The 72,089-nt window shown below is 38.7% G+C and overlaps 3 long non-coding RNA genes across 3 annotated transcripts; 1 reads left to right on the top strand and 2 right to left on the bottom strand.

The window, feature by feature from the left end:
* Positions 1 to 11,901: 11,901 nt before the first annotated feature.
* Positions 11,902 to 24,979, bottom strand: LOC122136681. The gene is made up of 3 exons (XR_006154313.1): positions 24,905 to 24,979; positions 12,501 to 12,584; positions 11,902 to 12,378 (listed from the first exon to the last, which is right to left on the bottom strand). It is a non-coding gene; the product is annotated as an uncharacterized LOC122136681 (long non-coding RNA).
* Positions 24,980 to 26,414: 1,435 nt separating this feature from the next.
* LOC122136678 lies at positions 26,415 to 31,457 on the bottom strand. The gene is made up of 4 exons (XR_006154308.1): positions 31,355 to 31,457; positions 31,149 to 31,246; positions 26,625 to 26,699; positions 26,415 to 26,545 (listed from the first exon to the last, which is right to left on the bottom strand). It is a non-coding gene; the product is annotated as an uncharacterized LOC122136678 (long non-coding RNA).
* Positions 31,458 to 52,656: 21,199 nt separating this feature from the next.
* On the top strand, positions 52,657 to 63,813 carry LOC122136682. Its single transcript, XR_006154314.1, has 3 exons — positions 52,657 to 52,714; positions 63,070 to 63,282; positions 63,403 to 63,813. It is a non-coding gene; the product is annotated as an uncharacterized LOC122136682 (long non-coding RNA).
* The last annotated feature ends 8,276 nt before the right edge of the window (positions 63,814 to 72,089 follow it).

Raw genomic sequence — 72,089 nt, 5'->3', positions numbered from 1 at the left:
GGACATGGCTACAAAAATACTGAAGCACTAAAGTTTGGTTAAAACATTTGTAGACATTTCCTGCATGACTGCACTACAGAAACACAACAAAGGGAAAGACCATTGCCTTATATGGTGGCTGTCTTACTGTTTGTGGGCTTTATGTAAAAAAAAAAAAAAACCTGGCTTTAAACACTTTCGCTAGGTATTTGAGTAAATGAAAACACAATACTTGCATTTCAATGTGAAGTCCTCCACAGAACTCTCTACCTGCTCCTTCTGAATATAAACAAACACTTTCACATATGCACACAAGTGATTCTGGATATGGTAGGGTGCGGCAGTGTCATAAGATGTACACTCATTCTCTTTCCTGGAGGAAATGAAGGGCGATTTGAAGTCAGCCAACTCCTCGGCTAGCCTTCGCCAGCAATACAAGGTGACGCATTCAAGACTTCAAATGCGGCCTCTGGCGCGTGATTCTGACTTTGGACAGCTTACGCCGCGGACGCCAGTACGAAACGCGACTTCATCACATCCGCGATCTCTGGAGTCCACACACTTCAGTTTGGGACACCTTTCGTCACATTAACACTGTGACGTGATTCAAGACTTCAAATGCGCACTGAGTCCATGCACTGTTTGGGACACAGCTTTCGTGGTTCTATTTAGTGAGCACACAATGTGTTTAACCTTTTTAAACGCTTAAAATTTGTGTATGTAATTATTCCACTGGAGAAGCTTTATGCGAAAATGTATATTTGTTCTTTGGCATTTCACATACCATCTGTGGGCTGGATTAAAAATTAATAAATTTCATAAATAACAACAAAAATTAAACAACAATGTGCACCGCATTTGGCCTGTACTAAGTTGTTTAAATGAATTCCCCAGAAATTGCCAATATTTTCCCATGAGGTAGGTTTAGACCTTAGATTTTAGACTAGTTAGGAGATTCATGTGAAAAGTTACATCCTGACTAACTTTTTTTCAATACATGTTTGATGCTACCAGTCAGGGTAAATACACTTCAAAACCAAATACATACAACAACATTGCGGCAGCAGACAGTGGGCTCTGCATGCAGGAATGGGAACAATGTCCTTCATCGATGGGCAACTGTACTGCGTTTTGATATCACTTTAACTCCGTGTAAGTTCTCTTAGAACTTTCTTGTTTTATTTCTTAAACTTCTTCTTCTAAACAGCTTTTTCACTTGCATTCATGAGTGGAAAAATGTGCTGCAACTCTCTGGTATTCAAAAGAACATGTACAGACATAACACTTTTTTTCAGAAGCATGTATGGATTAGATAGTTGCTGCCTTGGATAATTGTTTGCCATTTTGATCTGTTGAGCAACCATTGATGACAATAGGGATTAATGTTTGGAAGAGTCTTTCATCACAAAACAAAAGAGTGTGATGCCTCTCATTCATTCTTGTTCTTACAGTCTTAGAAAAAATGTGTAGAAAAATACACAAATTATGTGTAGCACTCTAGTTTATACATTTTGAGTAAATATTAAATGAAAAATGTGTTGAAGAGTTAGCTGTTTTACACATAATAATGTGTAGTTTTTGGACACAACATCCAACACAATATGTGTAGAATGATTCGGTTTACACACTCTGTGTCAGGGTTTGTTTTTTGTTTTTTATGGGTCAGGCTATTAGTAGCCAGCCCAAAGTCTGAAGGACTGGTCCTTTCATTATCACACTTTTATACTGTGCTACATAAATTGTCTATTTAATTTTGGGCGTTTATTCACATGCTAAAACCGTATAATGCTTGTCATTGCACAAGAACCAACGATGTTCATTAAATCGCGTGTCTGGATTGAAGTTTATGTTCCGTGATTTTTAACGAAGATAGAAGCCTAAATTACTCTCTGAAGTATTCATATAAAGCAGTTCTCTCAGAAGACATATAGAGTTCATATGGATTTATTTTATAATATATTTAAGGGGGCTTTTGAAGTGGGGCGAAGTAGACTTTAAAGATGGACTGGAATTCAATCAAGTTTCGAGAAAAATATTTTAATTTGTGTCAAAAATGAACACAAACCTTGTGGGTTACAGAACAACACGATGGGTGAGTAACCTGATGACATAAACTTTTATTAAAACAAAAGCGCAGTGATTTGCTACTCTTGACTCCTGTATACTTTAATTGCCATGTTTTATTTGATTGACTGTGCCGTTTTGACATTGGACGAGTGAATTCCCTCAGTTTCAAACCCATCTTTTTGCAACAGTGGGATGGAGAAGAGAATTCCCTACGGTGAATTCCTAAGAAGGATTTTTGAGGAAACCGTACTAAAATTTTTAGTTTGGTTTTGATTTTTTAGTTGTGGTTTCTAACAACTATTAAGAAACTTCCACGGGCAAAAACAGTTTGGAATAATTTGAGCCCATTAGAGCGGGGTGTAACGTTAATTGATGCATGAAACAGACAGTTAACATATCATTTTACAAAATAATTTTTATTAAAACCACTGAATAAATTACGGTCCTTCTTGATCTAGTGAATAAATTACGGTCCTTCCTGACCAGGAAGGCGTCAGATATTATGTCTTGAATATCAGTGTTGGTGATTTTTTTGTAAAGAAAGAGGTTGTAAGTTTGTCTTTTTAAGTACGCAGAATCCATTCATTACACTGTATCTGTCTTATGATGTAAAGTTGAAATACCATAAACTAGTTGGGGTTAGGGGAGGGGATTTTACAATATTTTGCGTGGGGATATTGTATTGATTCATAGACGCCAAGTATTCATATTTTTCGGGGAGTGAATTTTCAGCTCATGATCACGAGTATTGTGCATAATTTTGTCCTAAGATCTGTTGCATGCACATCGCAGAAACATAAGAATTATGTTAAATATCTTTCAGACTGTACCTTACTGTAACTCAGTTCAGCACGGTGCTGTGTATACAGTAAGCACGTTCTCACATATTTCTGAACATTGACTGCTCTGCCCACGTTAATTTGATACGTAAATGCAATCTAGCTGTAATGCTAAACGTTCACCTCGCGAGCAGTCCACCCACTCGCGAAAAATTCCCAGTTGACACACAATATATTTTGTAAGCAACACATAGCATATTCACCTTTGTAAAGGGAGTGCACGCCACATTTATTAGGGAATCTGCACCTTCTATCTTTTATGAGGACATTAAAAACAGGGACTGGTTACAATAGACAAGATTTAGTGGTTTTGAAAACCATGATTTTGTTGTCAAAACCGTGGTATGCCTTGAAACCTTTAAAAAGATAAAATATATCATAAATCTTTGTATTACTTTTATTGCAATAATATGTCATTCGTATGCGGGTATTCAGCTCTATAATGATACAAAATAGTATTGATTATCTCAATTGTAAATTTTATTCTTGTATTACATTATTCTTTTGTTGTTGAGAGATGAGATTTTTAATTGTCATTTCGGTAACACTTTTCTTATGAAGCCCGTATATATAATAGATTATAAGGGTATTCTTTAATACATTTAGTACTGAATGCATAATGCATTATAAAAAACATTATATAATGTTAAGTCAACTCATAAAAGATCATAAACAACAATTATAATATTACGTATATGTGGTTATAAGTTTTAAGAGTATTTATTATACTCTTACCACTAGTGATTATGTAGCATGGAGTTCAGAGACGTTCGGATCCATACTGCAGTAGTTTATTGTTAAGAGATGGTACAAACAGGCAGAGATCAGAAAACAGCGTCAGGTATGTCATGGGATATCCAAAATCAAAAACAGAAAACAAGCAGAGGTCGGGGACAGGCAGCAGAGAATCACAGTCGGTATACACATCCAAGATCAAACACAGAAGGAACAAACACAGGGAAACCGCTCGGAAATGCCAAACAGAACTAAACAAGACTTTCGCAATGTGATTTGTTTTTTGTGGATGAGTGTGGGGGAGTCAACCTTTATAGTGTCACTGATAGGAAACAGGTGTGGTTCAATAATGATTTCCTAGGCAGGGGTTTATGGGAAATGTAGTCCAGGGGTGTACTGTGCGTGTGAAAGTCTGTGTGGTGAATAAACGGATGTGCAGTGACTGGATCATGACAGATTATATATAACACACAATGAACACCATATTAAATCTACTTCATTTACAGTATAATGGACTGTATCATATCTTGACATTGTTTAAGATCTGCACAGGATCTTACTACATCTTGTGAGAGGTTAGATGTTGTGTTTTTGAGTGTTTCCTGTGGGGGCTTATGGTTAGATTTATTGATGTGAGCTTAATACTCCAACTGAATAAAAATGCAATGTTTTATATGGTTACATTTTATTTTGATGATGTGCCCCTCTTAATCAGTCAGAAGCTCAACCTGTAAGCAAACTTGACAACTACATGCCGAGTAAATCTCAGAGTATTATCGTATGCCAAGAATGGCAGAATCTCGTATGATATAGATAAGTTGACTAATATAGTATATATATATATATAGCATACGCTATATATATATATATATACAATATATATATATATAAAACGAGATATTGTACAGAGTAACAGCACATAGCTAATACTGTAATACCGCTAGTTAATATGTAGTTGCAGAGTTAATTAACAGCTGTCTAAAGGGTACCATCAACAATAATCAAACTGATATTACACTAAAAATAGTTTAAAGCAAATGTGTCATATTACACATTCATCTGATCTGATATCTGATCTTATGGCTGTAAAATAGTAAAATGTTACTTATTTATTGTTATTATTATTATTATTACTACTTATAAGTGATCGTTGACCTCTTTAAGAAAAGTATCATCAGAAAAATGGGCAAGAGATGAGACTTATAATACATTATAAACTATGAGAAGTATAATCCGTGTATTGTAAAGTTGATGCAACGTGTTCATTGTTGTCACGATCATCCCCGTCTAGCATTTCCAGCTTTTTCCCAGTGTTTGTTTCTTTCCGTGTCGGATTTTGGATTGTGTATACCGCCTTTGATTCTCTGCCACCTGCCCCGACCCTCTGCCTGGGTACTGTTACTGCTTCTGGAAAATCCCTTTACATTACTCAACGCTGTTATTGGATTACTGTCTGTTTGACACATTCTGTTATTAAACTACTGCAATTGGATTCCTGAACGTTCTCCAGTGACCCTAGTGTAGTACAAATTGTGTCTTATAAATGATCTCCCCATACCTGCTTAAAACGCTAATAACCACAAATAAGTAGAAGTATTTATATTAAAACTGTTCTATGAATAGTTCATGGATGATACAAACATATTATAAGGTAATTTTCTTGCATTTGTATCATGTTTTTAGTTTGCTAAACAGTTACCCCTCTACAGCAGACAAAGTTGAATTCTAAATTGAACTGCAATGCTCTTTCCGCCTCTCTAAATCTTCCCTGTTACCACCAATTGCTGGAAGAGAAAATGAAGGAACTTCGTATTTAATTGTATTTGAGCACTTATCTATGCATGAATTTAGACTCACAAAGAGTTCTGCTGAAAAATGTGATATTTTTATTGGCAATTATGTCTATTATTTTATGCGTGTTTGGAGGAGCATCATGCTATGGACCCTGTGTTCCCATAAGGATTCATTGAAATGAAGCTTCGAAACATGAGGCGGCATCTGCGAGTAGAGGGACAGCACATGGTGACGACGCTAGTTTTCTTCATAGTAAAAAGTGAAAGCTCCCTGCAGTGTGATATCAGCAGGAGCCAGTAAGAAAACATCATCTAATGTATGAGACCAAATGGAATGCTTCTGACTGTCATCTGTCAAGTAGAATGAAGCCATCATCTGAGACATCGCCATGGTATGGGGTATGGAAAAGACATTCATGCGTTTTCAAAATGGGAAAAGGACTTCGCATCGCGGAACTGGATCAGCATGGAGTCACCCAAACATTGGTGACATTTGCCAACAGTCAGCTCCCCGCTTTATTGACATGCCATCCTTGGTAAGACTTTTATTTGAATTTGATAAACTCTTAGCTTTGTTTATTAGGTTGAATTTATTAGGTAGAATCTAAGGCTGGGTACTGACTGTGAGAAGCACCTAAATTCAGCGAAGAACACAAATGTTTCGTGTTTTAACTAGTTTAAACCAGATCAAACAGCGCTGATAGATTCTGAGCAAAAACATGAGACAAAAACATAGAGAAAAAACATTTGTGCATAGTGATCCAGAAGCCTTTGCAATTTACAAATCACCGACAGTTACCATGGATTTAGCTGTAGTAAAACTAACCTGACAATGGTATTGTGGGCAGAAAGTATCTTTTGTTATGAAGCAATATAATTATTGCATTTATATTCATACTAAATGTATTTAGTGAAGTTTTGTTCACATATCAGTTGAAAACAGCACAGACTAAAAGATTCTGGGTATATATTAATAAATATCAGTTAATCAAAAGAGTAAAATTGTAAAAAAGACGAAAAAGCAAGTAAAATTGAGAAGACACTTTTTTTTTAACCCAGGCCTAATAGATTCAAAATTATACTATGGTATAGAAACAAAAGACACAATTTCATTCCCTTCTCGGCATTTAGTTAACCTAGAAAGTATTTTAAATCAACTTGAATTGTTATAAGGTTTTTTGCTAAACCGCTGAATCTGGCCTATTCTGTACAACACTACTTTATCTAGATGCAGGGTTTGGAAAGATGTTTGACCTAGAAAGGGGTGAGACTGTTAATCCGACAAACATGGGAGTCAATCAGTCTATTCCTTCAAAACTGAAAACGCGCATCCAACAATCATTTGACCAAAGGAAGTTGCCGTATCACCTTCCTCTGTTTGGACCAATTTATAAATTGTAATTGATGGTACAATAATAATTAACTGATTTTAGTATCTTATTGACATCTTTACCTTAATCTTTGTGACAGCAGCCATTTCAATATGAGCTGAGAGTGTGAGTAATTTTTCAGTTCTTTTCTTTGTCATTTTCAAGATTTTAAATTATAAAATTTGTAATTCTGCTCTCTTGTGCTGTTGTTTCGACCCACCCCACCCTCCTTTCACAAAATATCTATTTTCATCTTAAGCCAAGGATTAATCACTATTTCAGCATTATAATGCATTAATTTGTTAGTTGTGGACATAAATGTAACTAACCATCTTGTGCTCTTTTTTTTCATCTACCTACTCACTTCATCTTCATCTACATTTCTAATACAGTTTGGGACGTAGGAGTCTCCTGTATATGTGACAGTGATGACATTGCCACAAGGAGCCAGCAAACCACAACTAGTCTGTTGCATCTGGGAAACCTGACAAAGAGAGGCCCACCAGTTTTGCTCATTTTTTGGTCAAAAACGTCAAAGTTTGTAATTCCACTGGAAAGATGAGAGCCTAACCTGTGCCTTGGTATAAGCTGCTTTAAGTTCTTCTGGGTCCTACAACCTTTCATATCCTCCCCAACTAACCTCAGTCTTCCACCTTTTTTTGAGTATGTATAATGAACCTTGCCAATGTCTAAGACTGTAAGGAAGATCTACAAGCTTTGGAGCTTATTAGTAAGCCTTCAGGCTTTAGACTCAAATCAGCCGTTGACATGTACAGTTGTCCAATATGTAAAAAGCCAGTTAGCCTCTGAGATCAAGAGACCCACGCTGGGATCTTCCGCACTATACATTCCACTTATCTGATGGACAAGACTACACTGATAATTTGGGCACGCCAAAATGGACTGTCAATTGTTCATGGGGGGGGGGGGCATGAACCAAACATGGAACTCCTATTCTATGCACCTTCACACGACAGCATTCATCAGGGGATAAGCTTAATGTGCTGTGGCTGCGCCAGCTTTCAGAAAGACAGGAGTCATACAACATTTAAGTATAACAACAAAGCATATATCATTCAGCAACACTCATTTGACAACTAATCTAAGCCAACATCAGAAGGTGAGGAAAATGCCATTTTGTGTTCTAAGATCTGATTGATGCAGTGTCAGTTACCAAGTCCATCTGCAGCAACACTTTGCTGCAAAGAGGTACTCTTGCATGCGTCTCGTAATATAACAGTTGAGTGATGTACAAAGAAGAGAACTTGCACTAAGACCTTTTGGACAGGACAATTGACAACAGCCTTCAAGCATCTTACACAGTGCATTTTTGTAAAAGTTTGCGCTGTTCCAGAATGACAATGAGTGGGTTTTGTTTCATTAATGAAAGAGTTTGAAGGCTGGCTAGGCAGTGTCTTGACAAGTAAAAGAAACCCTATCAAATGGGCTAAATTCTTTGAACACTGGAGTATTCTCGTTGTTAAGCCAAAAAGAAGATCTTCCTTGGGTCATATACATTTCAGTATATTTCCCATCATTGAACCCTTAGATTTCTTTCTGGTAATGAGAAATTTCAGACCCTCTATTTGCAGTCGTCACAGAAGTACAGATGGTAAGATGTAGTGACTATGTGCTGATGGTGATCATTTTGTCAAAGCATGAAACTGTATAAAACACCTCACATCCCAATGGTCTACAGATTCAACTATACTTTGATGATCTGGAGCACTGTTAAATCCTCTTGGATCAAAAACAAAAATCCATAAATGGTAGCAGTGTATTTTTCATTGAGAAAACCATAACCCCCTGAATATAATTTCAAGCTTGGCTAACATTCACTTTTCCTTTGGCCTTCTTTTCAATTCTATTGACAGATAATAAATCTTTGATTTTGAATTTCTTAGAGACACAATCCATTGACATAATGATAAGAGGTGAAACACACAGGTGGCATGGAACAGGTCCTGCCTTTTTAAAACTGACAATCTGGCTTGTCATGCACTCGTGTGTATATGAAGAGAGTTATTTTTTGTCTGCAATATAAGTTATTGCCATATTTGTCTCATTGATAAACAACTTCACAAAACTGTATTTAATGAAGACGATCTTTGAAAGAGAGAGACGCACCCACAATTACCACAGCAGATGTTCTGTGTACATTATGTTACTATTGACAGGAAATCAAAAGAGAACATGTTTTTGAATACCTTGGAACTTCTTTCATGTAACTGAAAATTAGTGTTGTTGACGTAATGCATGAGTGTGCTCGAGGGGTGTTTGCACCCTTTAGAAGTCAAAATAACTTTTTACTTCAGACGCTTCATTTACTGAAGAAAAACTGTTGTGGCCTTGGAAACAGTTGAATGAATCTCCAGCTATGATTATGGTATTCAAACACGAAAAACCAAACCAAGTGTCCATCCTTAACCTCAATCTCTGGAGACTGCAAATCAAACAAGACAGCATCCACAAATGCTTGGTGTCTCATACAAAATTTGCCTTTTTCCCTTTTGTGGACATTGTACGATCCTGAAAGTGGCACACTGGCAGTTGTTCATACCTTTGTTATGAGAGATATTCACCATTATATTTGCTCCGTGCTGTACCAGAGGTTCTTGCTTGTATTCCCTGAAACAGCTTATTAATAGATCATCCAACTTTTGTTCAAATAGAACTTTTATCCTGCTCGAAATCCCTTAGACCAAAACACCACTTTTATGACACACTATCCTAGTATGATAATTTAAGTCTTGGACCCTTTGTCAAAACTGTGTGTGTATGGAGATTAGAATCTAAACACAATCCCCTCAAATATGGCAGGCACAAGTTGTTTTGCAATTTTCAGGAATAGATCAAAACTTTAGCTTTCATTCACATATTAGAACGGAGTAATTTTGATGTTACCCACTTATGAAGCAGGAACTAGTGTCTTGTGGGAAGTTGTACCTTTTGTTCCCAATGGTAGACAAAACATTTTTTTGTTGGCTTTTTAGGATTTGTTTAATGTTAAATATTTTGATGACCGGTTTTACTTCCTAATGTTTGTCCAAAAGACGGATGAGTATAAACTAGCTGCAAGATGGTCATTGACATTCAGACAATTTTTTTGGAATAATCAAATCTATATTAATCCCAAATACATATACTGAAATTTGAATATGAAATGTTTTATCTGCCCCCAGTGAAATGGAGGCATAAAACTTCCCATCTGCCTTGCAACAGGGTGTCCCAGAACTCACCCATTGAATGTGTAAGATTTTTAAACCACAGTTTTGAGTCCAGTTTTAACACATCTTTTTAAGGAGTGTATTCAAAGGTGTGGAACAACCAGAAAGCTTGAAGGACCACCCAAGATTGCTCTAACGATTCATAACACATGGTAAATCACGATGGCTGAATTCTATCCTGATCGCAAAATGGCCACTGCCATAAAACATCAAGGAACAAGAGTTCAGAGGTTTTCAATTTGACACCTGGGGGTCTTAAACATCAGAAACAGGACGTCAGACATGTCAATTTGAAACTTGGGGTCTAATTTCATAGGGTGGACGGGGGTCATATCATCAAATCACTTTTAGTTGAACAGTGATAGTCCCCCATAATTTTCTGTCTCACGTCTTTTTAATATAAGCTTTGCAAATTGATCCTATCCTCTTGTCTTGTCGGGTTACACGAAAACCTAACGTATCAATTTATGGAACATACATATAATAGGCCTAATAAATGGTTAAATATTAAAATAATATAATATTAGCCATATTTGAATGGTATCAACATTTTACATCATGAAGTAGGGTTGAACGTTAATCACAATCGTTTTTCTTTTTTGCAATTTTTAATTAAATGCTATACAATCAACAATCTCCTGCAAGCACTCTGAGTCTAGTCACTTATAATGTGCATTTGAAAAAAAAAAAAATGCATCAAAACAAATTAACAGAAGGCGTCCCAACAAAAAGAGAAGATTAAAATGATTTTAAACTTCACAACATCAAGCTGTTTTAAAATCACTTTTGTTATCTTATGTTGCTTTTCATTACAGAATGAGCAGAAAGACATTCTATACTGTAAACAAATACTATGCAATTATCACTTGATTATATCAAAATATACTTTATCATTATGAAAATACCAGAGATGGCTTGAAAACACAGAAAACCATATATTGTCACAGTCGTGTTTACTGTCATCATGTTTGATCAGTTTCTGTTCTTTCTTCAGTCACAGTGATATCGGGATGTCTTCGCCCATGTTTTTCGTCCTATTATGGATTTCCTGGAGCATCATCAGCTCTGTTACTGTGACGGGGCCGTAGGCGATGACATGAAGACAGCGTGAGATCCAAGTGGAAGAAGTTTAATAGCATTCAGCAAACAAATCCAAATCACTAGACTGTATCCAACCAGGCAAACAAGGCAGAAATGGTAATCCAAAAGGCAGTAATCAAACAAAGCAGCCACAGTGGTCATAACAGAAGGGCAACACAATAAAAAGATAAATGCTCAGTAAGGCAGTGAGAACCGCAATATTTTGGATGGTTCAAATAGGGTACAAAGCAGGAAGTAACCAACGAAGAAACAGACAGTATTATTCGGGAGAAGGCTACCAGCCCCATCCGTTACAGTTACCATAGATATGTATATTATATCTATGTCTATATGTGTTTACTGCTCAGTAATACACACAGTCATATTTTGGGCATAGATAGTCTACAAATTTATTTAGAAGTACTATTTTTCCTATGTTTGCTCAATAAAATTCTGAGTTTTGATTATGAATGCTTTTTTTTTTTTTGCATTAATATAGCAAAAGGAACAGTTTTTATTTATTTTTTACTTTTTTCATGTTTAGTATTGTTTTAAATATAACAATGACAAGCAGGACTTAGATAAGTAATAAACTTTTTTTTTTCTTTTTTTTGACCACAGTATCAAATTAAACTGCATTTCTAAATCCGTAAAACTGCAAATATTGGCTTAAAGTCTTATTATGCAAATTGTAATTTGTGGCCTTTTGCATTTTAAGTGGTTTAAATGGGGCCCCCTTGGGCTATGTACTTGAGTATAATGGTACCTGGTATAATTCATAATAAATTTGTTTTTTTTAAGCACTTGTGCTTCTTTGTTTACAGCGGTGCCAAAGGAAATACTGTACTGCTTCTGCTCCATAAGTGCCACCGGTTGTCAGAGAGTGAATTTGCTTTTCATTCAGGCTTTCTGCTGTTTTTGTTTCATGCAGATATTTTATGTAGCATAATTTCACAAAGCTAAAGCCAGACTATGCTGTTTTTGTTTTAAATTGCAAAATTACAATTCACATCATTAATATCTTATTCACATCATAAACAGCTCATGCTTCATGCAGCATCTTTGTTTGGATAGTGATAGTTTGGAAAAACTATGATAAACCATGAAACTACCAGTTCTTATCCACGGTAACAATGCATTACACACCTAATTATCAATTAAGGAATGACACAAACTCTCAATACATTCCATATGCATACATTTCCAACTGGGAGTTAGTTCCAGAAGAAGATGCAGGATTCTTTGAGATGTATCTGCTGAGGATGACACTGCACACCAGGGCCAACATCTGAGGATGCAGACAAACGCGACACGCACCAGCAGATCAGTATGTGTGCAGCACTGGACACACTTCCAGTGTTTGTGGATGTGAACTGATATAAACTCTAGTGTTTGTTCAGATGGACTTACCATGAGTCCAGCAATCCCTAGAAACCCAACCAACACCAGAGGCGCGTTGGAGTTGAACACATCCTGGATCACACTGGGACAGCTCTAACACACACACACACACACACACACAAACATGAGCATCTGCTTTGCTCCTAAAACATCACACATTCAGAAATAAAAGTAAAGACCCCTTCACACCATGGATGCTAACTATGATGATAAAGATATACTTTTAAAAATGTCTTTCCAAATGTAAAAAAGAATCCACAGCACAGCACTATAATGATAACGAGGAATGATATAATTGGAATCATTTTCAGAATTGTTTTCTTTCCAGCTGATGAATGATAAAAAACGCTGACATCAAATCAGAATCCATCCTGCTTTAAAGAGCTGAAGTACTCAAAGTGTTATAAAACTACAGCTCACTTAGAATAAACAGAATTTTCACTGATTTGGCTGCTAATATAATTATTGTTATTGTCAGCTGGTGAACAATAATGTAGTTTGTGTTACAGTTATTGTCTACTGGTGTGAACACTAATATAATTATCGTTACAGTTATGGATACACCTCTGATTGGCCATTGTGTTCACATGCTCAACACTTATGTCCGTGATTGGCTACAATGATCTTTAAATATACTGTATTGAACATACACATCTTTCATGCTCTTCACTGAGCGCTTACACACATACACACAGGAGCATTTGAGAGCAGGCATCTATCAGCGGATCCCTAATATATCCACTGATAGATGGATCTCACGATATAGCTACTGTTATATTAATGGTCCACTGGGGTAAAAAACTGATATAGTTATTGTTATGGTTATTATCCGGCTGGTGTGAGAAGACTAATATTGTTATCATTATAGTTTCCTATCAAAAGTTACACTTTGATGCTGCATATCATTACAAATATGAGAATATCTAAAACAGGCCAAGGAATTTGACTTAAACAACCTCAGTCAGTGACGTCACTGGAATGCATGCACCTGCAAGGTTATAAATAGTTGTGAAACAGACACACCTTTAGGTTTCTTTGTCTTCTGAGACTATTTTGTGTGCTGTGTGTGTCTTCAGTGTGTGCTGTTGTTTATAACAAACAAAAAAAGAACGTGGACATGTCTAGCAAGTCTGCTAAGACATGCTTGCCGCAGTGTGTAAGGGTTATTTCTGAGAACGGTCTGCATGATTACTGGTTGGAGTGTCTGGATGAAGAGCACGCTGTTCTTGCCCTCAACCGATGCTGAGTGTGAGAAGCACTGTGAGTTTATTACCCATCGCCTTCTTTCCAGGAGGGGCAAGCCTCTGTGTCTTCATTAACCCGCTTAGGACACATGTGTCAAACCCAAGGCCCACGGGCCTATTCCAGCCAGCCACATCATTTCATGTGTTGCCCAGCGAGGAGCAATCAGTAATAGTCTGTGCTGCTTTATATTGAAAATTGATCATAAATCTGCATCTCCTAATAAATGCATGTTGATATTTGACTGTGAAGTGACACCATTCCGCCACCCTAAAAATACAAGTGTTTCCATATTATCCATTTAACTAAAGTGGTATTGAGAAACATCTACATATATTAACAACAAAATGTCCAAGAAGAGAAAAACTGACGATGGGGAAGGCAATTTAATGAAAGATGGGAAAGTGAATACATGTTCATGCTTCAAAGAGAAAAAATATGTCTTTGTGCTGTGAGGGAGTTTCGGGTGGTGAAGGAGTACAATATATGTCACACTCTGACACCAGACATGGAGCCAAGTATGCCAAATTTAGCCTCCAAGAAAAAATAAATAAAAGAACTAAAAGGCAAATTTCAATCACAGGAGGATGTTCACAAAATTAAAAATTAATTGTCCAGTCATTTTAAATCTGTAGACTCGTTTAAATTAATCCGAACTGAATGAATCTTTTGAACAGAATTACAAAATTTGAGTGAGATTAATAAAATAAAATCCACACTATTCGCGGTAGTGCTGTATCTCGGGGTTTGCTGCAGTTTGGTAATAGAGTTAATGAACAGTAATATATCACGAAGAACATAACATTAAACGTTGTTTGATGTCGTAATATGTTTTTTTTTTTTGTTTTTGTTATATGTTTTTTTTTTTTTTTTGTTTTTTTTTTTTTTTTTGTTTTTTTTGTCTTTTTGCCTCTCTCTTACAGTCACTCTAACAGGACACGTTGCTGATTTGCCTGTCAATCATCTGTGACGAAGTTGATTGGCTGTGCCTGTGAGGGCGTGATCCTCATCATCCCGAGCGCTTGACACCTGGGGAAGCGCTACTTGAGGGGAGATGCTACTGCCAGTGCAGGAGAGAGACTTTTTGTTTTTAATTTCGCCTTGTGATGTGTCCTGTTTTGCTTTATTTGATTTAGTTTTGTTAAGCGAGTTTGTCATGTGAATATTGCCTGTTGTGACTGCCCTAAGAACTCCTTATGTGTGAGCTTTGAAAGTTTTAAACAGCTCTTCAAAGCTGGGTTAAGCTGGAAGGAGGAGAGGGGTTTAGGTAAGCATGTCACGTGACATACATTTACACATTTAGATTGAATTTTGTCTATGCACACTAGTTTAGGGATTTGTGCCACTCTCTGTATTTTTGGTTTGGTTAGTTAGAGCAGTTTAGTTATGACATTGTGGATGTTGAAGACTTTTTCTTTGATCTTTTCTTTTTAGTTCAGGAGTAGATGGAAATGGTTTAGTTGGTTTCCTTTTTGATTGTGGTTTTATTTTGTTTGGCACAATCCAGGTTTCTCCCTGTTCTCCTCCGTTCCTAAAAATTATCTTTGTGTAAATTATTGTTCCCTTTCAAGGGAACTTCGAACTGGAAATGGTTAGGGGGTTGCTATGGGAACACCTCGTTGTGACCCGCGGTCTGAAGCATACATTGAAAAACACCAATGAGTTGGTCGGCGACAGCCTCTGACGCCACTACCGGTGCGACTATAAACAGGCACTGGAGAACACATGCCATTCTCTTTCTTCGTCCTTCAAAACTGACTGTTTTGTTTGAAGCGCATCTGAAAGCAGAACCGGGTAAGAGCGTCTTTCTCTGTCTATCATGGCTGACTACTTCAGCAAGCTGCTATTACCGTGTGTGCATCCGTGGTTGCCGTTATTTGACACCCGGATGACACTACACACGCATCTTTCTGCGCCATTTGTTTGGGTGAAGAGCACACATCGCAATGTCTTTGAGGAGGCAATCTGGCGTGCATTATGAGCATTTTTTCAAGGAAAAAGCGCCACCTCGCTGTTCGCTCTCCTCTTCCGAGAAAAAAAGGCAGCGCATCTGCTTCCCGCGTTCCAGGACTCCGCCGTTGCTGAGGCACGGGAGGAGAATGAGCTCGTGAGAATTTCAGGTGGATCTGTCTGAATGGGTTTAAAGAGGGACTTTCCTTTCACCCCCTCATAATGGCGGCTAGCGGATCTAGAGAGAGCTCCTCGAGGATGATGTTATATCTTTAACACTTTCTGATACTGAGAGGTTAGTGCTGCTGGGTTTTTACCAGCAAAAAGCAGGGAGATATTTGAGGATGGTGAAGAAGCTGAGGCTGAGCCTTCCTCACCTTCCCCTGCTCCTGGGCGATAGTAGAGCTGTTGAGGTTATGGATGGCGCCCACGGCAAGGTTGGACTTGCTGATGAAAGCACGCAGCTAATAAGGTGACGCCGTGAGGCCGCCTTCACTGAGCGCTATCTTCCGGCCCCATAGCCCTCCAGCTCCAGAGAGCTCTTGCCATTTCTGCCTGATCTCCATACAGAGATCGAAAGGAAAATGAAAAGAGGCCATTTTCTTCTCGCGATCCATCGGTTTTCGGCGCATAAGACTTGCCAACATCGAGGCTGGTGGTACGCGGGCCGGAATCTTTATGAGAGGATGCCCCTGTGGTAGAAAGAGCTTTTTCTTTCTGCAGGGGAACATCTCACTTAATCTCCCCTCCTTGCCATCTGGGCCCCTTGAAGAAATACATCACCGGCTTTTAAATGGCAAGGCATCTGCAGCAACAGGTCAGGCTGTGGCTTTATTACATACACCTATGGTGGTGTGCTTCAAAGCATATCAGACTGATCTGCTAAGAGACCTGGATAGAGGCGAAGGCCTTTTCCCTGATCAGGAGTAGCCGAGCTGTGCCGCGACCACAGATCTCTCTCCAGGCTACCTGAAGCAGGCTACCTCTGCCATCACGCCCAGGACTATGGTGGCCCATGGTGGTGGCGGGGAGGGAGCTTCTGTGGATGAACCTGCTCAGACATGGGGAAGAAGAAAAGGCTTTCTTCTCAATGCTCAGGTTTAGCCTTCTGAATTTTAGGTATTTCCGTTGGGAGGCGGTGATCCAAAGTTCGGGGGACGGTACTCCGCTGCTTTCAGATCGCCGTTCCGCGAAGGTCCAGGTCTGAGCCGAACAACATAGGGGTCCTGGCCTGTCTCGATCTGAGGATCAAAGATGGGCTGGAAGGCTGAGTGTGTGACTCGCGGCTCCTCCCCCCCACCTGCATGCAGGGGAGTGCAGAGAGTGTGGGTCACAAGGAGGTAAAGCGGAACCTAAGGGATGTGATCCAGGCGGGGCCGCGTTCTCGTCTGAATCAGAGTGATACCGAGGTATCTACTGCGTTCCCTTTGGGGATTTACAACCCTTTTATTCTCCCTTTCCTAATTCCCCCTGTAACCACCAGCTCTCCACCTGATGGAGGTTAGGTGGAAACCTCTCATATAACAGTCTCCTATGCTGGACCTATAATGTTTTTGGCTGGTTCTATGTTCATAGCAACCACCTTACTGATGGTCGGACTAAAGGAGGCGCGCCTGAGCAGGGCTCAGCGCAGGAGGTGAAATAGCCCTTTCTGTATATACTTATGTGTAGTGCTGGTGGTTATGTGTCTACTAATAAACTCTGTGAGTTTCCTTTACGGAGAGTGCTCAGTTGCAGTGTTTACTAAACACTCGTCAGCACCAACCATCTGGCTTCATGTTCCGGTGTGATAGGCGGCTGACATCACAGGTTTCTGCGGGAGCCTCCTTGGCAATACGTAAGGTTATGTGTCTACTAATAAACTCTGTGAGTTTTGGTAAGTTTGCCAGCAGTACACAAACACTCGCCAGCACCAGCCATCCGCTTCATGTTCTGCATGTATGCTGACATCACAGGTTTTCTGCGAGCCTCATCATCATCAGGTCTGGCACAGCACTGCAGGAATTTCGCGGATATCGTCCAGCCAGACACCCTGAGGGTCTCTCGCATAGCTGTGCTGTCGATCCAGCGGGAAGTGAAGGTGGCAGTTACAGAAGTTCGTATATGCTGCCTGTGGTGATGCTCCCCTCGCCAGAGGTTTGTAAAATTTGAGTTTGCCTTCTCCTGCGGCGGTTCAGCGCCCATATGGAATCTGAAAAGACACGCTAAGCTCTGTGTACTTTCTGAAACCATGGTGGCCAGTGTGCACGTGAACACTGCGCGACTTTCTAAAAACCACGTATTGGTAAGTGTAACGGGCGACTTCGCGACTTTCTGAAATCAAATCCTGTATGGTAAGGTTACGCTGGCTACTGCTCCCTTCTTGAGATGATTAGACCTTGGTTCCTTTGGGTCTGTCTAGCCAGTGTATTTGTTTATATTAATTTGCCATCGCTTCCTCAACATGAGGCTATTCGGCGATTCTCGTAGAAGTTTAGCAGCGCCCCCTTTCCAAGAAGAAATTTATGAGTGCGCTTATACTTGGATTCAGGAGTTCTCCTCTGCAGGACCGAGTTCACTGTTTTTCCTGAGCGCTCCCAGCATTATTTCCACAGATCGAGTTGATGACTCTCAAACATACTCGTTTTGAGATGCACCATTCCATCTTATGAGCCGCTCCTCCCGAGCGCCACCACAAATGAGAGCCCTTCCTTAGAACAGCATTAGAAAATCCATGTTATGGTAAGTGTTCACGGAAGCCTTGCACACTTTCTGAAATCCACACTGTGGTAAGTTCGCGACGCCTAGTATTCTGCAAGCGCTCTTTCTAAAATCCTATACGGTGAGGGCTTCGCCAGTTGTTTCGCTGCCCTTTCTTTGAGCTGGTAAAGCCCTGCTCATCTTGGGCACCACTCCACCTATGTAATATCCTCGATACCCATCTAAACAGGTAAGTGTTGCTTACTGGAGATCTGTTGAGACAGCTCCTTCAGCAAGCTTATTAAGCGAGAGCAAGCGTAGCCCCTGTGTGTGACAGGCAAGACTTAGTATAAAATGCTAGGTTCCTAGTCGCGATCCCTTTTAAAGGAATCTTCCTGATTCCATGCCTTCAGCTTCCACCCCAGGCCGAGGCCCCAACAATTTGTTGGGTATGTAGCTTAGGCCTTGGCCGTAAGGGGTACTCGTCACAGACAGGCGTCTAAACGCCCCAGGGGCAACCTCCCATGGAAATGGTAGAGTTGGTATTTAGTGGTTGCCATGATTCTGGCCCTGCACTCCCTCAGCATGGCGGCGCGGGTATACTGTTCCCCATAGCTTAATCCCCTAGAGTGACGCAGCGTTCAGGTTCCCTTGAAAGGAACGCCCCAGGTCACTTTAATGTAACCATGGTTCCCTGAGTAGGGACGCAGACACCGCGCCCCTCTAGCTCCCCTGCCATGCTCGTGGACGCGAAGCTTCAGACGTACGAAGTAAATGACGTGCGGTTATCCCGGGTGCTCGCTGAGAAGGTCACCGTAGTGATATCAGAGGCTGTCACGCCAACTTGTTGGTGTTTCTTTTCAGCGTATGCTTCAGACACGTGGTCACGACGAGAAAGTTCTACATAGCTTACCACTAGAGGACGAGCGTCTCGCTGCCTCAATTAGGGGAAACCATGGTTACATCTGTGAACCTGGAGAGAGACGTTTTTATTTATTTTTATATAACATAGTTATTATTTTACACTTATTAAATTAACTTTTGTGACTATCTCGTGTCTCTCGTTTTTCTCAATTCATTCAGTGATATTGTTGACCCCTAACTGGTTTTAATGTCCCCTTCTCAATCCCTAGTGATTTTAAGAGCCAAAGAAGGGCTGTAGAATCAGTATTGAAAGTGTTAAGGGTCGTAACCGTATTGAAAAGTGAGGGTCGTAACATGTTTTCTCCCTTCTTTCCTAACCGCGACAAATACTAGTCTCAATTTCTCTGCAGAATGCGGTATATATCTGATAAAAACCAAAGCGCACTCATTCCATGCACTCCCTAGACACTAATCAAATGCGCTTTGAATACACCCAGTTCAAAAACAGCCAGAAATCTGGAGTTAAGGATTGATGCGAGAGCAGCTGACTTTCTCAGACCACATTGCTAAAACGGTCCGGTCCTGAAGATTTGCTTTATTCAACATCAAGAAGAACAGGCCCTTTCTTTTGTAACATGCTGCACAACTCCTTGTTCAAGCTCTTGTTCTGTCTAGGCTGGGCTATTGCAATGGTCTCTTGGCAGGTCTTCCAGCCAGTTCTATCAAACCTTTACAATTAATACAGAATACGGCAGCAAGATTAATTTTTTATGAGCCAAAAAGAATACACGTCACACCAATTTGCAATTTATCAATTTGCACTGGCTACCAATAACTGCTCGCATAAAATTCAAGGCATTGATGTTTACCTACCTGGTAATTATTTATTTTTTTAAGTACCACCTCAGCTGAGGTTCCAAGTGAGCCGTACCGTTACCAAAACGTGACCTGTACGATCACAGATTGGCCGGAGAGAATTGTCATTACCTGCGTCACTGACCTTACGACACTAACACAAAAGAACCGCTAGATTTACATCAGCACAGACAGACCGTTACCAAAACGTGACCTGTACGATAAGTACGTTCCTTTTCTAACAAGCAAAAAGTTTAGTTGTCTGTTGTGGAAGTACCGATGTTCCCCGTGATTGATAGCAGAGGAGCGGATCAGCGAGAGCCTGATGGAGGCGGCGTGGAATGGTGTTTTTTTGTTGTTTTTTAGGGAGTGATCGGTTACAGCTATCTGGCCGTGAATAATCCCCCACTCTAAAGCGTGCTAAACTCACACGGTTTAGTCTAGGGCTGCACAATAATACCAACATTAGTATGGTGCAATATTTTTATGCGTTTTTTTAATGCCAATTCACGTTCATTGCATGTTTTGAAGTGGGGGTACACATGGGTTGCAATAACAGTAAGGATCTCAGGGCGACATCATTATTAAAAGGCTTGATCAGTCCACATTATTAATAGGAAGAAACTCTGTCACTTCACTGCGCTGTATATTCTGCATGATATTGCATCCACTGTTTCAGGTATGTTAATTCATTTCTATTGTTTGTTTTTTCCGTTCCTTGTTTGTCTGTAAAAAGCATTTCACATGTACAGGCCAAGTGGGGCACAAACGCAGGATTAATTGTAACACTACACGATTTAAACATTTCCACATGCTAGCATAATTTTTTTTTACAAAATTCTGTATTTTTCCATCCCATATCATCTCTATATAAAGAAAAATGTACCAAAGTTCAAAAATCTTTGGAAGATATCACTGAACATTTATATAACCATTGCAAAAGTACATTTCTGACTGAAGTCAATTTGTCATCTCAGTTTTTAGTGTTTATTTAAAACAAGACACATCTGTTTATTATTTCTCCCTGTCCCCTATTTATTATTCGCTCTCCCCTACACACACGGAAGGAGCATGAATGCATTTTCTGCACTGAACCTCGCGATGAGTTTATTTTTTTTTTGTTTAAAATTTTTGTGATTTGCGTGTAATATTGTTTGCATTTTTAAAACCGGTGGACCACAATCAAGTAATCAATACCACTGACTTACCTCTATCCACTGATGGTTTATCAGCATCCCATCTCCTCACTTCGAGTTCACTTTACAACTAGATGGGGGTACTGTAGGTTCGGGTCATTCCCGAGCTCGGAGCCCTTCCCTGGACAGCACGCCAAATACGCATTCTATACCTCAGCTAATCATATGCAAGCGTGAACTCATGAAACAACACTCACAGTGGTTTACAGTTCACAGGAGTAAGCATGTTTATAGATTTATGGACACATTTCACACTTTAACATCTGTAAACAGAAATTAAAACGTAAATATTAGTAGTGAAATTTCAGTTGTGCTATAAAATAAAGTTCTTTTTCTTGATTAATTTCTGCCATATTATACTTTTAATTAAGACTAAGCTTAAAGTAGGATAATGTCAGTTGTTTTTTTATCTCAAATATTGAGATGGGCCGTGAAATAGATTTATACTTGTCTAGGTGGGTCATGGAATGGAAAAGTTTGGAAACCCCTATGCTAAATGACTAAATGTAAATAAATGTATATATTGCAGTATATCAAACGTAGCCCTTGAGACGGTTTTATCCTTTCAGGGAGCCCTCACTCAGAAAAAGGTTGGAGACCCCTGGTCTAAACATTCTTAGACATTACTTTTATTATCGTCTAAACATTACTCTAATATTGTATTGATTTATAGTATATAGAACATAAAAACATCTTCCCATCTTAGCATTTAGATGCAATGAAAGATTGCCATATTTCAAAATGTTGCATGCGATTTCACACATTTTAGTTTTGGTTTATGGTTTTATGGTTTGGTAAAATTGTAATTGTAATTGAGTTTATGTTTTATTTAACAATTTATCTTTTTCAAATAAGAAACATTATGTACTTGGCATTAGGGATGGAGATGTTTTTGTTTGGGTATCGATATATCAATACTGATGCGAGTCGCACAAGTATTGATGCTTGTATAACAAATTTTGTTTGTATCGTTTTTGTTTAGAGTTGATTGTTTTTTACGAATCGATACTAAATGCCTACAATTAATATGCCTTAAATTGGACGGAAATAACCTATGTTAGCAAATAATTGTGTGGAAGGGATTTTACTGCTCTCATCTGAACCACCATAAATGTTGCTAAAGGCAGAATCGAGAAATCGAAAATTACAGAGAGCATTCACTCACTTCTGACAGTGGATTTAAATAGAGCTGCGTTTTCCAAGAGTAGCCTATAATAAGAAAGCATTTATGCTTTTGGAAAAGGCAGCCCAGAACAATGCAGAAAAAACATAGGCTATATGTTTGAGTTATTTCACAATAAACCTATTGAAATTGTACCCTAGTTTGTGCAGTACATTTATTTCAATTTGAATGTTAAAAGTTCATATTGCTCATGTTCTATTCTGTATCGTTAATATAAATCATTCACTCTCTGAATAAAAAGGTTGCATTTTATGCATGCAACAGCCTATTACAGGAAGTCCCTTATGACAATGAACCATGGTAAAGTGAACATAGTTTAACTATAGTATGTGTAGATTTCCTTGGTTACCACTACAGTAAACATATTTTAACTATGTGTAAACAATAATATAACCTAATAAGTTGCAATTAAGGCGTATTTAATGTTAAAATGCATTTCAAATATAAAGTTAAGTAGCTATTATTACACATTGTACTCATAATAATTAAATTTCATAATCTAAAAGTTCAGTTTAGAAGTATCATATCAATATCGATGATACTGGCCATTAAAAGTATCGTATCGAAAACAAAATATGTGGTATCGCCCATCCCTACTCGGCATAAATGATCTCCTACACTGGATCAAGCCATGGGTCGCATCTCCTTCTTCTTCTAAAGGTAAACAAAAAGCTTATTCCTCTCAGCATGTCGTCTTCTGAGGTAAACTAAAAGTATTTTCTTCTCAGCGTGTCTTCTTCCAGAAAAAAAAAAAAAAAGTGTCCGAATTGAACATGTTGCTGCTTTGTTTATAGAGGTGATGTCAGCGTTTGCATGTCCGCGCATCTCATGCATCAGCCCCACTCAACCTGAAGTATGGCAGTCTCTAAGGCTGTTTTTCTGGTGTGTTTGATGTTTGTGAGTTTGAGGGTTGGTCTATACTGGTCACCTTTGTCAGATTTTATAACCTAGGTTTGGGGACCACTCCAGGCTCTAGAGTGCTTTCGTCCTAAGATGTGCGCATTGACTTTACACTACACAGAAGACATTAAAATCCAATTACTACTTTCGTTGGTATTATGATTGTTGGTATTATTACTTTGCAAGGGATTGTTTTTGAGGGGGAGTTTTTGTAGGTTGTGAACTTTGTTAGGTTGTGTCTGTAAACGTGGATCCCCATCAAATCCTTCCCTGACATGCTTCCTGCATCCCCTGTGAGGTGCTTATTTCGACATTCTCCAGAAGCTAACAATGTTTTACACCAAATGCAATTTTAAGCTTCCTGGTCACTATGTCACCCTGGCCGTGATGTCCTGCCACTCTATTAGACTGATTTCAAATGTGCTTCAGAACATGGTCACGCAGAGGCATTCCAAAAGCATTCAGATGTAGCATCTCATTACCTTCAATCTGTATTGTATAAAGCACTATATAAATAAAGGTGACTTGACTTGACTAATGTTACTTATTGCTATAGTTATCTTCTGTTGGTGTAAACACTAATACAGGTGCATCTCAGTAAATTAGAATGTTGTGGAAAAGTTCAGGATCTTAAAGCCCTGCAAAGAGTAGTGTGCTCAGCTGACTGCATCTCCAAAACATCTCTCCCCTCTCTGCAAGACATCCACACCACGAAATGTACAGATGCATCTCAATAAATTAGAATGTCATGGAAAAGTTCATTTATTTCAGTAATTCAACTTAAATTGTGAAACTCATGTATTAAATATGTTTATTGCACACACAGACTGAAGTAGTTTAAGTCTTTGGATCTTTTAATTGTGATGATTTTGGCTCACATTTAATAAAAACCCACTGATTGAATTTATTTAATATACGAGTTTCACAATTTAAGTTTGATTACTGCAATGAACTTTTCCATGACATTCTAATTTACTGAGATGCATCTGTATTTATTGTTATATGAAAGGAATGGATGTGTGGCCAAATACGGTGACACATACGTGGTGTTTTTGTTCTTGATTTTTTACACATAGTGCACACACACAACAGTGAGTAGTGAATAAACACACCGTGAACACACCCAGAGCAGTGGACAGCCATTTTTGCTCGCGTCACCGGGGAAGCTTTCAGTGGGTTTGATTGCTTGCTTGCTCAAGGGTCTCACCTGAGTCGTGGAATTGAGGGTGGAAGAAAGCATGGGTCATTCTCCTCCCACCACCAGCAATTCCCTGCTGGACTTTTTTTTGGTTACAAGTTCAACTCTGTCTAACCGTTAGGTTACTGCCCCAACAGTTAGCTAGTGTGAACACTAATATAGTTATCTTCATAGTTATTGTCCACTGGTGTGAACACTAATATAGTTATGGTCAGCTGGTGTGTATGATAATATAATCATCATAGTTATTGTCCCCTGGTGCGAATGCTACAATAGTTATTGTTATATCTTTATGGTTCTAGTTTGTGATGTGAACAGGCTTTAAGACAAACAGGAATTGACTCACAAGAAATGTGCTCTGCTTCTGGAAGTTGCCTTCTGGACAGGTGTCACGCTGTTCACCAATGCCACTGCAGTCAAACTGGCACACACACACACAGGCACAGCTGTTAAATTATGTTTCCACTGGTTTACCTCCATCATGAGCAATAACTCGATGTCCTTATAATGTGGTGTGTATTCAGGGTCCAAACCACATCCCCAATATACAGATGTCCTCATAATTCAAATCATTAAATATTTATTTATTTATGTTCTTCTTTAAGAGTATGATTATGGTTAGAGTTTAAAAAAATATTGGATCAGAATAAAACCATTATGCGTATAGGATGTCGTCATAATAATAGGAGTATCAATGTTAGGGTGAACATACTTCTATTTTTTCCCAGACATGTCTTGGCCATGACTTTTAATTGCCTAAAATGTCTGCATTTTGGCTTTGTTTTTCTATTAACGTCAGATGTGTTTGAATTGAATGGGTGCTGTCTCCCTTCACCCATCCTCACCACTTTCTACAGAGGAACCATAGAGAGCGTGCTGACCAGCTGCATCACTGTCTGGTATGGGAACTGTAGTGCAGCAGACCGCAAGACCCTCCAGCGGACAGTGAACACAGCTGCAAAGATCATCAGTGCCCCTCTCCCCTCCATCCTGGACATTTTCCCTACATGATGCTCCAGGCAAAGCTAACAGTATCGTGAAGGACCCCACCCATCCCTCCCAAAGTCTCTTCCAGCTCCTACCATCAGGAAGACGGTACCGGAGCATCAGAGCCCACTCTGCCAGACTGCTCAACAGCTTTTTGAACTCAAGTTCAGGGCTCTGAACTTCAAATAAATGAAAAAACTCCTTTTCAGTCTATGTATAGGTAAACATTTATATATAGTATATCCACATTCAAAATCTGTAGGTTAGTTTGTTAATAAATACAGTGTTTATGTGTAGCATTTGTATAGTTTGTATTTAGTTTTTTAGTTTATGCATATGCACATTTATATATAGTATTTAAAGTCAAAATCTGTCAGTAGGTTAGTTTTAGTATAGGTATAGTATTATGTGAAGCATTTGTGTAGTCTGCATTTTTTAGCTTATGTATAGGTAAACATTTATATATATTATTTAAAGTCAGTATCTGACAGTGGGTTAGTTGTGTATAGGTTTATACTGTTTTACTTCATTGTTGTATGTCTGTATTTAATGAAGCACCGTAGTCCTGTGAGGCACGACATTTTCGCTCCACTGTATGCCCACACATGAAGCAGAATGACAATAAACCTCAACTTGAACTTGAACTTTACCTATGCTCTCTATAGTGCTCATACATAATGTATATGTGTATTTGCTTTGATTTGATTTGATCAAAAGTCATTGGTTGTGTATGTACAATGTCTGCACGTTATTGGTTAAACCTCATTTTCCAGTCATTACCTTCGGCAGCTATGAAAACAATAGCATAAGAAAGATGATATCCAGCAATTTAGAAGTATGGTCACCCTAATCAACGTGTGTTTGTTTGTGTGTGTGTGTGTGTGTGAGAGAGAGAGAGACTTACAGTTTTATGTAATAGTCTGAGGATCATGGTTTCGTTGGAACTCCTGGTGTGCGAAGTGTAGATCTTGCGGTAGAGCTCTGACAACTCATCTGACGTCTACAACAAAACAAACTCTCAAATGCTTTCAAATCTGCAATATTATACAGATATGTTCACATGATCTCTGTTTACTTACTTGTCCACTCTTTACGAAGGCTGTCACACCTACTGCAATGTTTATGATGATCAGAAAGGAAAGCAGGCCAGAAAACTGAACATCAGAAAAACAGAAATATTTGTTCAGTACATAAATATATTTAATCTAATACAGGTCAGACAATTTTGTCAAAGTTAACCCTTAAAAGCTATCCATTTGAGATGTACATTTGGCTGTTAGTGTCTCCAGAGATCCCAGACCTTAAATGTGAAGTTGTTACACAATTATGTAATATATATATATATATTTTTAATATCACTCAACATTTAACATTACTCTACATTTATGCAGTGTTTGTGGGATTTAACCCCTTTGCGGTCAAAGATCGGCGACAGCCTCATATTATTGTTGTTTCACCTTAACAGCACGTTAAACATCACTCTCTTACTTGATCTGGACAAACTGTGCATCAATTGAAAGATTAAAGACTCTAGCTTCGATATTTGACCACTGTATTGATAAAACATTGTTGTAGTAACCGTAATTTAGTAATTTATGTCAGGAGTGCAAAATAATAAATCCATATTGTGTCAAATTTAGAATAGAAATTCACGGCACATTCACATTCAGTCATGTCAGCAGTGGTTTATTTGTTTTCACATCCTTGTACATATCTGACCATAACAAAACTCAGATAAACACTTTTACACACAAAGATCAAAGATAATAAACACAATTACAATAGGATATGGTTTGTATGTGGTTTTCTTGAGATTTTAGATATTTTGATAACCATAAAGAATATGTACATCTGAAATGCTAATTTGTGCAGCGATATAAAAGACTATATATAATAGCATATTATAACAACAGTAAACGACCAAATTCCACCTGTGATCGCAAAAGGAAGTTGTAACAAACACTCTGTGGTTTAAAGTGAGTTTTAAATAAAAATGTACTAATAATCACGTAAATAGTCTTATGTAGCTTGATGCTAATGTTAGCTCTAATGCAGCTGCAGAACAGGTTCAGTTCTTCTTCATGATGCATTTTGTCATAATAATTCATGTAAAGTCATAAGAAAATGCTTTTGATAATAGTTGGGTAAATGTATACTTGGATTGAAGCAATGTGGCTTGGTAAACATTGTAATGCCAGAATAAAGGCTAATAATGGCAGAATGAAAACAAAAGAATAATGATAAAAGAGTAATGAGGTTAATGTCTCATACCTGGCAAAGGTGTGAAAGACTCATCGAGCAACAACAACACATGAGAAAATACCACACAGAAGAGCTTACAGGGGCCATAAATAAATTTTATTAGCCTTTTATGAGCCTTCTCTAAAAACACACGACATGGTCTAAGAAAATGTTTCATAAAAATTTGTGAGATTATGTTCTGAAATATCAAAAGGAAGCATTATTAGATTTGTGGCTTTAGCTTCATTATGTTTCTAAAATCATATCCTACATCTTTTTTTATACATTTAAAAAAATTGTTTTTAATATTTTTTTTTTTTTTTTTCATGTTTGAGCTTATATATTTCTATTATCATAACAGTCTGAGTAATTCTGATTCTTGAACAGTAAACTTTGAAGTGTCAGCTTTGTGAACATATGTTGATTATGTATCTAGTCAGACTCATGAGCAGCAACCTTTGGGTATGTCATGGGGGGTGACAAGTAAGGGGTTAATTATCGGGATGGGATGTCATTTTTAGAGTGGAATGAAAAATGCCGGTGTCATGAGACACAGTAGCGCTTACATGGTAGTCTGATGCTGACGCCTCTAACTCTTGAGTGTTTGGAATCTTCTGTAGAATCGACTTGATTAAGTTTCTCTTTGAGTGCTGGTTCTCCCACTGATGGTTTGGAGAGATTCGAGTCAGCCGCTGAAGTCGTGTTGGGAGCGTTTGATTCTCCCGCTGATGATATGTGGAGAAAAATTATGCTGTAACATGATTTAAAATGGAGATTGAAGATAAGCCAAGCATGCTAGGGAAAGTGTAAGTGCAACTTTCCTGTTGTGTTGTTGTTTGTTCTAAAATAAAGAAGTTGATAGTTATTCTTGTGCTAATTGTACTTCACTTGTTTGTGTTTAGGGGTGGGTTTTGTTTTCTTTATTTGGAATTGGATACTGTTTCGAACTACCTATGCTCAACAGACATTTCGTAATGCGTTTGGGGATTCACGCCCTGAACGATGTAAGTTCAGCAGACATTTCTAACCCTATTTGATGATTCAAGGTGAATGGATAAACATTTTTATTAGGTTCCTTAGACAGTTTGTTTTAAAATATTTAAAATTGTCTGGAGTAGCTACCAGGCTGGCACCTCATATGAAAATCGTGTCAGGACACTTATGAAAAACTGTTCCATAATTCCTATTAAACTCAAAAGATATTGAAAATATTGAAATAAATATAATTTTATTTTATTATTGTTAATATAATTTGCTGTTTTAATAAATAAGACAGACTGCTTTATTATTATTCATTTCCATGTTCATTTACAAGCTGCATGTGTTCGTAAGTCATTATATTTCCGTGGCATTTGGGGGAGGGGAGGATGGTTGCATCCCATACCGTCACAGCCCTACAGTGAACTTTTTATATCAGCAGACAATATTCCATGCAAAATATCCCTACAAAATAACAGCATCACTGATATTTTTGGTGGAGTAAGCAATTTATTCTAAAGAAATATTTTTCATCAGTGTTCTATCAGGGTATGTATGCACAAGATCTTTTGAGTCAAATTCTTACATTTAATCAGTTCATTAGAATAATAAGACATTTGGGCTGTTACCAAGCAAATAAAACAGAGATTTTTGATTACCTTAATCCGGCTAAAGTCATATTCAAAGTTAACACTAATTGAATAAAGACATGGAGTATTCCTATTTTAGTCACATTATTGAAGTGCAGAATAGACATATAATAGACATATAAACACCTTAATCACATTATTACCATTGTGTAGGACTTTTCACAGCATTTTGCGACAGGATACACACATGGCAAATAAAAGAGCTTCAACACCTCCATCGTCTGTATGCACGTACAAATAATTAACTACATTTTCATAAAATGAAAAATGAAACACCCAAAACTGTACATGGCATCATCACGAAGACGCACTATATATTTATACGGGAAATTCACCATCATCGAATCTGTCTGTGATTACAAAAAGAAACAGAGGAAATGGAGACAAAGTAAATCCAGAAGAACTGTAGCAACGTCTTCAAGACATTTTAAGAAACCTGCATCCAAAGCTGCAGTACTGTGAGAAGGTTTAGGCGCTTTTGTAAATATGCTGTAAAGTAAGGATGCTTTCAAAAATATTGTCATAAATGGATTTTATTTACCAATTAACTTCTATTAACTAAATCAAATCAATATTTGGTATGACCAACCTTTGCATTTAAAACAGCTTTTGTCCAGGTACACTTGCACATTGTTTTTCAGGTAGATTTTCAGGAAGGTTTATTCAAGCATCTTGGAGATACGACCACAGTTCTTCTGGATTTAGTTTAATCTGTTTCTTCATGTAATCACAGACAGATTCGATGATGGTGAGATCAGATCTCCATGTGGAGCACCGGCTGTTCATTAATTAATTAACATGCACGTGTTTAACTATCAAATTGGATGTTTACGAAGCGTATGTGAATCTGGAGGAGAGTTTTCGGGAAGGTCTGTTTTACATGCAAATTATTCAGAATTTACTCATATATTTAAATAAATATTTGCATATACATACATTTATGATTGAGGCCCAAAATGTTTAAATAGCATTTTTAGTTTCCCATTGATGTCCATGAATAGTTTTTTGTTTTTGTTTATTTTTATGTTTTTTTTAAAACCCTAACATCTTCCCAACACTGCACAAATGTAGACTAAAACATTAATAAAGTGAGTGATATTACATTTGTTTAAAAAATAGTATTAAAGGATGAATAATGTAACAAAAGCACTTTTTTTTCACACTCACACTAGCCAGATATCCTTACAATTTGTATTTTTTTTTTTTTTTTGGTAGAGCTAGCAAGTGTCAACCACCACATCAGTTCTCATGCCATTTAGATGAAGGGATTTTTTTTTTAGATATATTACTATATACTCTGTGGACATCTGTGTACCTCCCATTTTTTGTGACCAACTGAGCATGTGCAGGCTGTGTGAAGAAGTCCATCGCTATCTGCACCATTAAAATCCATCAAAAACACAATATAAAAACAGCCAGATGTGCAATAATTCATGGAGGGAAATTGCCCAGAGATTAGGCAAATGTTTGTTTACTATTTACATGTTTGTTTACTGTTCAAACTGATCTACTGCACTGAGCGGACCACCAGCATACACTTTTAGTACTACAAATACAAGTAGTCCGCATCCGTGCTGTCCGTGTATGCATCTAAACTGCGCACGCAGAAAGTATCACACAGACTTTACAGCTTTGTTTCAATGTCAACACATGCAGTTCTTTAGAATTCTTCATCTTGTACTATATCTGCTGTATGAATAAGTATCATGCATCTGTAATGAGTATTTTCCTCACCACATTAAGTGCAGATATTTTGAAGCTACATGCGCCAAGATTGCCCAGAACACCAGCCAGTGTTATCAGAATACCGGTGATAACCAACACCGTCACACCTGACAGACAGAACACATAAATCAAGGATAAGCTTACAAACTGAAAAAGTGAGTGTAAATATCATTTAATTCAACAGATGTAAAATGAGAAACAACAGAATGACTAACCAATAGAGAACGGTGATGTTTTTAGACTGATTTGGTAAAATCCTGTGACTGAAGCAATGATCCGAACCCATGTTCCCAGACAGACTAGTCCAAAACCCACCATCTGAAAGAAACACACATCGCTGAATCACAATCATCATCACTGGATCACAATCATTATCATTGGTTAATAATAATTATCACAGTTAGGACTGCACACAATATATAATTTTAGCATCGACATCACTATGATCCTTATACCTCACATTGCATATCCCAAATGTTACTATTGTGGATGTGCTCATTGTGGTAACATTTGACATTATTGGTGGAGAGGATACACAGTGATGTCAATCAGTAAATATGGGGTGATTAGGATGGCCATGATTGTCAGAGGCCAATGGGAAAAAATCTGGCCAGGCTGCTGAGGTCACAAATGTTTAAACGCTCCCATCCAATATGCTTTTTGACAGTATAGTGCGTCCCCATCGCTATACTGGGGTGTTAGGAACCTACAAAGACCACAGGGTGAGCTTTTTCACCCCCCGCTGGCCTCACTAACACCTCTTCCAGCAGAAACCTAGTTCCCTTTACATAAGCATTGAAAAAAACACTAACTTATTGGCCGGGCGACAGCCTCTGGACGCCACTACCAGCGACTATAAACAGGCAATCGGAGAACACGTGGAGGATGATGCTATATCTTTTAACACTTTCTGATACTGGAGGTTAGTGTGCTCTGTTGGGTTTTGTACCCAGGAAAGCAGGAGATATTTGGAGGATGGTGAAGAAGCTGAGGCTGAGCCTTCTCACCTCTCCTGCCCTGGGCGATGTAGAGCTGTTGGAGGTTATGGATTGTGCCACAGCAAAGTTGGACTTGCCATGAAAGTATCGCTAACAAGGTGACGCCGCGGAGACCGCCGATGAGCGCATCTTCCCACCATAGCCTCCAGCTCAGGTGAGCCTTCCATTTCTGCCTGATCCATACAGATCGAAAGGAATGAAAGAGGCCGTTTTCTTCTCGCATCCATCGGTTTCGGCATAAGAGTAAATGTGCCGACATCGAGGTGATGCGCGAAAACGGCTATGAGAGGATGCCCCCTGTAGAAAGAGCTTTCATTCTTTCATCCTCTCTTAATCTCCCTCCTTGCCATTTAAGCCCCTTCAGAAACTCATCTTGCTTAAATGGCAAGGCATACGCGGCAGCAGGTCAGGCTGTGGCTTTATTACACACGATGGTGGTGCTTCAAGCATATCAGACTGATCTGCTAAGAGACCTGGACAGAGGCAAGGGCCTTTTTTCTGATCAGGTAGCCGAGCTGCGCCGCACCACGGATCTCTTTCCATGCACAGGACTATGGCGGCCATGGTGGTGGCGGAGAGACATCTGTGGATGAAACTGGCAGACATCGAGAGGAAAGAAAAGGCTTTCTTCTCGATGCTGAGGTTTTGCCTTCTGAACTTTTCGGTATTTCCGTTGAGACGGTGATCGAGAAGTTCGGGGAGACGAAGGCGCACTCCGCTGCTTTCAGATCCTTTGTTCCACGGAGGTCCAGGTCTGAGCCCGAACAACATAGGGGTCCTGGCCTGTCTCGATCTGAGGATCAAGGACGGTCACAGAAGGCTAGTGTCGCGACTCACGCTCCTCCCCCACCTGCGGGCAGCGGTAAGAGGAACCGTGGGTCACGAGGAGGTAAGCAGAACCTAAGGGATGTGATCCAGACGTGGCAGCGTTCTCGTCTGAGTCAGAGTGATACCAAGGTGGCAGCGGTAAGAGGAACCGTGGGTCACGAGGAGGTAAGCAGAAGTGAATTCCTGGCGACAAGTCGTAGCCTTATTTTTGACCGGACCGGACGCTATCCAGCCATGGACGCGTTCTTCTTGCAGCTCTAGACGGACCGCCTTGTGGCCAGAGATCCGTGCATCCTGTTTGCGATCCTGTGCGCTGCCATTACGGAGTAGCCGGTCAATCCTGCACCTTCCAGTAAATACGACTGTGATTGGACTGTACGTTAGCAGCAGACAACAACAAAGCATTACAAGCAGAAGGCTCCTCCTCCAGGCTTTTTTTGCTGGGTGAAGTTTTATGAAGCTTCATTTTCGCTTCAGTCTGAGTTTCTGAGTTTCAGATGAGCGGACAACGCTGCCACAAATCACGGAGTCGCGAACTTCAACTGTGTGGGCGTGATTCAAGAAAAGTCGGTGTTAAACTCAGCTCTGAAAAATAGTCTGCAATAGAGTGCAAATGTACGTAATGTAATAAGTTTCGCCAACCTCAGCGTCAGTTGTGAGAGTTTCCAAAACTTTTTTTCACCTGTTCGCACACCAGTTTTCTGTATCACTATTTATAAGGTTTCAAATCTTGGAAAACAAACTATACACTGGGAGAACAGTGACAACAAATCTCAAATTTGAAAAAATGATTGCACAACACCGTAAAAGAGTGCTGCACTTCTGAATAGAAGGAAAAACTCAAAAACAAAAAAATTATGTTTGCAGAATTTTTTCTTTTTTTTTTTTTTTTTTACCACTTTGTGAAGCCTGCAAAACTCTTGTTTTCAGAGTTTCAAAACTTTTTTTCACACATTCTCGACACCAGTTTTCTTTCAGGATCACCATTTACAAGGTTTCCCCAAACCTGGAAAACAAAACTAATACAGTGGGGGAGCATACTGACAAATTTGAAATTTGAAAATTTCTTTTGGCAACATCGTGAAAAATGTTGCAGTCCTGAAGAAGAAACTTCAAAACAAATATAATGTTTGCAGAGATATTTTTATTTTTTACATTCTTGCAAGTAAGCTTGCAAATCTTATTTTTCGATCTTGCAAAACTTTTTTGTAAGATTTGAGCTTTCAACACTTAGTTTCCAACCTTTCAGAACTTTATTATATTTTCAGTTTTGAATTATGGCAGGATAATATATGTTCTGTTCTCTGATAAATTTGTTAAATTTAAAGGATTTCAAAGTGAAGGGAACTAAAAATATCCTGTTGGCACATTATAACATTATTAGGCCAGCCGTTATTATTTCTGAATGTAATAAAATGCAACTTATACATGACTTATATATTTTTTTCCTCTCACAAACTTAATTTTTTAGCCTGTTTTTAAAAAATAAAATAAAAAAAACATGCAGCAAACGAAAATAGGCGATTAATCTGTTAAAATTTGTTACTGTGGGTTAACAGTAATTATACTATTATATACTTAGGAACAGAGTCCCTGTCCCATCCCATCCCCTCACCGTCCAACCCAGCAGCACATTCACTTTGCACGCCAACTTGCCTCACGCTACTCAGCTGTGGACGATTTCAAATGTTTGCGCCAAATTTCCTGAGACGCAGGCGACAAGCAACTATCATCATCAACCCCGCTTTCAGCTTAAAATGCAAGTAAAAACAAACAAACTTAATTCTGCTGAAATATGCAAATCGGGATCTTTAAGCAGTAAAGATAAGACGATCTCTGCTTTTTTACCTTTGGTGCGATCTAACGAACTGGGACTAAAATCCGTTATCATTCTCTTCAGTAACTGTGTGTGTATGTATGTGTGTCTGTATCTGTGTGTGTCCAATAGGGTTTTTGATCCATGTAATAGAGAAGCTCAATAAATTCTGTTTCCACTTTATAAAAGAAGCATTGTCTTGTGTGGTGTATTTCCAGTAGATTTCAACTTCTTTGCCTAGATCCTGAGCTACCTAGTGTTTGTGTAAGCATAAATTATCATCCTGTTTTGTAATTTAATTATCCATGAAGTAATATAAAATAGAATTGTAAAGATATAATTGATTTTAATGCTCACTTGGACAAAACTAAGTGATGAGGTAGTATAAAACCAATTAAATTTTGACATCAGTTCTAACTAAAGCAATCCAAATCTTGGGTGACCTTAAGATTTGATTCTTATTCAAATAAATGAGCTAATATTTCCTTTAGATTTATGTGGATTTACTGTGGATTAAAAGAAGAGTATGAGGATTAGATCATGGGGTTTAAATCGTCACATCATGCACCTGCAGCGCTTAGAAAAACGTACTGTCTTACGAACGAACCTCCGTTCCCTGAGATACGGAACGAAGTACCGCGTGATGGGGAAAAAGCCTCTTTTTCCTCAATACTCAAAGCCTTTTTTTCAATAACGCAGGCAAACTGCACTGCCATTGGTTTAATCTGTAAACTTTTTTAAACCAATGACAGCGCTGTGGCGATGCAGCGCGCCAAAGCCTGCCAAAATGGTCGGGGCGAATGGCTATATGAGCAGGCAAATCGCCAGAGGAAATCAGGTTCACATTTAATGGAAGCTGACGACATCTGAAGCCGCAGCCTGCGCGGTATGGTATATAACCCAGAAAATTAAGACTCGTCATTATGCATCAAAGATAATGCTGGCATGGGGAGCAGGAGCTCTGGGCAAAATTCGACCCTTAAGTCCCAGGGCACCTTGGGCGGCTCAGGAGCACGGATCTGTGATGAGTCTAGCTCGGTTCCCGCGACTTGACTAGAAAATGAGCCAGTCGTCGAGATAGTTCAGAACGCTGGATTCCCATCTGTCTCAGAGGGGAAAGTGTTTCTCGCTTCATGCACTTTGTAAAAGTCTGCGAGGAGCGTAGAAGACAGCCTGAAGGGAAGGACTGTGGCATTAGCAAGCCATGCCCCAAAAACGCCAATCTCAAGAATGCGCCTGTGATGGGGGGGCTATCTGGATAATGCAAGTAATCATCTTTCAGGTCCAGTGAGAAGAACCAGTCGTCGGGGCAAATCTGCATGAGGATCTGTTTCTGAATGTCAACATCCTGAACTTCCATCTCATGAGGGGAGAGGTTCAGGAGCCTGAGGTCTATGATGCTGGGTCGAAGACCACCATCTTTCTTAGGGGACCAGGAAAATAAATGGCTGTAGAACCCCGATCCGGGCTTGAGGGAGGATCCATTTCTGCGCCCTTCCTAGCAGAGCCATCACCGGCTGGAGGACCTGAGCCGTCCGATTCTACCAAAGTGGAATCACCCCACGGAAAACCAGGGGTCTCAACTGCAGTGAGTAGCCGCGGTTTTATTATCCCCAAACCCACTTGAGCACTCCCGGCCCTCGCCCCGCGGATAAGAGGTTGGATGAAGCTGGCGGCAGTCAGCTTGAACAGGGGCCTGAACACTGACGAAAGTGTGGAAGAGGAAAACGCTTCCTTTTGAAAAATGTGGAAATATTTGTGTTCGGCCATAATAATGGCGCCATGTGCATGAAAACAAAAGTGGGCCCAGGTCGTAGAGCAGGCAGGCGAGAGAGCTTTTGGGGTGGTCCAGCCGTGGCAGGACTTTGCCCCTTCCTCTTTCTTCCCCAAAGATCAGAAAGATTTGGAGGGCGTCGGGTCCAGCACAATCCTTGGCCGGGGGCCCTGACGTCTCGGCGGTTTAGCGCGCTTAGCGGGGCGAGCTTGCTGATGCTGCTCCTTAGGGGGCACTGCCTGTGAGGTAGAAGGGGCAGGCTTGCTCTGATGCTGAGTCGGCGCAGTCCTGGGGCGACTCGAGGCAGAGGCAGAGCTGGAGCGTTTGGGCAGGAAGTGTCGCATGGCCTGGGATGACTTCTGTGCTGCAGTGAAACGCTCGGTGAATCCCTCTGCAGCTGGCTCGAAGAGACCGGATGGAGAGACTGGGGCATCGAGAAAGGCCACCTTGTCGCTCTCTTTGATCTCAGTCAAGTTGAGCCAGAGGTGGCGCTCAAGCACAACCAGGTTGGCCATGGAACGTCCGATGGCCTGGGCCGTGGCTTTTGTGGCACGCAGGGCCAAATCCGTGGCGCTGCGGAGGTCACGAAAGGCGGGTGCATCAGAGCTAGACTCATCCAGGGAACAGAGAAGCTTTGCCTGGAACACTTGAAGAATGGCGATGGTGTGCAACGCTGAAGCAGCTTGGCCCGCAGAAGTATAGGCTCTGCCAGCCATGGCAGAGGTAGTCCTGCAGGGCTTAGAAGGAAGGGCTCTCTTGCTTTTCCACCCCACAGCCACGGGGGGGGGGCAGAGGTGGAGCAGCCACTGGCCTCAGCCCAGGGCGGCAGCATTTGCTCATCGCCCTCCTGCTGTAGAGCCATTCACTGAAGTGAGAGGCTGGTGAGGTAGCTGCAGGGCGTAAGCAGGACAAGAATGCATCACGCCACGACTTAGTCAGCTCGCCCTGAACTTCATGGGAAGAACTGGGGGTCAGCGGCTGGCAGGGCCTGGCGGCATCCCGCAGGGTACCACTCGGCCCAGTCTGCTGCGTTGACCTTCAGGGGAGCCCACTCTAAATCGAGCCTGACGGCTTTGAGAGGATGCGAAAGCTCAGCATCCAGCTCTGGCCGATGGGACTGGCGACAGCGCGGTGGCGGGCCAGAATCACTGGCCCAATCCTCCGCTTTCAGAAGCCGTGGCGACATTGAGTCATCAAGCAGCCTGCTCTCTGATCCTAAAGAGACGCAGGTCAGCCAGCTTCAGCCGAGGGACGCTGCTCCATGAGAAGAAGATCGGGGCTGCCTCTCATAGGAGAGGTGAGGCACGCTGCGCTCGGCCGGCTTGAGCTCACCCAACTGGCGCCAGCCCCTCACCCCGGGCTTGTCTTTCCTGGCTGGCTTGGCGGAGGAAAAACGGGGCGCAGGGGCGGACCACTTTCATTAAAGAAAGTGATCCGCGAGCGCTGAGAGGCGAGACTCCATGCTTTCGCCACAAAAGCAGCATGAAGTCTCAATGAGCGCCGCCTCGGCGGGGTTTTCCCAGGCAAAAGACGCACTCTCACTGCGCATCATCTTCATGCAGCAGGGAGCTTCCCCATGCAAAGCTACAGCTGTGGCGCTGGCATTTCTGCTCAGCGATGCCGCCACTGTGAAAACGCCATTGTGAAATGCCTTTTTAGAGCGGTGAAAAACCAGCTGGAAATTGCTCTTTAGAATCCGCCAGATGGCAGCAGGAGATCCACTGAGAAGCTGCCGGCCGACGTGGGAAGCTTATAGAGAGCGGCTGTCCCAAGAGTGAGCACAGGCTCGCGGTAGCCACAAAGCAGCCAGCCTGCCATTGGTTTAAAAAAAAAAAATTACAGATTGAAAAGGAGCTTTTTCCCCATACACAGTAATATGAGTGAAGTATAGAAAGTGGAACTGAAATAAACCTGTTAACTGTGGTGAATTAACCTGCCTTGTGGTGCCATCCCAAAGAGGTTCAAAATCACTCTCACGGACCTTTTCCTGGACTGTGACCAGCTGGTGGAATGACCTACTCCGATCTCCAATTAGATCAGCTGAGTCTTTACTCATTTTTCAAGAAACATCCCCTAAAGACTCATCTTTCCGCCAGCACTTAACCAACTAACTACTAAGCACTTACCTTTTCTTTTCTTTTGCTCTCTTTCTAATCTAGCATATTCTTAAAAAAAAAAAAAAACCCTGGCTATGTGTTCTGTGCACTAGTCCCCTAACTTCAGAGACTTTGTCCATGGCACTTGTATACTGTTGTTGTTCTCTTGTTGGTCTGATTGTTTCTATTGTTCTCATTTGTAAGGTCGCTTTGGATAAAAAGCATCTGCTAAATGATTAAATGTAAATGTAAAATGAGTGAAGTATCGAAAGGGAACTGAAATTAACCTGTTAACTGTCACCGGGCCCCTCATTTACTTCACTATATTACAATTAAATAGACCTTTCCAACGATACATAGTTTGTCATGATTAGATTACTAAGACTCCTATATAGGTATTTTACCAATCTTTTTTCTATCACACTTTAGAAATCATCAGAAATTGTATATCACTCGAAAACTTAAAATCTCAAAAGCATCCTTTGAAAACCCATTTTAAAATCAAAACATTGCATTACCTTGAAAATTGTACATCAAAATCATGTTACAAAAATGTTTTCAGTCATGAATTAGAAAAATTTAGGTTTGGATCATGCACTTTCAAGTCTATGTTCAAAAATGTGAGTGACAGTTAAGGGGTTAAGTCTACAGGAATAAAATAAATAGGATCACACAAAATATATAATAGGCTATAATACAATTAAAAGATTAACAAAAGGAAAAAAACACTGTGCAACAATAGGCTATGCTCGTTTTTGTGACACTTGTAATGCATTTTTTTTTTTTTCTCTTTATTTTTTAATTAATCTGATGCTTACAGGCACCTTCCATTCTTGTTCTGTTCTAAATACAAATAAATGTTAAATATTTTTATGGAGCTAAGGGGAGAGAACTAAATAGGCTATAATGTTTATATTTACCAATTATTTTAAAATACACAAATTACATTAATTAATGTAGCCTAATTGTTTTACTATTACAAGGTTAACTGGTGTTTTTTGAGCAAGATCAACCCTCTTTCATGAGATTTCTTCCTCTTTTTGGCTGGGTTTCATTTCTACATGCTGTAAGCTCTGGGGCCAGAAACCTAAAACAAATTGTTTTGTGGAGCGTGACATTCAAAATGACGATTGCTTTCTGCCATCCCATTTCTCAAAAGCGGATTCATTGTTATGATGAGATTTACTGACATCACAATGCTCTATAAATCACACTTGAACTCTGGTCATAGAAGTTGAATTTGTGTGCATGGATCTGGCGCTTTTGTTTCTACTGTTAGATTGATAAATGAGGCCCATTGTGTATGTATGCACCATGAGTTCAAAATCAACTTTAATTTCATGACCTGTGTACAGATTAGTGTATTTCCCTCTATCTCATCTCAATCGGACCCAAATATAGTAAATTTCAAATGCCACTGGCTCAATTAACATAAACAGTATAGTAATAATATTTCCATTATCTGTGCGGTCACTACACTAGTTATAATGAGTGATGACATTAGGGGATTTACTTAGAGCCCCAATCATCTCTGCTTAAGAGAAAACGCCACTGAAATCTGGCAAGTGAAATCTGGCAAGTTATAAAAGTAATGACTGTTAAATAACAATGGTATCATTAAGAGCCTTTGTGTAAAGGTCTTTCTTTTAATTTTTGATGGGTAGACTGTAGCCTAAGACTATCCCATGTCTTGAAATTAACTCACTGTAAATTTTCTAATGGTTTTTTAAGGATGTTACAATGTTATTTTACAATGTTATTGTTAGTTTTACTGCGTGCTTTCATCTCAGTTTACAAAATTACAGTCATTTTTGCAATCCATCCCCTTTGCGCCCTGCGGCGGCGGTATTACACACATTCTGGTTGTCCACCTACTGTACATCATCATCGCATCTCGTGCACCACTGATAAGGCTGCCTGACAGCTGACACAGACCTAAAATTTGAATACAACCTTTTTGTATTTGAATGTGGATTTTTTTATTTTTTTTATTTCGACAAACATTCAAAATTAGTTGTTTTTTTTTACAACCCTAGATCTCTCTACCGTCCTAGCTGGCCTTCAGAGCGATCCCTTTGAACCGCTGGATTCAGTTGAGCTTAAGTTCCTGTCTGCTAAGACAGCACTCCTGACCGCGCACCCCCAGCAGACAGATTGAGCAGAGCAGACTGACTTCAGGCCCGGGTGTCCGGTCAGCCCCTGTACTGTGTTAGGTGTCCATATGGCGTGATTTCCTGTGAGTGATCCCATATGTGTATTCTTCCACGGTAAGGTTTCCCTCTCAGTGAACCTTTGTCTTCCCTTTGACAGACCATTCTGTCAGTCTTTGCTGGCAGTTGCTCCATCCTTACTCTCAGATAGGACCTGCCTCTGAGACCATTCCATATGGTAGTTCTGCCCCGTTCGGTCAGTCCATATCAGTGTCTCCACATGTTACCTTCCTATGGGTAGGATGTGTCCTCCATAGCACCCTTCCCTTTGAAGGCTCACTTTCCCATCGTTATTGCCTAAGCTGATAACAACAAATAGTAAAGACCTGAAGTAAATCTTTCACTGAAGGTTGAAATCCATTCTGTTGTGAATTTTTTTTTTGTGGACGGAATCGCTGCTGGAGATAGCCATGCTGCTATGTACCCACCTTTTGGTCCCCACTGGTTCCCGGGCAAATTCCAAATGGAAGTGATCATCCCTATCCCCTTGGAGTGGGGACTTTGGAGTGAGCAGGGGACATGCGTGCCATTAAGTAGTTGTTAGGAATGCACTTTACAAAAGGAGCGACAAAATTTCATCATTATCTTTATCTGGGATGTTCCTGTGACAACGCGCCTGTCAGCAGATGTCGCTGTTTTACTGTCATAAATGTCTTTTTTATAGTTGTTTGCATAACTGTTGCAAATAAACATACATTTTATATTTTAAAACAGTTTTTAAAATACGCTATATAATATCTAAAAACTTATATGTATATGTGTGTGTGTGTGTGTGTGTGTGTGTGTGTGTGTGCAGAGAACATATAGTATCACTGAATATTGTAATTTTTTAACCAATAATATCAGTTAAACTCAGGAGCTGAATTAACTTTTGGAAATTCAGTAGTGTTCAGGTACAGGAATTGAATAAACTGTCATTTAAAAACAGATTGAAGTTAAAAAACGTTATTCAGTCAAGAGCAGTGAGTGATTTTCTCTGTTTTTCATTGTTTGATCACCATTACTGACAGAAATCACAGCTTTTTACAAAACTTTCTGGCTTCATTTATTTTTCAAAAACTTTTCCAGGCCTGGAAATGGCCATTTTAAAATTCCATGGCTTTACCGGGTTTTTCATGACCGTTCGAACCCTGTGTTTACATTTATAGGATTTTTTTAATTAAAGGAGACAGTGTTTAATTAATAGACAAGTAATAAATAATGAATAAAAACTGAGGCTTACTCACAGCTTAAAAAGAATGTTGGATGAGATCAGGAAACATGTACACATCTGGATAGACATTTTCATCATGAACCAATTTTTTCACTGCAAGAAAAAGCCTCCAAATGAATATGATCTATGGATTACATCTTAATGGACTATTTAAATGCCCATTGTTTATTAATTGTGCTATATAAATAAACTTACCTCAAAAATACTGAGCTGTAGTTGTGTTGTGATTGCCTCCAGATAGCCTCTGATGTGTTCACTCACTAGGCTCATTTGAGATGTACATCGACTCATCTGAAATTTGAGTAGGTCGCTACAGTGAGGGGAGGAGTGAGAAACGTGCAGGCAAGATAGCCAGTTACTCTTCTCAGACACCTAAGCAGTGGTGGACAAAGTACACAAATCAAGTACTGGTGTAACCCAGACTTAAATTAATTTTCAGTCCAAAGAAAAAATATTTTTACTATATTAACCTATGTAGTGGATATAAAGAAAGACATAGAGACAAATAAAATTTAAAGAAAATATAATTCTTTATTGTTCATTTCATTAATATGCATATTACTGCGGCAATAATAACTGGTAATAGCACTGCAGATGTTAGTCATCCAATTAGAGAAATCTTGAAGCGGCGCTGACTCCGCCCCCAGAGAACGATGCGGAGAGAGAGATTTAGAGAATTAATTGATGTAAAATACCTAAAAGAAATGCAAGAATTTAATCTAGGATCAATTTTATGTTAAAACTACATAGATTAAGAAGTTAAAAAACTTATCTGCACAGAGTTCCTGTTGATCTGTAAATGTTTAAGGCCTAGGTAATGTAAATGAAGCTAATCGTTGATTCATCTGGTGTAACCTGGAAAGAAGACCAATCAACAAAAATAGTTAATGTACAGAGGAATCGGCCAGTTTTGAATATTGTTTTTAAGTTGGATTTGCTTACTGCAGATTGCGTTTTTTGGCGTGGATGCATTGAGTCTCGTGTTGAAAGAAGGAAATAGATGGCAAGGCAATGTGAAGACTGAACTTGAATCCCCTTTCTCACCTTCCATTGAATTTGCATCGTTCCGGCGTTTCTGTTTATCTGTGGGAGTTCTTCTTTGTGAACTTAAGGACTGAGGAATATCTTTTCTGTTGGAACTGACATTATTTAAGAACTAAGGGGGAACATTCTAATTCTCTTTTGGACTGAAGAAATATTTGAAAGGAAAATAATTATTTGAACTGATAAGAAGTTATGTGTTTTCTACATTATTTTCTTTAATTGTTAATGTGGTAATCCAAAGGTATTGTAAATTTATTTTTGTTGCATTATATTGGATGGAAATTGTAAATTTAATTTTGGTTTGAAAAGGAAATTTCACAAAACAGGCTGAAATGAGGAAACAAAGAGTTATAATCTAACCTAAACCATTAAAACCTTTTGATCAGGTGTAACTAAATCACACCTAAAGCCACTAAAGCAAATAATAAGGGAACTCAGAACAGAAGCAAATTTCTTAAAAGGGAAAAGAAGCTAAATCTTTGCCTATGGTTTTTGCATTTTTTATTTTTAAAAAATCTGTGTACTGTAGTATATATATGCAGTCAGCAGGTGGTTGGTTTAGGGTTTTCTTGGCATCTCCATGTGGTCCCTGTTTGGTATCTTTGGTGTCTTTTTGACGTTTTCTAAGTGTCCTTTTTGGAAAGACATCTAAATTTATTGAAAAAAAAAAAAAAAAAATGCTTGCAGAAAATACAGATTTTTGAGGAATCACCCTTCAATCTTGGTTTACTTTGCTGGATTTAGCAAATGACAAAATAAACATTTGAAACAAGTGTAAAAGTGTGCGATTGATCGCAATTGTGACAGAAAAAGGTCAGGGTTAGTTGGACTGTTACCTTATTTTTGATTGACTGCTACCTGCCTTTGCACAAATTTATCATATTGTAATGAGACTGATGTTGATAGATTCCGTGGATCATACCAAGAACATCGATACCAATTTTTCCATAATTGGCTGAACTTCCTGTCCACCATTTTGATTCCATAAGTTTTTGCCAGCTTGGTCTGAAGATGATCAGCACGTGATAATTGACTATATTACCATCTAGTGTAAATGCTGTATTTCTAGCAATCTCCGCGATGTACTGTAAGTGGGTATAGATATAGTAAAATCTTTTTATTTTCTTATTTATTTTTCTTCTTTTTTTTCATTAGTATCTTTCTAATTTTCAAATTAATCACTTATATGATGTCTAAGATTTTGTCTATTGTTTTATAATAGTAAAAATATGCAGTGGTATGTTTAATCACTAAAATAGTTTGTAGAAGCCTTCAATACAGTTGTTAAATATTTTTTATATTTGGGGGGGGGACTAGACATAATCTCTGAAAAATATTTGCAGGAATCTCATTTTTCATGGTATCTTCAGATATATAATAGAAGCTTATGAGACATGTGACTTTCAACCCATTACTTTTTTAGATTGCTCCAGTACTGATTTCATTTATTTTTATATGAAATAAAAAAAAAATCAATTTGGTAAAAAAATTTTTGAGGCACTTCAGTGTCTATAACTTTTAATCATTTCGAGCATTATCAACTCTGATGAAAACTAAAGCCCAAAGGGTCTTCTTTCCAAAGACACTAAAATTGTGTGTGTAGCACACTGAAGTAAGGAACTGTTGCAATTTTAAGTTAAGTAGGGCATTTTTATTTGTGAGTCCCATAATGGGGGGGTCTGGTTAAATAATTATGTTATTTAACATGAACAATGTTTATATAGCATTCATGATTCTTAGTTAATATTATGTTCAGAATTTACTACTAAATTATTAACTGTTGTCTTCTGTCTCCAGGTTGTTGGTATCGGACTGCTTTTTGTTTCTGACCCTCGCTTGCCCCTTACCTCATGTTTGAATTACCCTCTGGATTGATGTTTTCTTTGGACTGCTTTCTGGTTTTTACCCCTGCCTGTTTCACGGACTCTCCTTTTGCCCTGCTCATGTAGGACTGTGCAATTAATCGAAATCGAATCGCGATTTGAGACGTTGCTATTTTGCTAATCGCAAAGCCTGCATTGTGGACGCGATATTACTCTGTTCCAGAGCATATGCATGACTGCCAGCCTTGAGTGACTTGGAGTCTTACTAACCAATAGAGTGAGCCCACCTCCGTTTTCCCCAATCAGCACTGCTCTAACCAACTGAGTAAATGCCCACCCTTAAAAAAATTTTCAATAATCAGTGCTGTTATAACCGTGTGTGTGTGTGTGTGTGTGTGATTATGGTGTCTGCAGGGTCGATAGTTAAAAAAAATACTTAAAAAAAACTTATGTAATATGAGATTACTTGGCTTCAAAATGACAGACACCAAACAAAAAAGGTAACGTTAATTTACAAGAGCTGTGTCACAACACATATCAAGAGCTCCCTTATCGGTTCTGCTTTCATTACTGGAAAATAAAAGATATATTCTTATATGTTTTTATTAGTACATGAACGTTATTTTCAGGATCCCAGTCTATGTTCCCCTGTCTTTTGTTTTGTGGACTCTTATTTTGAAATGTTCTTGTTAGGGATGGGTCACGATTTTCGAATATTCGATTAGTCGATTTAATGACCGATTATCGATTAGGCTGTGCGATTATTTTCTAAGGATGTGAACCGTGCCCGAACGAGTCTTACCCCCAAATCCCGGTTCGGTTGACTAATGTGATCGCTCTGTGCCGCTACGGGCCGAGTTGGTTGGAAGAAGTGGACCAGAGCGCAGTTCAGTTTAATCAGAGCGGTACACATGCAGTGTGAGCGCTTAACGCCTACTTGGAGCAGGGAACTGCTGATACGATGCAAGCATGATTACGTGAACATTTCCTGAGCCGCAAGCGCCAATAAATTTATAAAGCAATATGTTGTGAGAGGGTCTTGTGTGTCACCGCATCCCAAATGACTCAAAATAATGAACCACAAAGTTAAAAAAAATGATGTACTCCACTGTGCTGAGCGAGAAACTTCCTGTTTCCCACGTAAGTCGTGATTATGAGCTAGCTGCATTAAAATGATTTGTTATTTGTTGAAAGAATAAAATGTAATATTCCACTGGTTGATAACCATAAACATTTTTTAAACAATTTAAAAATTCGACTCTGTTATGTTGATTTTTTCTGAAGTAAATAACGTTATGTGATTATTCACAAGCTTTAATTATGTCATAAATGCTTGGAAATAATATGTAACGCTTTTAATCTAATAAGCTTTGGACTTTTGTTATAATACAAATCCTCAGTCTTCTATCAATTTAAAGATAGAATTAAAATACAAATAATAAATGTTTTTTTTACACTCTTTAATCTGTAGTCACTGATATTAGCCTCCTTTCATGTGGCATGTGGATCAATTATATTTTCCTGTTTAATATTTGCAGCTAGCGAAAATAATAACAAATATTTGAGTGCATGTTAAAAAAAAAAACTGAACAATTTAATACAAACGAAGTGTCTCATGAAATAAATCAATTCGAAGTTTAAAAAATCGCCAGTAAGCCTATATCGTTGTTTTTCGTTTTTTTTAAGCGTGAAGAATGACAGGTGCCACATACTATTTTTTTTTTTTTTTTAAAAATTTGGCCGGAGTATACAGGTGTAATAGATTCAGTTTTTACTTCATGCAATGTAACATGATTTCATTTAATCGTAATTTTGACTTAATTTCTAAAATATTATGATCGCTAATCTATTTTTTTTTTTTTTTGAGAAAAATGCTCAACTCACTGTCTTGCGCTGGCCGCTTTGTAGGCTATTTAAAACCAAACTTGAATTTAACAAACATAAAATGTTCCAATGATATTTCTGAATTAAATTAATAAAGAATCGAAACGAAATATGACTACTTTGCCATTAAAAACCAAAACTAAACTATTATAATGGCTGCAACAGCAGCTGTGTAATGAGGACAGCGACACTGGCTCAGGTCGGACTCGGGCAGAGAAACCTGATCAGCCCTGGGAAGGGCTGTGTAAGGCTCTATATTAGTTCCCTCGTTTCAATTAAAAGCTCCCCCTCGGTTTGGAGGGCCCATATAAGTATTACCGACTTTTTTATGGAAGGTAGCAAAATCTGACAGGGTATCAGAGATGGACAGAACACCGGCCCGGAGCGTGAAGTGCAGTGTGAGCACAGGCCAGCGAGGGGAAGGGGGTCAGTGACAGAGGGTACCGCCTAATAACTGTAGAACTGTCGACATGCTCTTTTTTAAAATAAAAAATATGAAATAGGTTATTGTTATAAATACAGACATTAAAATTAATGTTCAAATTAGTGCAGATCATTCAGGCTGTTCACAATACGCTTAGCCATAGCCTACTTTGTTTTATGATATTCTGTTTCAACTCGTAATGTGTTTTAAGCCTAATATTCATTTCTGAATTAATTTGTTCTAATCTTAATTAATCTGTAAACTTTTTTAAAAATGCTATTAATGTACATGCCTGTTTTAAAAATAGAAATGTCCTAGGCTACAGCCTTTTTAGCAGTTGATAATAGACGGACTGTTATGTTAATAAGTGCCGTCATTCAGTTGTGTTATATTAATATGTTTCAGCAATCATACAACCATCAGTTGGCTTGGGTTAGGATAGACCTTTCTCTAATGAATTAAACAGTTTGTTATCTTACAGATTGAAAGCCTGAACAGTCTCTCTCCCTCTCTCTCTCTTTTTATGTGTGTGTGTTTATGTATGCGTGAGTGCACGGGTGCATGCGCGGGAGGAGGGGCGATTATCGACTACTAATCTAATAATAACCTGCGATTATCGATTATTACTTTTGCTTGAAATGCACATCCCTAGTTCTTGTTCCCCATTGTTTCTGTTGCTCTTTGCCCATCTTGTTAGTTGCTAAAGTAATTAATTAGCTCCTCCCTCCTTGTTACCCTCATTATCCTGTCAGTATATAACCCAGTCTCACACCACCATTTACTGCCAGTATTGTTCAATTGTTCAACAAGGCCACGCGTTGTCTCGCTTCCTGCCTTGTCTGAACGCCGTGGTTTGTTTTTGGATTGTTTACCTGGTTTTGATTCTTGCTTTCGTATTTTTGGATTTGGACCCACGCTTTCATCGCAGGATTATTCTTGTGTCTTGCCCTCTATAATTCTGTTTGCCATTGTTTGACCTGTGTCTGTTATGACCACGTTTCTGACCAATAAATGCTTGCACATGGATCCGCACATCTCACATCTTGTTGGCTCAAACGCGATGTTCACTATTCCCAATTCAGAAGAGTACACACACAGCCTGTGTCTGTGAATACTACTATACTTGCTCCTCTCTGCCGCTACCTCACAGAGGAGCCATTTACATTCGCCGCCAACACCACACGCAGCCTGTCTTGTAATGTTTGGTTATACTGCGTAGGGGATCTGTGCCACAGGTCTCCATGACCATATCTGGCAATATGGATGAGACTTGACGCACACATGCAAACTGCCTGGCTCCGGGCTTTTACAACGAGTGTAAATTTGGTCTAACTGCTTTGCTGGCGAATTCTCTTGGATGAAATGAAACATTCAGCACATTCTCCACTTGTTCTTAAAATCCAAAATACTTTAGTGATACCATTATAATATTCCCTGCTAAAAAAAAAAAAAAAAAAAAAGAACCTCTCCCAAAACACAACTAAAAATTTAATGAATTTAAGGGTTAAAATGGGAATTATATTGGTTTTGATGTAAACTATAATGGTGTCTACTGGTTTTTGATGGATTCTATTGGTGGGATGTAATCTGTCAGATGGAAAACAATAGAACAACGGTGATTCCTATTGGAATAATGCCCAAAACACACTACAAAAAGGAATTTTGTAAATGTTTTAATGGAAACCGTCTCAGGTTACAAATGTAACCATGGTTCCCTGAGTAGGGAACGAGACACTGCGTCCTCTAGGGGTCGCTATGGGTAACACCTCATCGTGACCCGTGTCTGAAGCATACATTGAAAAAACACCAATTTGTTGGCCGGCGACAGCCTCTGACGTCACTACCGGCATGACTATAAACAGGCACCGGAAGAACACGTCATTCACTTCTTTGTCTAAAGCTTGCGTCCGAAGCATGTAAGGGAGCTAGAGGACGCAGTGTCTTGTTCCCTACTCAGGGAACCATGGCTACATTCGTAACCTGAGACGTTCCCTTTCAAGGGAACTTCGAACTGTGTCCTCTAGGGGTCGCTATGGGGAACAGTATACCCACACCGCCATGCTGAGGGAAGTGCAAGCCAGAATCATGGCGAACACTAAGTACCAACTCTACCATTTCCAAGGGAGTTGCCCCTGGGATGTTAGACGGCTGTCCATGACATTATCCCTTATGGCCAAAGCCCTAGGCTACATACCAACTTACCTGTTAGGGCTTCGGCTCGGGGTAGAGCTGAATGCTTGGAATCAAGAAGATTCCTTTAAAGGGATACAGCAAAAAGCTTAGCATTTTATATTAAGTCTTGCCTGTCACAGAGGGGCTACCACTTGCTCTTGCATAGGCTTGCTGAAGGAGCTGGCTCAACAGATTCCTAGTAAGCAACACCCGTTATAGTATGTATCCAAGGATACACATGTGGAGCGGCCCCAACTGATTAACGGGGCCCTTCTACCAACTCTAGAAAGTGCTGAAGCAACCGTGCGAAGACCCTCACCATATTCGGATTTTAGAAAGAACACAGAGACACTAGCTGCAAACTTACCACAGTGTGGATTTACAAAAGTGTGCAAAGACTTCACGTGCAACAGCTTACCATGAGCATGGATTTTAAAATACTGTTCTAAAAGGTGCCTCTCATGGCACTCTGATAGAGCAGCTTGATAGATGGAATGGGGCATCCCAAAACAACGTTGGGGAGGGTCATCAACTTGGAGTATGGTATTAATGCTGGAGTGCTCTGGGAAAAAAACAGAGAACTTTTACACGTGAGAGGAGAAACTCCACATTTCAGGAATAGAGTACACCACTCATGGCAACCCTTTTTTGGTAAGGGGATCACTGGTAAACTACTACGAGAACCGCTCAAATAGCCCTTCATGTTGAGGGATGTTGAAGTGTATTAATAAAGACACACTGGCTGAGTGGAGCCCAAGGAACCAAGGTCTAACCAACTCAAAGAAAGGGAACAAAGCTCAGCACGTACCACTGAATGCATGCTTAGATTACCACAGAAAGTCAAGTGCGCGGCGAAAATGCTGCTTGCGAATGCATCGCTATTCCCGGCAAGAGGCAAAGCACTCATGCAAATGTTGTCTACAAACTTCTTGTAAATGTGAAATAACCTCCTCGCATAGCCCTTCGAGAGTCTCGCGAATGCTCACAATGAGATGCAGCAGAGCGCATCCAACCTCCCTCGAGAGCTGAACGCTTGCGCTTGCTATTTCACTACACACACACGACACACCACAGTATAGCGAAGCCTGTGTGAAACTGCAGGTATCAGAGCAAAGCCTCTGGCGAGACACATTGCCTCCTAAACGCTGTATGCTTTTCAACTCAAAACAGTCAAATGTAGACAAAGCAATGTCAACAAACGTGTTCTCCCGGTTGCTTATTTATACATAGTCGCACCGGTAGTTGATGTACATGGACTGGTGCCCAGCCAACATGTTTTGTTGGGGGGCAGTTTTCCAATATATGCTTCACGACAGGGGTCACGACGAGGCGTGTTCCATAGTGCCCCCTAGAGGCACACAGTTCGAAGTTCCCTTGAAAGGTAAACCAAAAATTAAGTACTTGTATATAGAGGAAAATTACGTTTAAAAATATTCGTAATTAGACTACAGTTACTTTTTTATGGATTACATACAGTGGTGGCCAAAATTATTAAAACGGTAGTATTTTTTTACCAGCTAAAATCTAAGTCAGTTTATTGTTGTATTTTTTTTTGCTGTAGGTTGTCCAGTAGGAAAATCTCAGTTCACATTTCCAAACATTCATTTAACGCATTAATTGTAGTAATCCAGTGAGGATTTCTCTTTGGCCCTAACACAGATATCTGATCTGATCCATCATCAGTCATGTCTGGAATAAACATGAAGAAACCAAACAAGACCGAGACAGACTCAATCCAAACAATACTGTGGCAACATCTCCAAGATGCTTTCAAGAGACCTTCGTGCAAACTACCTGAATAACTCTCGCAAGTGCACTTCTAGGTCAAAATTGTTTAAAATCATAAAACCAAATGGTTGATTTGATATCATTCATTGAAGCTAAAAATAAAGAAAATCTATTTATGACATTGTTTTGACTGCATTTTAACACAAGTGCCTAAACTTTTAAAGCCGTACTATAGCTCTGGCAGGTAGGGTTTCTTTTGAAAGCGTCTTTGGAGACATTGCCACAGTTCTTCTGGGAGTTTAGTCTTGTCCTCGTGTTGTTTCTGTTGACTTCTGGATATGTTTCCAAATATAATATACTAAATTTAACCTTGCATTAACTTTTCCCTTGCCAGATGAAAAAGATTCAACAGCCTGAACCTATTTTTCATGCTACAATGGATGATTAATGTGGAGCAGAGTGAAACCCTCGTTCCTTTTCAAATATAAATATTTATAATATAGTAGAAATGTTTTAATTTTGAACCTATGTCTCCCAACAGCACATTCCTTCACTCTATTCTGTGATTTTATTTCAGAATTGTTAAATTCCGATGCAAATTTCAAATGATTAATCATTGTCTCCGTTACAATACATGTAAATCAACATCTGAATGAAAATTTTAGTCTAACCATTAATCAATTTGAAGACAATCTGACTAACGATGTTAAAATTCGTTATAAGTTCAATGTGTAAAGCCACAGTTCACATCTGCCAAAACCTGGCCCTTAATGCACAAGCTCTCTAGGTTATTTACTTATTGTATTTAAATCTCTTTCAAAAAAAAACAGAAAAAAGCTGATTGATTTTGTTTAAAAATAAAAACTGTTATATTTTAAAAGAAAATCTTGAAATAATTCTTCACAAAATAAATAGTTCTGACTTGCACTTGTTACGCTACAAAATGTATGAAAAGTCAAATGAACTGGAGTAAACATTATACAAGGGTTTACAAAACTGTTTACGTGTTCAGGAAGTTGCAGAGTTAAAGACAGAAGGAGAGAAAAGAATTGGACTATATAAAGACACTTTGTAAAATTCTAATGCAATATTCTATTAACACAATTTGTGTTGGGGGGTATAACAGTGACTAATCTTTTTAGAATAGCATATCCTTGTTTCAATTTGTTCTGTCCCCTTTTAAGGATGTGTTGTACTGGTGGGTTTTTTCTTCTGCTTTTTCCACCATAGACACCTGTTTCAACACCGGGGCGAACAGGAATTGTCAAGTCTGAGAAAATCTTAGGCACTGTGCCTAAGGTGCAGCAAATCAACCCACATCCTGTTATGCTGTTATATGAGAACCAGCATTTCAACACATACATCAATAATTACCTATGACTCGTCTACACTCACTAATTGTAATGATATGACACGAGCAGACGGGAGACATGCAGATCCACTTGCGAGCTTTTAATAAAAGAAATGGTCATAAAATTAGGCAGAAGGTCAAACAATGGTGAACCGGAAGGCGGAGAATCATCGACAGCGTATGATATCCATGAGGGCAAGACAAGCGAATCCAGGTAAAGAAAAAATGTCCCTGACAGGAGCGAACGATCAAAAAACAGGGCTAGACGACGAGAGAGAATCCTCGAAACACGTCCTAGGTCCGACCACAAAAGACAAGGATTGCATCAATGACAAGGCTAGAAACTCGGTTTGGCTGTCCCTAGGTAGCTAGCTTATTACTATGCACACAGATAGTCAGCAACCAATACTTGGCAACTAAAACAGTGAACTAGCCCAGTTGTGATGTGCAAAAGTGATTGTGTAGGTGACAAAGTCATATGATGAGTGACACACATCATGAAATATTATAAGGTCTACAATAGTTTTTAGATGTTTCAGTGCAGAGTAACTTTTGAGCTGCAAAGAAGTTTCAGCGTGCTCCATAAGACATTTACCACAGTCATTAAATGAGCAGAACTGTTAATTAAAGCAATAAATCACATGGGGCCATGCATTACAGTGATTTTATATCATGGTTGAGAGTTTTTGTTAAAGACCAGATGTAATAGCAAAGATGGGTAAGAACACTGTGTTTTACAATTTTAGGTAGCTTACGGCTTTATAAACACGTGACTTCTATAGGTGTCACTGATCCCGTGCCATTCTGTTCCGAATGGATGTGAACGCTCTAGCATCATACACACGCTGACAATCCATGTCCGTAATGAGATTAAAAAAGCAGGTTGTTTTTACATTGATTTTAAAACTGCTCACCAACAGATAGAGTGATGCCCGTTCTACTTCTGAATCAAACTTCACACTATTGCCGTTTTGTTCTAATGGGGTTTGTTAATGTGGTTTTATTATTTTGGTATTTTCCATGAGGTATGGGGCTCTTATCTTTACCCCCATAGACTTTTAAAAGTTTGTAAATTAGCATCTTGTTCAAGTCAGTTATTTTGTATCTTTTGCTGTAGTGTCATAAGCAAATATCAGTTTACATGTCCAAACATTCATTTTACTATTTATGGGTAATAATCCAGTGAGAGTGTTTAGTGTGGCGTCACACAGAGATCTGATCTCATCATCATCAGTCCCTGTCTGGAATAACATGAAATAAACAGAACAAACACAGAGACAGACTCAATCCAGAAGAACTGTGGGAACGTCTCCAAAATGCTTACAAGAGACCCATTGTGCAAAAAGCTTACCTGAATAACTTTTGGCGCAAGTGCACCTGAGGGCAAAGTTGGTTTAATCATAAAGGATGATCACACCAATGTTGTTCTTGAGTTAGTTAAATGAAGTTAATTAATAAAGAAATTCCTATTGTATTACATTGTGTTATGACTGGCAGTTTTCACACGTACCTAAAACTTTTAACTGTACTATAGCTTGCGGGTAGGTCTCGGGAGACGTTTGCCACAGTTTCTTCTGCGATTGAGTCTGTCTCCTTTTTGTTCTGTTTTTTCATGTCATTCCAGGCCAGAGAATTTTGAACGCCATGGGTGCTGAGGGAGTACTAGATCACTCACTGGTTTTGCTTTACATCTCTAAAGCTTTCACTTGTTAAAGACAAAAATCAACAATGGATCCATCTTTTATTTTAATTTAAAAAGCATAACAATAACAACTAGTAAGATACAATGACAACTAGCTTACAAAATGCTCTATTAACCAAAAAAACTGATAAGATGAGGCATGGCATAGATCTACAAACATAGCCTGTATTTTATATACCGACTATTAAATTACAGAACGTTAAGCAAAAAAACACTGAGGAATCAAATAAATAAAAAAAAAAATAATAATAAAAGAGAGCCCCCATAGCATAAACGGGAGGTAAACAGGGCATTAATATAAACTTTTTAAAATAAAAACCAAACCAAAGCGGGAAAAGTAGAGACGAAACTTGCTGCTGGTGGACAGTGCTTGCATGTTGTTTTCCCCACAAGAATACCAAAACATGTTCACCTTCTCTGGTTTAAGAATCAGTATTTTACTTGAATGGTGAAAACCATCAATTTTTTTCTCAATATTCACATAATTTTTTGCTGCGTGCACCTTCGCGCTCCTGCTGCCTAGCGAGTATAAATAGGCTCTCCCTTTGAAGTTGCTGCGTAGTTCAATACGATTTGCGTTTGAGGTTTCTCATATCTATGCAGCGCTTATGAGTTGAACAATACAGTGGTCGCGCCGGTGCGACCCCTCACAAAATTTTGTCACACAGACTAAATTCTGGAGTCCTGCAATTAATATGAAATATAACCAAACCAGGTTATTAATATTTTGTTTATATGAATAATAAAATAAATACAAGGAAAACTCTCCCACTCGATTTTGTAATATTCTTTAATTTTGTAGTCTGTATGAAAAGGTGCATTTCTATTAAAGGCACATCCATATGGAAATGGCGAGTCAGCATCGGCATTCGCCAAGTTCATCTTTGCACCCTACACTGAAAGCACTAGTTTATTAATAAAATTAATTAAAATGTTCTTTTACCCCGACACGTTCATAATCAATTTGCTGGTGCTTTTAAGGCAATTGCTTTATGCCTGCCCTATATAAAAGGACAGAGGTTAGTATATTATTATATTAGATCAAATTAATAAACGTTGCGAATTAATAAAACGTGCGAGGGGTAGGCCTAGCTACTTAGCACAAGGAAGCACTCCATTTTTTTTTAATCAAAAATGCTATAATGGCCATTACGAATAAGCGTGTGACAGCTGCAAATGGTGCTGCTCCCTCTGCTTCACCTGTCCATTTTCCTGTTTTGGTGGACATTTAAGGCATGGCCGTTAGCCACGGTTACTTCTTCGAAGTATTGCCAGCCTGTCTGCCTTACCGCGCATTATTCCCCATTGCCAATTGGTTTGCCTCTTGTGTATAGATCTTTGCCTGGTTACCCGTTTTCTGCCTTTTTTGGGATTGCCCACTGTTTGGTTGCCTGGATTGGCGCTGCCTATCTGTGGTATGTACCCCTGCCTGCCTCACGTTTCTGATTCACTGTCTGCTGTTTTGGATTTGTTTGCTGTGGATTTCATTAAAACACTGCACGCCGCCTCAGCGTCCTTACAGCATGTTTATGTACCATTTTTTAATCGATTTTGTTGTTTCTGTAATATTACTTTTATTCTGATTCACTTTTTTCTAATATTTAATAATATATATATTTTTTTTTTATTATCATTGATTTTAAATCATTTATCATCATGAAAACAATCAACTGGGTAAAAATGGACATTACAAGTATTCATAGGCCAGTTTTTGTTGTTGCATCTGTCATCATCATCATCATCCATCATCATTAACTTTCATTACCGATGTTCATTGCACCCAACCGTTGGTGCGCCCCCCCTCTTCTTTTTCCCCCCGTATACAGTCGTAGTCACACTTAAGCGTAATAGGCCAGATACAATGGCATGTACTTAATACGACTACACGACGCCATCACTTGGTGCGACGACGTGAGACAGTACTTCAGTCCGCTACCCGGACTCCAGCCGATTGTTGCCGACACTATCAGCCAGAATCGGGCAGACTATGCTTGCTAATCTGGGAACTTTCACTGCAAACTGGCGAACGATCTCAGCTTCAGCGCGGGGAAAGTGAGGAACTAACTGATCTCTGCTTCATTACAGTTTTGCACATATTTTGTCATCTCGCGAACATTGAGTCTTCATTCAAAACAGGCCGTAAAAGAGTCACGTAAGAACATGCGTCATCACTTGACGTCACACCCTTTACGGCATTAGTTCTGGCCTTTTGTTCACACAACAGCGCTCGTTTCCGGGACTGAACCCAGCATTTTACTAGAGTCCCCCGACCTGTGGATCAATCCCGGAATCAATTTCCCGGGACGACTGTTTGCTTTCACACAGAAGGTGACCCGCAATGTTCCGGCAATTTTCCGGGTCCGACGTCTGTGTGAAAGCGGGCCTCAAAGTCAAGTCCAAGGTCATGCGACTCGAGTCCATCAACCCTGGAATATCTGTACATAAAAAAAAAAGTCTCGGCAAGGCCCAGCACGTATAGACTATAAATACAGGGCGTTAGCACTACAGACTAGTGCATTTGCCTTTAGTTTAAAAGACGTCGAATCTGATTTTGTCCACGAGCATTAGTGGACAGAATCATCAGCCCCAATCTTGACGTTCCATGACAGCACGCCCTCTGGGACCACGCGACGCTGTGCCCAGTTGCTTCCCCAGCCAGGGTGCACCAGGTTTTCTTGACAAACCACCCAATCACGTTTTCGAGGTGGTCCGCGTTAAAAAAAATCACATTCCAGGATAAAAATACACATTTTTGGCAGCGGTTTAGCCCCTGGTAAAATTCACATTCCAGGGGATAAAAATCACATCACCGAGGTCCGCTTCCAAACAGCAACATGAACACAAAAAAACAACGTGCTGGCAACATTGTTCAAAGTAGCCCAATCTGGCAACACTGCGTCCAGCGTTTAGCGTTGGCGAATTTCCAAGACCGCTGTCACCGGCGCCTCTACCAACAGTAATCTTACAGGCCGATCGGGCCTTTTTCAAGGCGGCACAGATTTGCAAAACAAAAGAGGAGTAACAACTTACCCCCCTGAATCGGCTAAAAATTTTTTCGCTAACAGTTTTGTGCACCATTTACAGTTCCAAGATAAATTGCATCTCAATAGAGTGGCTATAGCTAGCACTAAGAAGTTATTTTGGCCATGTTTATTTTTTTAATACGAGTAAAGGGACACTGGAATAACAGACATACTTGTATTTACAAGTGAGAGGTGATGTGCTTTATTATTTGATGAGTATTGATTCATGCACATTGTTGGAAGTGGACGGTGTATGTGTATTGGTTGATAATACTGTGTCTGCATTCACGGTGGTGTATGTGTAGCATTTTTGTACAGTTTTGCTGCTGCTGCGGGCACGTCATCATTTTAGGAGTGATGTGATTGCTTCATAGTGAATCGTGCCTATTGGTGGATTACTTTTACTGATCCATGTAGGGAAAAATTTACTCCGAGTTTAAACCCACCCAATCCATCTAGTTTACTGTTGCATATTGGTTATCAGCTGTCATTGTCATTGAGAGCCTGGTTGTATGCAGCATAATCTTGTGAATTATATGCATATTGGCATATTAGCTGTTACAGGAGATGTGTAAGATAGATGTGTAAGGGATGTAAGTTTACACAGCTGCTTACTGAAGGCCCTGACTGAACCCCACGGTACGTACGATACTGGTTATGTCAGTGGGTAACCCTACACTACCAGACGATCTCTAAAGATGCAGTATGTTTAAAGAGTTACGTTCACGTTAGTTCACCCAAATATTCAAATTATGTCATTAATGACTCACCGCTGTGTCGTTTAAGACCTCTGTTAAGTGAGTTCAAGAGGAAGGAGTTATTTGTTGTTATTTGTTTAAGTTTTTTTGGTAGTTTTAATGTTAAATAATGCAATTCACTTCATAAACTATAACTTACATCATTAAAAGAGGTCTACCCGGACTCAAGTTTCTATCGATCTTGATGTTTTTTCATTTACATAACTCCTGGCATAAATTAATAAATGACTGTCATTGTAAGATAAAAAATTAGCTTGAGTCTTTTTGGTTTAGTTTTGTCGTGGCCACGAGTTTAATGAATAAATCAGCAAACCCACGTGACCAGAGCAGCCTGAAATGATCAGAGATTGATAAAATATTTTTATATGTATAGTCATTTTTTTTATATAGTATTTACAATATGCAAAAAAAAAAAAAAAAAAAACTTTTACTCCACTTTTAATATAATAAAAACATGGTTAATTTTGATTTGGGAAGACAATTTAATATTTTTGTTGGATGTATTTTCTAGTGCCATGGTCAAAATCTTGTAGGCCTCGTTATTTTACTGTTTGACAATGAATTACGTTTGTCAATGAAAATGAACTTTTATTAGGGCCAGAGATTACTCAAACTCAAAAACAAGCAAATATCATGGTCAAAATCTATTATAGACAAACATTGTGCATGTTATTAATTGTAAAAATTAATTGCGCAATGGTAAATTAGGTTTGTACGGACTTGCGTTGGTCTTCAAACAGGATGCGTCCATTAGCCTGGCGTCGTGATCAACACCTGCAGATTTGTACATCAACCTTGTAGGATTATTAATGTATTAATTTCTCAGTGATCTTTTCTTAAGTCCAGCATGAAATCAGAGAAAAGGTTTGACATGATAAACTTTATTTATGATGTAAAACAGAGGTGTTTCAGTGGTCTTACACAAACACTAATATAATCAGTCTTAATGTAAAGTTTGTGTATTTTAATGTAGGAATGGTCAATGGCCCACGTAAAGGGTTAGTCAACCCACAATTTAGATTCTGTCATTAATTACTCACCTTCATGTCAAACCAAACATGTAAAACCTTCGTTCATCATCTGAACACAAATTAAGATATTTTTGATGAAATCTGAGAGCTCTCTGACCCTCCCATAGACAGCAATGTAGTTTACACAAGGTCCAGAAACACACTGTAGCAAGGACATATGTAATACTATACATATATAATACAATACGTGATACTCTTCAAAATTGTACCAGGCTGACTTGGAGGAGACAAATAGTTGATTAAAATCTTTTTTTTTCCTTTGAGCACAAAAAGTATTCTCGAAGCTTCGTAAAATTATGGTTGAACCCCTAATGTCACATGTACTATTTTTTATTTTTCTGATTTCTTTTTTATGTTTGTTGATGTTGTTAATTTTAATTGCATTGGTGTAGGTTATTTGATTTTTTTGTATTTTTTTTTTTTTTTTTTTGTTTAATTATAATTGATTTGTACTTTAAACTGACTACTTGATTAATTTTATTTCATCTTAAAAAGTACATTACATTTTTATCTTTTGTACAATAAATATGGTTCAAATGTGTGAGCTTGATGTGAGAACCAATGATCATTGTTTTTATGCATCAAGCACACACATTTCTACTTTAGTTGTGACTTTCCTCAGGTAAATGTCTGGCTTCAAAAGTTCACTATCAAATCTGAGGAAGCATATTGAGGTAGCAAAGTCGTGTTTCCCCCCAAAACAGTTTATTCAATATTCTTTCTGTTTTGATAGAGCCATTAGCTGTTTAAATGAACATTTGAGTCAATTGAGACTGTCAATGAGTAATTTTTTAATCTTTATAATTACATGATTTGCTCATTAATTAATCTAATTAGTCACAAATAATTATTTATCAATTGGCCTATATGTTGAGATAAAAAAAATCTAAATCCCCCAAATAAACATTGAAAAGTTTAATTATCCTTTTAGACCAGGGATGGGGAACGCTAAACTCTGCAGGGCCCTTCAGGATCAAACGTTTTAGAGGGCTTTTACACTGGGCTCGTTTGCTGCGGTCCGAGCCCGAGCGCGATTGTTCCCCGGCGCCGCCCCGACACGCGTTGGTAACGCCGGCACCGCCCGCAGCGTTTGTCTAGCTTTGGTGCTTTTGTAGTTGTATTTCACCTTACGTCATCGCAAACTCACACGGAAAACGCATGGAGAACACAACGCGACTGAGCATAGTTGTAATTTTTTTGTTATTTTGGTGCTATTATGCACAGCATAATAATTAATTTTAATTATTTAATTTTAATTAATTTAATTTTGACTTTTAGGAGTGTGTGGAATCAACCTCGGCTCTCTTGTGTGTTGAAGAATTGTAATTTTTTTGTTTATTACTTGAGTAAAGTACAGATAAACCCCTTGCCTAAATTTTTACTCAAAGTACCAGTAAAAAGTACTACAGTCAGGTGTCCTACTTAAGTAAAAGTACTGATAGTACTTGTTTTTAAAAGTACTTGAGTATCAAGAGTACAAGAGTACATTTTCTAATATTGCATTACTACTGCCACAGTGCTTACATTTATGTACAGAAACGTCGCCTACATGGAGTTATGTAACATTTTTAATGTTAATACCTTGGAGAATGTTAAAAGGAATTGAAAGGAAAATCAAGTCATTTTCATCTTTTTACCATGTTGCTTTTACTTAACATTTCTCACTTGCGAACAATGGCCCAACGCTCTGACAACCTCTGCTAGAGTTTTAATGGAAATTTTTGCACCCACATTTGAACCTTGACTGTGTTGAACACACCGCATACTCAAGAACATCAAAGCAAATGGCTCAGCTTACATTAAATGTGTTATATATCAGAAAAAGAAAAAAATTCAGCTAAGAATTGTGTTGTACATGTGTATTTTGTTTCTCTGTTTTTTCATCAAATCAATAAACCTAAATCAGCAAAGAAGGCAATAGCAATGTTCTGAACACACTCTGAACCTGACCGTGTTATACACGCAGCATAGAAGATAAAATAATAATGATTAAAGAAAAAAAAAAAAAAAAATCAGCTAATCAGCTGTGTTTAGGTCAGCTTACAAAGAAGGAAAAATAAAATCAGCTCATTTGAGTGACCAGTATTAAGCTTAACTTCCTCTCACAGACATACAGGCAAAGGCAGGAGAAAATACTTTCAGTTGGAATACACACCATTCTCACTACACACAATCTATGTGTGACAACTCTCCTCTGTGTGTGTGTACTGGTACTTCAATTCAATCAGATGTCATGAAGTCTCTGGCGGATAGCTGAATGTGATTGCTGGTAGGCTGTGTCCCAATCAGTGCGCTTTGCCTGCCACAATCCAATCACGTTTGAGAGGGAAACAACACATTTCCGCGGATTTTAATTTTTTTCCGTCGCACAAATTTTTCTTATCGGATAGGCGTTTCGTCCACACGGAAATCTGCCATTTTGGGAGAGTGCGGGGCCTGAAACCGAGGTGTAACCAGGGTCCCAGACTGAATAAATTTGAAAAACGCCCCCGTTTGTCGTTTTCGTCGTGGACGCAGAATATTTTCTGATATGATAAAGTCATCAGCCCACGTCTCGCCCTAATCAGACACCGCTACGTCATGTAACAGCACACAAAAATATGAACAAAAACATGAACAAACACTGACAGATAAAAAAAGCGAACGATTGTCTTTTTTATTAACTAACATTAACACAGAAATGTATTGTTCCATATTCGTTTGTGTACCACGCGCAAGGTTTATGAGCATAGTCCCAAGTCTTTCTCCGTTTTTAGTGTATCTCTGTGACAGAATTACAGCGCCACATGCTGGTCTGGCATGTATACTACATCGTGTTTTTGCGGTTTCGTGTGGACGCCGGATATTGGGGGTAAACTCCGTGTGGACGGGGGCCGAAAGAAGTAACGGGTACTTACGGTTATGGATAGAAATGTAGCGGAGTTAAGAGTACAATATTTGTCCTCTCAAATGCTTACTTGAGTAAAGTCATGAGTCTCCCCAAAAATGATACTCGAGTAAAAGTACAGATCCCTCAAAATCATTGTACTTAAGTACTGTACTCAAGTAAATGTACTCCGTTAATTTTCGGGTTTGGTGGAAATGATGTTGACAGTGTTAAGTGTTCGCGGGATACTTTACTTCCTGAACAAGTGCGCAACGGAGTCAGTGTTGCTTGCACATTCACGCAAACTGCGTCACAGTTCGGGAGCAACTGAACTCAGACCACCTTCTCCAGGAAGTCTCGGGTTCAGTACCCCAGTGCGCACCAGGGGTCCGTATTGACAGCGATGACATCATTCACATTAGCGATTTTTCATGTGAACCGTGCCCCGTTCCGCACTAAACTGCCAGTGTGAAAGCCCCCTAAATTAATGAGCTGCTTTAATTGACGCACGCACACACACACACACACACACACACTGATCGGGTGGTTCTTAGCCTCCACATCGTACATTAAAATCGTTTATACATAGTGAACTATGTCTATAATATTAGAAGAATAGTGTCCATTCAACTGCATTTTAAAATCTTTATATGATTGTGGCAATTAGCATTTTCATTTTAAAACCTTTATTTTAATATGGCAACTTAATATTACGCTCCCTTAGACAGTGATGTTGAATAGACAACACTAAAAAGCTGCCTTTCAAAACGTTAATGTTGGTATGTTTTATTTCTATGACTCTCCTCACTAATGCAACACATTCCTGTATTCTGTCTGTAATAGGTTTCTAGCCTCTGCTTGGTATTTGTATTTTTTGTATTTATCATTTCACTTAAGACGACACTGATTCATTAATAGGGGTTGTACAAGTTACCCACTAAACATTGGATGTCGGATAGATGTGCAGATAATGTCTGTATTAGGTCCGTTGATACATGACCATTTCTGAACATCTATTCGACGCCCAAACTAGGTCCACTATTTGGACATCCAACCATAACCCAACTTGGATGTCATCTTGACGTTCAACATTTGACCTTTGAACTGGGTAATTTTTTTGGACGTCATTTGGACGTCTATAACAGGTGCAGGAAATTTACATGATTAATATGTAATATTTGTTTTATAGGGCCTATCAACATGATTAATACATGAAGAGTTCAGATGGAAAAGCCTCTAAGTGCCATCTGAAATTTTCTTCTAGAATGATCATTTTTATCAAGCTTGTTCAATAATTTCAGTTCAATGACAATGCAAATGATCTATTAATTGTCATTTATATGAAAGTACTTAACTATACAGGCTTTATAAAAATGATCATTCTAGAAGAATTTCAGGCCAGGTCCAGACCTATTTTATGATCAAAGAGCACACAGCGATTGTGATGAACCGGTCCCGATAGCTGATGCACCCAGTGTGCACTCCGTAGTGATGGCCCCCTGTTTCCCCCATTTCAGGCCAGGTCCAGACATGATCAAAGAGGTCAGCGCAGTGATCTCTGCAGCCCCCCCATGACAGGCATGGTGAGTTGTCGCCTGCGTTCGCACTGCGCTCAATTAGGATTATTTTGCTATTCAGGTGGAGATCCTATCACCCTGGCTGCCTGTTACGCAGTGCACACATTGCTTTGATGAAAATTGCGGCCTTATTAATTGTAAAAAAAAAAAAAACTTTAAATAACTTGATTTCTTGTTCAAAGTTTGCAGTTAGGCAAGTTTTCTAGTTGTACCTCTAATCATTATAATATTGCAGATTTAATACTGATCTTCTAATAAATCTGTTAAGTTGTCAAACAGATTTTTTTGTGGTGCAGATGCAGTGACAGAGGGGGAGATTGCCATGGGGTGGTAAGTACTGATATATTGGCAGTGGATAAGACCCTTTTAATAGTACCACCTTCTCTCCCTGCACTGTTCTCTCTCTGGCTTGGTTTCTTTCATGGTCAAATTGATTACATTTCTTTGGACTTTTGTTTCTTTCTCCAACACTGCTGTACTAATAACCAAAAACACTGAAGCTGATTATAAAAACAACTGTGAGCTAGCTAAGCTTGCTATTCTAATTGGGGCATTGTAATCAACAAATGTGTTTTATTTCAGTGTTCCAGAAAAAGGTCCTGAGCCTATTATACTGGTCGACATCCCGCCATCGCCTGAAGGAAACGCAGCCTGCCTCTTCAGCTGTCCACATAGAGAGGATTGACACATGGAGGACTTTGAGATACAGGAGCAACGCCTCTCTGATGCACAGGCCTTTGATATCCTGGTAGGTTTTACAAGTCTGGAAGTAATGGATAGCCTAGAATAAAATAATACAGTGCACTTGCACACTGTTAGATTCCTCTGGGGAGTATCAGACAACTTTATTGTGAACTTATTCCAACAGGTGCTGCACATTTCAAGAATTGGTGGGCGAAACACCAAGGACTGTGTCCACAAAGTGTTGGACAGGTATCTACTTCATGTTTTGCATGTCCTCATTTGCCTTCTTTCAAAAAATGTCAGAATAGGTAAATTAAATGAAGTTCACAACCAAATGCATTGTGTGACAGACCAGCTGTGCTTAAGGAGATAAGTAGAGGGATAAAAGGAGGACCACCCTAGGGGACACCTGATGTCAACCTGGGTTTATTGCATGTGAAATGTTGTTCCTACATATATCCTTCACATTAATTTATTGAAATGTATTTTTCTTTAGGCTCTTCACCAACAGCCTCATGGCCAAATTTAATTTGAAGGGCAAGGGGACGGGGAAACGCCCTTTAGAGGGAACAAAGGTTTATAGAGCTATAAAACCCTAAACCCAAGTTTCATGTTGACCAGTCTATAAATTATAAATATAATACATTTGGAAAAAAAACATTTCCTTCCCTTCTGACTTTTAAATAAAACAATGCCAATTATCTATCTTAATATATCGATAGACTTTATTCATTTATTCAGATTGCCTTTGCATATGGCTCATTCTCTAATTTTAGGGTACATTTCATGTCAGCAAAAAAGCACAAAGAGCACTGTCCCTTTCTCAGTGGGAACATTTAAGTGTTCTCAATATAGTATATTAATTCGGTGTTACGTATCTGTTATCTTCAAAGCTTAAACATTAACTGTTTTTACATTTTTTTAAAATTAAAAAATGTTTTTACTTCAGAGTTTGTCAACTGTTACGGACAAACGGGGGTGTTATAAAAACCATTCAATCAGTCCTTGCACTTGAAATAAATGCAATTTAGAAGGCTCTTGAGTCTATACTGACACACATACAATTGTTATTTAAAATGATTTTTCATAATCAACTTTTTTTTTTTTTTTTCTTTTTTTTTTTTTTTTAAAGATTTTCATGCAATGCATTTATAACTGTCCCTTTATGGACAAGGATGTTTTTCATCATAAATCTCCATTTAAAGTTATTTTTTTGATCATTAAAAAAGAGATTTTATAGTAAACTCCAAACCTGTGCAAATAAGTATAATGCTTAAATGTCAGGAAACATTCAATATTATTTTAACTTTTAAAAATCTAAGTGTAACCTAGGTGACAATGAAAATCACACGGTTGACACTAGTACCTAGTAACCTCATATTGTTAACCATGGACAACATTTTATTCATGAGACAGAATTTAATTAACAAAGTTGCTTTCAGTGAAAACCTCTTTTATTTTAAATGTAGAATTATTCAACAGTACAGAAATGCACATAAATTCCACGGAAAGAGAATACATTGAAATGCACACTAACAAAACTTTCAGAGTCAAATTCACAAGACCTGTGACGTTAAAATCATCGTTTATGCATGTTTTAAAAAATCTGAAATGATCAAACACTCACCCACCTAAATTCATGGGAAATTGAATATAAAGTGATCAGGAAATAGCTTTAAAATATCCCAACAAAGCCTACAATCAACATTCAGTCAATCAATACAAAAACAAGCTCATTCTTTAAGCCATTCTTTTTCAGGATTCTTCCTGTTACAAGACCTGACATTATCCGCCTATGTGTCCTTTTCTTGTTGGTGAAAAAGGCATCTTTCGTGTTGGCCATGAACGGGCTCTTACTACAAGCAGTGACCTGTGCACCTCAGAGGAAACAGAGGCATGTTGAAGTTGTCGCCTAGTCTTGGATCCTGGGGATTCTGACACATGCTCTTTTGAAGTGCTATTGTATCTTTTTAGCTTCTTGCGAAGTTTATCTGATTTTCTTTTTTGATTTTCAAGCAAGTCTCTCAGTTTCTGTATTTCTCTATGTAATTTTTATTTTCCTCTTTTGGCCTTTATTCTTCCAGTCTTTCTTCTGTCTGAAATAAACAACCACGTATATTGTATATATTGTAATGTACAGACAAAACATGGGGGTAACTGGGAACAGTAAATGCATATATAAACCTGTTTCTGTCTTGCCTCATGAAACTCTACCTGCTGCTCTGAGGTGGATGGTTGTTGGGACTGTCCGGTGGTGTATTCCGTTCTCAAGCCTCGATCTTTCTCTCTCTCTGCGGTTCTGTTTGCTTCTTCCGTAGGCCCTCTCTCTTACTCATATATGACACGTCTTCACCTTTCCTTGTGACCTGAGCCGTGCGCATGCCTCTCTCTGCTTCTTCTCAACTATGCTGATCCCTTCATCAGGACCTGAAACAGGAAAGCTGAACAACATATATAATACAAAACAATGTCTGAGTACCATACAAACAACATAGAAACAATTAATGATCATAATGATATCCCATAGAGCACTGGTGTAACTTAGTTGACAGATTTGTTCATATTTCTTTCGTACTTCCCCATAACAGACAATGGTGGGACCTAGCGCCTAGCTCAACCACGTCAGTTTTTTTGAGCAGGGTTAATGTAAGAATTCAACACAAAAATTTCATTATAATAAATAAAACATTTTTTAGCCATGGACAAGGTACGTACATAGTTAGATGGTTAATAATACAGCCATTGACCAATATGCTTTCTACATCAAATACTGAAAAACTGAGAGGGAGACTCCCATGGTGTGTTTGGCTTTGCACATGGCCTCCACAGAGGAAATGACATCACATGGTGCTGGTCCACATGGTCTTGGGACAAAACCCTTCTGAGTTGCTGGGGGGGGGGGGAGGGTTTAGTTTAGTTTGTAACATAGTTGACCAACATTTTGTGGACACAAATAAATGAATAGTATTTAAATAAATAACTTATATTTGAAACTATTATTTTCCTTTATTATTAATTTTTTTTTAGATTGTTGAAATAATTGTTTGTTTTTAATGTATGTTTTTTAAGACTTTTTTAAAAGATTGCAAAAAAGGCATGGACACCAAAACTGTACATTTAGGGCCATTAATGACCACATTTTAAGCAAAATAAAGAATATATTGCACATGATTGTCTGTGTGATGTTATTTCATGAAAGCAAGTTTACACATAAAAATGCAGTTTGTTTGAAAGAAATAGATTGTATAAGTATTTATTTATTTAACATTAGTGGGACATGCTCAGTGTACCCTAATTATAGAATCACCCATTATCTAAATCTAATAATAACTGATTTCTTTTTCTGCTTTTGTAGAAGGGATCATGAAAGTTGATTCCGCAGCCACGGGAGGAGTACATCAAGATGAACATGGCTGAGCACCTCAAGACGTCGCTGCAAAGACTTGGAGGTGGAGGATTCACTACGCCCTGATCAGCCAAGACTACAGGACTTGGATTAAGAGTTCAATTAAATTACAATCTAATAATTCATTCATAATTGTGTTTGAATATGTCTGGTGCACCTTCTGATGCAATTCAGGGCAATTTATTTTTGAATAAAGATGAAAAATGGTGATATTGTATTGTGATTTATTTGTATCAACTGCAGTGTGTATGTAGTCCCATGTTTCCAGGGTTGGAGGACATGTTTTCTGTGCCAGTTAATTTCCTGTAGCTTTGTTTGGCTCAACAGCTAGTTTCAACGTGAAATGCAGTACACCTTCGTATGCATACTCCAGTTATCAACCTGCCTGCTGAGACAATCAAATGGAAAATGATCTAGTCCCATTTCAGAAGGTGGCATACTGTTCCAGATCATTTTGACATCATACGTGTGTATCACATTCTTTAACGCTCTGCCTGGAAACAAAGATACGGTGGCACCAAACTCCCTCACGAAAGAAGAAAGAAAGCCACATAGTCAGTGTGTTGTTCAAGTTTTGTTGCTGTTACGACGTGACGTAGCAGTGGTCTGTGTCTGGGGTGAGACCTGGGCTGATGATGTCATTGTTTCATAAAATATACAGATTCGCTGTCCAAATGAAAACGCAAGGGCGGCGTTTTCAAATGTATCCACTCTGGAACCCGGTTTCAAAAAATATCAATTTCACTCTCCCAAAACACCGGATCTGTGTGGACGAACGGCCGCTACGATAGACAAAAATTATGCATAATAAATGCAACGCGTAAACGCGTCTCCGTGTGGACAGGGTCTCAGTCAGTATTCTTTGCCATGATTTCGGTGAGGACATACATTCACGTGATTTATAAAGCGGGGAGGTGTTGTCGCCATTTATGGTTCATTGGAGGCATTTCTGAATGCAAACGACCAGGGTGTGGGGTAGGTGCTTATTTTATATACGCCACAACTGTGTATCATATGCACACCAAAGTCAATTACTGCTATAAATAGCACACCAAATAGAAACAGAAAATCATGCTATTTATACGCACTTTCATGAGAACGGGCTCTTCATTTTAAATACCAGCAATGTTAGTTGCAAACATTGGGATTGTTTTTTAAAATACAAGGAGCACCATGAAACTATTTAAAAGACACATTCAGTGGTCTCCGTGACAGTATATGAAACAGCTAACGAAGTAAAATGATCCCAAACACATCTATGGCGTGCGCTCTTCATTTTATCAAATGATCATAATCACATCTATTCAATTTTCCAACACGGCTATTAGTCCTATTATTTGGATTAAAAACCCCGTTTATGTTGGGTTGATTTGACTAAAAACCCTTTCATTTGGGTGAGGATGCTGGCGTTTTAAGTAGGCCTGTCACATGGAGAATTTTCTGTCTGCAGATTTTACCCAGACCTTCTTTTGTCTGTAAATTAAGGGTGCACACTATTGCTGAAAAACACAATCCCTACTTAGCAGTCAGATGTCCGTACATAAAAAGGCACAGATCCATAAACAAGACCATATCTACAGATGAAACTTTTTTTTGTAGAAGCAATTTTTCAAATTTGAACTAGCATCACTGTTCTTAATTAATGAGCTGCTTTAATTGCAATGAGGTCAACCCCGCCCCTTACTCTTAGCTTAAGACTTCTGTCTATTCCTTAGTAAAAGTTTGTCTCAGCAGCTTTGTGAATAGGTTATAAGAAAAAACTCTTATCTATAACTTTTACTGCTATTTAGGAGAACTTTTAGTGGTAGGATAAAATGTTTTGTGAATACAGGCTCAGATATTCAAAAAGTGAAGCAATATTCACAAAGCAAGCGAAGAACAATTATATTATCAAAGAACATAATCACTGACTTCATAACGAATATTTAGTGTTTGGAATTACTCTCATATTTAGAGATCTCTTACTGCTTATATATTGCAACATGAGCAGATCTAAATTTAATGCCAAAATGTACACTTTTCATTTTCACTTTATTCACGACAGCTGTGATAGATTAATTGTGACCCTGAACCACAAAACCAGTAATAAGGGTAAATTTTTATACATCATATGAAAGCTGAATAAATAATCTCTCCATTGATGTATGGTTTGTTAGGAGGACAATATTTGGCTGTGATGCAACTATTTGTAAATCTGTAATCTGATGGTGCAATAAATCAAAATATTGAGAAAATCACCTTTAAAGTTGTCCAAATGAAGTTCTTAGCAATGCATATTACTAATCAAAAATTAAGTTTTGGTATATTTAGGAAATTTACAAAATATCTTCATGGAACATGATTTATACTTAGTATCCTAATTATTTTTTGCATAAAAGAAAAATCAATAATTTTGACCCAATACAACGTATTTTTGGCTATTGCTACAAATATACCTGTGTGACTTATGACTGCTTTTGTGCTTCAGGGTCACAAATGTGCAGGAGTATTTTTGTCTTATTTTTTGTCATCTTTGCCTCAAGCCCCTGTTAACTTCAGACCTGAGGACAGGGAAGACTAAGCTTTGCCCAAGATTGATAACGACAACTAAAATTATTACTATAACTATGTTTGTGTCCACACTAGTCTTTGTTAACGGTCTGTTTATTATAAGCTCACAAGCTGCAGTTTCAAAATAATGAAAGTGTTTGTAGGTGAGCAGCTGCTGCTTTATGTTTCACAAAGGCACTAAAGAAAAAACCAGACACTTTTGGACACATGAGATCAATGAAAACACACCTGTTTGTTCCTCAGTATCTTCTTGTTTGACTCTGAAAGTGTCTTCACGTCTTCACTCTTCTCTTTAATAAATGGCATCTTTACAATAGTGTGTCATTACTAAAATAAGAATCATTAACAGAAAGGAAATTAAATGCTAAATCTAAACTAAATCTAAATCTGTCAATTACTTGACACTGACTTTTACTATAAACTTACATTATGTGGAGCAGAATGAGACGCACCTTTTGTTACTCGTGTGGATGCGCTTTACTTACACAGAACAACAGTTATTAATGTTAAATAGAGCATTTAATTCAACAATATTAAAGCCTATACCCCAAAAGATATAAAGAGCGGTTTGCACTGATTTAAACAATTCAGAAACAAACACCACAAACCTTTCCTCAGCCTGATCACAGGCGCTTGGAGCGCCAGGCGATTGTGACGTCATACCGCAACACCACAATAAAAGTCCCGTATGATGTCTAGACAATTACGTCCATATTTCATTCAAATGTTTAACAATGCTTTAACAACTGTTTATTGTAGTTTATCGAATATCGATCTTTTTCAAGGTATCGTATCGAAGTTAGAAATCGTGACAACACTATAATCAGCATCTTGATATGCCACACCTGTGAGGTGGATGGATTATCTCGGCAAAGGAGAAGTGCTCACTAACAGATTTAGACAGATTTGTGAACAATATTTGAGAGAAATACGCCTTTTGTGTACATAGAAATAGTCTTAGATCTTTGAGTTCAGCTCATGAAAAATGGGGGCAAAAACAAAAGTGATGCATTTATAATTTTGTTCAGTGTACTTCCATCAATATGTTTATGTAAGAATCTATAGAATGTAGAATCTATGAATGTTCTGTTGTTTAGATGTGATTGTATGGTTTATCTTTTTATTTATAAAAGATCAAAAATAATAAAAAGTAAAAAAAAAAAAATGTTTGAGTAAAAGCTTTTCAGTCAAATGTAATGTATGCAATATTTCAAACCTTCAAAATCTTTCAAAATCAACCCATGGCAACTGTTTCAAAGCAGCCCAATTTCGTGGAAAAAAAAAATACTGCAGGAGTCAGATTTGACTGATCACAGGTCAAGAGTAAGGAGAGATGACTGACAAGATGTTGGAGGATTTGTTCCTCAACAGATCCTGAGCTCATTGACCAATATATTATGTCGTAAGGTGTGCTCCCTTTACACAGTGCGCACCCGATCGTGAAATTGTAAGTGAACTGTGACTGCGAGCGCTCGTTTCAAAAGCGATTTAAATACCCCACATATTGATAGCAGCTCCCTGATGCGTGAAAAATATATACATTATTAGAATGTTTGCGGGGAGGAGACAAAAAATCGCTGGAGCAGATGGGAGCAGGCAGTAATGGTCAGATTTTCAGCAAGAGCAGGATCAAGTAACAAGCCCCGCGCTTTTTCAGAGAAAAATTGCAAAGAGTTTGAAGTTATCATCATCTACAGTGCATAATATCATCCAAAGATTCAGAGAATCTGGAACTAGCTCTGTCTTTGTTGCGTAAGGATCAAGGCTTGAAAACCATACTGGATGCCCGTGATCTTCGGGCCCTTAGACGGCACTGCATCACATACAGGAATGCTACTGTAATGGAAATCACAACATGAGCTCATAGGATAGAACCCTTGCACCCACAATGACTTCTTTTTAAAATCATTCATTTTTTTATGATATTGTGATTGCATGAATGAACGAGCAGCATTTACTTAACTTCTTAGCCTAGTAGTTATTCATATTGTA

Source organism: Cyprinus carpio, chromosome B3 (genome assembly GCF_018340385.1).
Source record: "Cyprinus carpio isolate SPL01 chromosome B3, ASM1834038v1, whole genome shotgun sequence".
Taxonomy (NCBI): domain Eukaryota; kingdom Metazoa; phylum Chordata; class Actinopteri; order Cypriniformes; family Cyprinidae; genus Cyprinus; species Cyprinus carpio.
The sequence above is the reverse complement of the archived record's forward strand: the minus strand, read 5'-3'. Positions and strand labels throughout refer to the sequence as shown.